This window comes from Corvus kubaryi, unplaced genomic scaffold, assembly GCF_017639235.1.
Source record: "Corvus kubaryi isolate FWS band 111438036 unplaced genomic scaffold, C.kubaryi_AGA036_p1.0 37341, whole genome shotgun sequence".
NCBI classification, from domain to species: Eukaryota; Metazoa; Chordata; class Aves; order Passeriformes; family Corvidae; genus Corvus; species Corvus kubaryi.
This window is the reverse complement of record NW_024581112.1, coordinates 6,038,675-6,090,162: the sequence shown is the minus strand read 5'-3', so window position 1 is coordinate 6,090,162 and position 51,488 is coordinate 6,038,675. Positions and strand designations below refer to the sequence as shown.

The 51,488-nt window shown below is 46.9% G+C and overlaps 1 protein-coding gene across 2 annotated transcripts; it reads left to right on the top strand.

Annotated features, from left to right (window-relative positions):
• The first annotated feature begins 8,228 nt into the window (after positions 1–8,228).
• Positions 8,229–35,267, top strand: ATP1A1 (ATPase Na+/K+ transporting subunit alpha 1). Of its 2 annotated transcripts, none has more exons than XM_042031746.1 (23): positions 8,229–8,472; positions 15,818–15,922; positions 17,141–17,200; positions 18,260–18,463; positions 18,820–18,933; positions 19,459–19,593; positions 19,751–19,868; positions 20,368–20,636; positions 21,669–21,863; positions 23,265–23,378; positions 24,776–24,910; positions 25,452–25,644; positions 26,125–26,300; positions 26,841–26,977; positions 28,245–28,395; positions 28,923–29,091; positions 29,679–29,833; positions 30,186–30,309; positions 31,098–31,243; positions 31,357–31,487; positions 32,061–32,162; positions 33,265–33,356; positions 33,806–35,267. In XM_042031746.1, exons 1-23 carry the CDS (start codon positions 8,461–8,463, stop codon positions 33,832–33,834), a joined length of 3,066 nt encoding a protein of 1,021 aa, XP_041887680.1. In that variant the 5' UTR covers positions 8,229–8,460; the 3' UTR covers positions 33,835–35,267. The 2 variants fall into 2 exon arrangements, with proteins under 2 accessions (XP_041887680.1, XP_041887679.1); XM_042031745.1 differs by having other exon boundaries at positions 21,669–21,867; positions 23,269–23,378.
• The last annotated feature ends 16,221 nt before the right edge of the window (positions 35,268–51,488 follow it).

Below are 51,488 nucleotides of genomic sequence, written 5' to 3'. Positions count from 1 at the left end.
CATCAGGATACATCACTTGGAGTGGCCTTCATCTCAGCACAGGGCTGTAAATCCCCTTGGCCTGCAAAGCCCCCCAAGGTCAGAGAGGGTGGAGGAAGCAATGGAGCAGCATCCTCCTCAGTGCTTGCCCTTGGCAGCTGGCTCTGCCCTGCCAACACGGAGTATGTGAGCTGCACACCCAGAGGAGATAATGCAGGTCCTTCCCTGGTTTTAGCCTGAGCCACTGCTGCTCTGCAGGAACTTTTGGAAAGGCAATGAGCTCCATACTGCTCTGCTCTGCAGTCAGACCATGGCTGGGCTCAGCACAGGGCCACGAAGGGGTGCTGGGCTGGCAGTGTCCAGACGTGCTCCTGGGAGTGTCATACCCCAGTGCCCATGGCCCATTCAAACCCTCTCTTTGCAACACATGCTGAAGCTGATTAACATGTGAGAACCTCTGTGTCCTCTGGTCTTTAAGCAGAGTAAGCAGCAATAGAGACAACCCTTGCTAGGACTTTGCTCCAATTTTTACAGATCTAGTGAACTTCATCCACAGTACAGGTGAAACTGCAGGTTTATGCAGGTTCTTTCTCAATTACCACTAGTTGAGGCTACTTTTTGAGGTCTCTTGTTTGGATTCTGAACATGTAGGCACAACATTTTTAAAATTATGTTTCTGTAAAAGCCAGTGTCAACTATGTCTGTCATCTGAGTTCTCTCACTCAGCAATTCTCTTCTTCTAATTAATTTTCTTACTTTTTTCCATGGGGTAATATTACGTTGTGTTGATAAGCAGCTCTTTTCTTTTGCTCCAGAACAGTGACCAGTGCAAACAGGGAGGTTTTAAAAACCTTGAAGAGAAAGATTTTCTGCAAACAGGACTTGTTGCTGAATTAAAAATCTGTTGCAGATAAGGAAAACTTGAAGCAAAAATCTATAGCTGGTCAGTGCTTTGCTTGCTCATGCCTATTTGAGTTGCTCTGGGCAGTAAGTACTGGGAATATAACACATCCTTGGGCTACAGCCCATCTTCACAGAACATGCTGAATGTGCACTTCTTAATAAGGGTAACTGCTCATCTTGAGACTATAATGATCCCAATGCACTCATGCCATGGACTGCAACCCACTGTTCTGGCAGTTCTCTTGTTTTATTTTCCCACCGCAAGAGCTGGAATGAAATGTGTTTGTTGGTGAAGCTTATTTTTGCTGGCTTTCCATCTCAGGCAGTGGAAGATTTTATGGATTTATCTTGTCCATTTCAAAACCTTTTTTAAATCATCCTTTTCCCCAAGTTACATTGTCCTGAAATAGCCCTGTATATAAACATCAATCATGCATATGTGCTTCGTGTTTCCCAGGGTACAAAACTCCCTCTGCAAACACAGTGTAGGAGAACTACTGTGAGCCTGCACCTTCTAACCACCAACCTGGCTGGCTGTGGCTGGCATAGGTGACATTCTTGCTCTTTCCTAGATTCTTGTGCATCTCAGCTAAGATGACCACCAATTTATCTGCACATAATTCCAGGAGTAAGGAGTACTTCCGAGTGTCAGGGATTAGCACCATACTCAGACTGTCCCAAACTCAGACTGGGGCAAGACTTGTGTGTTTCGTAGCCCCTTCCCCAGCTCTGTCACTTCTGTAGGACCCCAGGGGGATCCTACTTGAGACCCTGCCTCTGTTCCACAGGAAGACAAGGGCATTTCCTTAGTAATTTCGGGTGGGCAGGATGCTTTTCCTAACAGTGAAAGACTTGGCCATTATAAGCTATAGGAACTATACCTGATTACCAGCAAATCTGGGGGCTCCTGTCTCCCCCACTGTGGTGGCAATACCGGTCTGTGGCAATGCTGCCTTGTGCTGGCAGTGCTGTTTGTGTGGATCTGGTGTAAGAGCAGATCTCCAAATAAAAGACTTCATGGAAACAAAATGGGGGATGCTTTCTGCATGTTTGTTTCAAGTGGGACCGGTTCTGCAACCTGTTTCCGTGTTTGTCCATAGCACTTGAGCCCACGTAGCTGCTGGGAGAGATGGGAAGTGCCAAGGCAGCAAAAGGAAAGGCCAGGGGACTGTGGTGGTGAGACAAAGCTTTTGCCCTGTGAATGCTGATGGATGTTTTGGGAACATCCAGGCAGTCTCAGACTCCTGAACGATGAGATTACCCTCCCTCTTTCTTATTGAGACATGTACCTGGGGGATACACCTGTTATCACTTTGATTTCTACTTACCACATGGTGCTTTTTAGACAATTACACTTCAGGCACTGCTGAAGTATCTGCTCTGTAGTATTTGCCTTATCACAATACTTGGCTTTGCAACTTCTGCAAAAATTTTCATGGGGACTGGATTCTTACAAAAGTGAACCTGCATAACAAATGACTCCATTTCAGAGCCCAATGCTATCTATCTTTTCTCTCTTATTCTGAGGCTGTATAGAGGAATTTTCCTGGTTTAGGGAAAGAAAACCTACAACAAATCAGTGTCAAACAACCAATGCCTTCCCAAAGCTCAAGCACTGCCATGACAGTTTGATAACCAGCTGAAAAATGTGTATGGTGGAAGATCCAGAGTGAGAGTCTGGGCCCTAAAAACAGGGTCCTAATCCATCACCAATTACTGTGTGCAACACTTGTCCAGAGAGCCCACACAGTGAGATAAGGTTGCACCATGCTCTCTCTCCTTCCTTGAATAAAAAGTGTCTGCTCTAATGAGAGGCAAGTCCCTGATTCAGCAAAGCACTTAAGTGTTTTGATGAACTGGGGCCAAACTGAACATCTTGTGCAGAACTCAGTTGTCTAGTGAACAATATCAAATATTTTATTCATGGATGCAGACTTAAATGAAAATTAAAGACATGGCTATTTAAGGCCTTAGGTGCCCAAACCAATATTGTTCATTTTTTATTATCTTAAAGTAATCATTTGTACGGGAAAAGAAGCAGCCACCTCCAGAAAATCCATCCCTGTCATGCTGGGAAGAATATTCTCAGTCCTCCCACAGCATCCTGTCAATTTGATGGCTTATGTGTCTTGCTTAGAAACTTGTCACATTCAGGCTATTCCAGATCAACAAGTTCCAGCCAGTATCATCTCTTTTCCTACCAGGAACACCCAGCTTCAGTACCCTATGCAGGTGTGGGGAAGTGAGGCACAGCCTCCTGTAGTCCAGATCAGGTATTAGAAGGGTCTTAATATTGTGCCATCACCCTTACTTGGCCTTCAGTCCCCGTGCAAGGCACTGAGCTCTGTGCTGACCTTGGTCTCTGAGGCTGCAGCCAGCAAGGGTCCCTGTCAGGCTGCTCTCCTCGCTCCAACACCTCCTGCTGTCCTGCCATAAGGGTCTCTCCAACTCAGAGAACATCAGCCTTGGACAATGAAACATTATGGCAGGTGAACACAAACCTCAGTCTAAGAAAGCTTTCGCTGAGCAGTGTTTCACCTGAAATGCTCGATGCAGCAGCATGCTGTGGCTGAAGGCTGCACCACAGGCAGGTGGAGAGAGCAGAGCTTGGACTTCGGCACATCCTGACTTCAGGGTGTTTCTCTTTGGAAACATGATCTTTTTCTAATGAAAATTTTCAGTAGAACATTATCTATGCCTTTTGTATATTTGAAAATATTTCTGTAGATAGTAAACGCCAAAGAGAGCTGTTTCTAGTATCGCAACACATACTTTTATTTTTTTCTCCTTGTCCACCCTAAAGCAACAATCTTCAACTCCCTTTTACTTATCAATACACCCACTTGTCCTCTCAGTTACGCAGAAAACAGTCAAAGTATGAATTAAAAAAAAAAGAAATCTGGCATTTTTCACCAGCCTGTCTATACTTAGATGCAACCACCTCCCTGCCATGGAATATAGGCAGATGCAAATGAAAGGAAAATGGAGGGGAAAAAAAAAAAAAAAAAAAAAAGAAGCACATGGAGACATTTTTGGCTAAACCTTATGCTCTCTTAGATTTATTCCTATACAGCTACTAGTGCTCAAATGATTTCCAGAGCAAGCATACGTTACATGGCACTCGGTTTATCTGCTCTGGAATGGCAAAGTGCACACACAGATATACACTGTGGTTCCAGGGAGTCTAGGGATTTCAAAGGTGCTTTATCTTCCAGATAACTCACTGGCAGAGTGAATTAATAACAGTGTTGGTAACTAAAACTGGAATGATAGGTTATGAGTATGGGCTTTAAAAAAGAAGTGTCACTTAAATGCATGTTACAGATTCGTTTAGAGCAAGATTTTATCCTCTATGCTTTTTGATTTCTGGATTCCTAAGCACTTTTCCCAGAGAAGCACAAATCCTTGAACTGTGTATTTCAATCTACTGGCAGTGGCTTTGCTTTCTGTGCTCCCACAGCATCGCCCTCCTCCAAATAGTCTTTGGGGATCTGTGAACCAGAAGTAAAACCCCATCTCCTAGCAGTCGGACAGGAACCACGCTCCCCTAAATCCCACACATTGATCTGATTTACTGCATGTCTCTTGTAAGCCTCCATCCACCTCCTCTCTGGGAAAACACAAAAGATCCACAGTTTTTAAGTTCTCGGGCTGAGGCACTTTCAGCTCAGTACACAGAAAGGCTGAGTGGCCAGAGTTCCCACTTACGGAAGTGCCAAGTGCACAGGAATTTTGTCCAGGCAAAGAACTGAAGCACTTGAAATGACAGGAATGCTGTGTATTTGTGCCCTTTGCCTCTGCAGCCCATGACACCGTAGCTCTACAGGAAGGTGAATCTATTTATATGCAATGGCAGAGGCTCGAGCCCTCATTTTCACCGGGCCTTTGAGAAGCCTTTGTCATGTTTTTGCAACACCACGTGAATGATTTGGAAGGCTTCAGAAAAATACTAAATACTGTCAAAAATGCAAAATGTTTGTATCTCTCAGCCAGGGGGAGGTAAAAAAGTGCCAGAAGCTTAGCCAAGCTTGACAGGGTATAGTGGATCTTGATCTTTGCTCACCCCATAGTTAGATATTGTTTCCCCCACCCCCCTTTTAATGGAGTCACTGCCTTAGCTCTGAAAGTGATCTCATTAAAGGCAGGGGACAAGACAGCAGAGGGTATGAGGCCTGTAATTACACATGGAAGGTCGACAGAAATACCATTTCATATACCTTGTCTTCTCAGTTTCCCCTCTGAAGGGGGGTGGTCTTCAAAAAAGCATGAACCCCTTTTGACCACTCCTCTGAACCACACTGACAGAGAGTTCATGGTGGACTACATCTCGCTTTACCTGCACTGTTGCTGCTTTTGTTGCCTCCTGTAGTTTGCTGTGGGTAACCCTGTCCTCTGGAGACTCTTGAGATAAGGTAGGAGTGGATGAGAGAAAATAGCTTATTTGGGCTCAACTCTGTTCTGGTTTTTTGGGGGTTTTTGAGTAAGTAGGAACTGCAGGAGCTTTTCTTCTCTGCTGGTAAGGGCACTGTAGTGTCCATAGGCAAACTGCTCCAACACATACAGTGCCAGTCAAGAAGCTGCAGTGGTTTTCAAGGTGAACGTTGAAGAGTGCCTCTTGTTGCAACACATCCAAAAAGCTGGTGAACATGGGAGATGTCACAGAAAGAAAAAACAGATGAGGGATGGCATTCTTCCCTGTTCTGGGGACTATCCACTGCTGGGATCCTAGTTTTCCCAGCAAAGGAGGAAAGCCTTTTCCCTAGGCAGTGGCAGTTGTGAAGGGATAAAGAAGCTTTGCTTCGCTGTGTCAAGCTACATGTAGTCTATTACTGGAAGCAGGAATATGCTTGAGTGGAAGCTGTCATATCTAGCAGCAAGAGCAAAGGGCTTTCAGACCCTTGGACTCTTAACTGGAACCTGCTCAGCTACGGCTCATCCTTCTCCTATCAATGCATCCCATGCTACCTACCCTTGGAATTCGACTGCTGTGCAGCAGCCCACAGCCACACCAACAGCTGCTGTCTGAGGGGAAAAAGGATGTATGGTTGCAGATCTGCAAAGTAGCGATTCAGGATTACTCCTGGGATGACCTGAGAGGGACACACAAGCCAAAGAGCAGGAATTTTCAGGTATTAAAGCCTGATTGGGATTTCACCTGCTGGCAAGATTGAAGTTCCCTGTATCTTATCTTTGCTTCTCTCAGTCACCCTGCCAAGGTCTCAAGGAGTTTGTAATTGCTTGTAGATACTGAAAACAGAGCTCTCCTGATTTTTCCTAAGCTAATCTCACTGATACCGATTACGGAAAGAGAACATGAGCATTTCCAATACAGAACATTACAATCCCTGCCTGGTTTGATGTAATAAAATTTCCTTTGATCTGTATGGAATTTTTCTCCGTTTAAATAACTGACAGCGACACTGAGACACTAATCCAGGTTTACAGTACCACAGCTGCATGCTACAATTTCATGTTATGAAGAAATGACAAGGCATCAACTATTCTAAGGAAAAGACGGGTCAAACTGATAGTCTGACAAATGAACCACACTGGTTAGGTAGCACTTCAAGGGGCAATGTAGTGCAGGAGTGGTCTGGAGGTCTTCTTTTAGCATCCTATTGATGATGCTTCTTCACTGCCACATAGAAAGAAAGTCAAGTTTGGTATGGTGTATTGCTCTTCAGGAGTAAAATGCTGTTAAGGAGTGAAAATGAAACAAATAGGTGATTTCAGGCACTGGAATTTGTACCCAGTTCCTCATGCCTATCCCCTTCTCCCCACCCACTGGCAAGAGCCAAGCCTTTCATGGGAAATCTCAGAGGAAAGTCTCAAGGGTAAGAAATAAAAGCTATGTGAAAGTGTCACCCCGGGATCAGGTGGTGCAGGTTGGTAGGGAGAGAGCTGTCCAGGTATTTTCTAGGTAAACCAAAAGCTTCAGTATTCCAGTCTGTCAGCACAGTGCCAGATCTAATAAAGACCATGAGAGGCTCCAAAATGGAGCTTATGCAGACAACTAAAAAGTGTCTCTGAAATTCTGGCCTGCTGTCTAAAATTGCATCTGATCTCACTGCTGGCTTTTGCTTTCATGTTCAGTATGTTCTGTTGCAGAAGCACCTCAGAAATGAGCAGTCAAGATGTTTCTAAGTCCAGCTGGAGTCACAACAATGGAGCATCCCCCACGTCTGCAAACAGCAGATACATCTGAAGCTCTAAAAGCAGATCTAGGCAGCAGAGACAGGGCCAAGCCCCACCAGTGGTGTGGTGCCTCTACTCGACTGTTTAAATAAACATGATGGTTGCAGTGGCAGATCTTCCCCTAACAGACATGGTTCTGTGGGCAGTTTAATGAGCAAGCTCTTGTGCAGGATGCTTAAGGCTGAGTTCAGTTCTCTTCTCCTGCAGAAGGGTTTCAAGCCATGCTAAGCAGGGAAGTGCTGTAGCTGTGTTCCTCCTTCCCAAGAAAGTTCACAGCTATTTTGAGGACCCTCAGCAGGTGAAGCCTCCTGAAACACTTTCTCCTTTACAAGTTTACACAGGGCTCCAGGGCTTCTACTAAGCTGTTGAGAATACAGAAGAGCATCAGCCCATTTTCTTTGCCAGAGAATCTAGACAGAAGTAAAAGCAAAGTCAACAAACTTCTGCAAAAAAAACCCCAAACACAAACAAAGTGAACTAACACACACTCTTAATTTCTGCATTTGTCTTTCCCAGAATTTGAAGCACAAGGTAACGACGACCATAGCCAAACTTGGTCCCCTAGCCAGGCTCCCCGAGCAGCAGAGGGCACAGAAAGCTGCCCCCTAACTCTTCACCGAGTCCTGAAGCAGCAGAAGTTGTTTCCGGTGAGCACACGCACATCTCCCATGGAACGGGGCGCGCTGAGGCTCCGGCAGGTCGGCAGCACGGCAGGGACCATGCCCAGCAGAAAGCGCTGGGGTGGAAAGGGAGCACCGGGGGTCTTGCGCCGCTGAGCGAGCGGCGACAAAACCCGCGGGGAACCGGCACCTGGGGGCTCCGGGCGGCCACAGCGCCGAGCGGGCAAGGCGCCCGGGGGGCCCCGGCCTGGCGGCGGCGCCGCAGCCAAGGCGGGCGCCGCGGAAGGGGCCGTCGCTCCGGCGAGACGCGGCCGGGGCAGCCGGGGCGAGCCCCAAGGTGAACCCCCCCATCCCAAGATGCACCCGGAACGGCGGAAGGGCCCGCGGGCGCTACTCCCTCCCACAGCCCTGGCCGCTACCCCCTCCCCCAGGACCGCCCCCCGTTCGCGCCGTCGCTGTGCCACGGGGGCGGGGTGGCAGGCGGGCTGGGCGTGGCAGCGGAGCGAGGCTCTTTATGCGGCGGGAACGCGGCGGCTGCCGGAGGTGCGCGCGGTTGCGGCATCGGAGAGGAACGACCCGGGCGGGGGCAGAGGGGGGCGAGGCGAAGGCGAGAAGCCCCGGAGGAGGAGGAGAAAGAAGAGGAAGGCGAGCGCCGGCCGGGGTGCTGCTATTGTTCCGCACCTGCGCCGGCCGGGACACGTGGCGCCGCTGAGCCCCGCTTCTCGCCCCCCGCCACTTGACCCGCACGCAGTCGCCCGGCACCATGGGCAAGGGGGTGAGCGGCGGGGCCGGGACGGGACGGGAAGTGGGAAATTCAAGGAGCCGGACCGTGGCCGGTGCCCCTTTGCCTTGGCCGAGGCTGCGCTTTGTCTGTGCCGGGCTGGGGCGGCCACGTCGGGTCCGGTGCGAGGGCGGCCGCGGCCGTTGTTGAGCGGTGCCGGTGCCGCCGGCCCCAGCAACGTGCGAGGGCGGCCGCTGCCGCCCGCGGGAAGGAAGAGCCGGGCCGAGGGCGTGGCGGAGCCTGGGGCAAGGAGCCGGCGTCCCAAAGCCCCCGGCTCCTCCTTGAGGCCGTGTCCCCCCGGCTGGGGGCCTCCCGCCTGCCTGCAGCCCCCGGGGCTGCTGTTATCTGGTGGCCTTGCGGAGCTGGGGAGGGAGCGCGGCTGCTCCCCGGGCTCCTGAGAGTACTTTAGACTTTCCTTGAGACACGAGGGCCCGGCATGGGGGGGCCGGGAGAAGGGGAGCCGTCAGCGTTATTAGGGCTAATTTGCCTGTGATACGAGATGGTGGCAGGAGGGAGGCGGATGCCCCTGAGGGTTTCCTGTTCATTGGGGGGATAAATTCTCTGTGGCTATGTAGTGGTTTCTGCCCTGTGTCAGCGTTGTTTCTACCTTATAACCCGTTACAGGGCTAGAGGGAGGAGAAGTCCTTAATTCAGATCGTATCTTTTAACTAAAGAAAAGTTTGTGTGAAGGCTGTTGGATGTTGTGCTCGAGCACCCGTGTGTGGAGCAGAAACTACTCTTGGCTTGCTCTGATTTCATTTTATGTCAAAAAACTAGAGACTGGTTTCTGGGTTTTGTTGCTTGGGTGTTTGTTTTTTTCCGTTCGAATACTTCCCTGTGTATCTTGTGTAGTCGGAGGTGTGTAGATTTGTGTTTACTTTTGGGTTAGACACATTCCTTTAAAATTCCCAGATTTCATTGCTTCCTGAGGAGAGGGTGACCGTGCAGGGCCATGAGACTACAGCAGTGGTAGCATGTTTCCTGCCAACAGGTGTTCTGTGCTTCCCAAGCACTGTTCAAACATTGACTTGACTTTGTATTGTCCTCATCAGTTCAGTACAGCAGCAGCAATGTTGACATAACTGCATGAGTAGTAGGAGAGCTGCAAGAACATGGCTGAATGGACAGTTACTTGGAAAAGGGGGTTGAGGAGTGTGTGGGGTGGGCTTTCAGCGTTTTTCTGTGTGGGGGGTTTCTTTCTTTCCCTAATGCAGTTCTTCTGATGCTTGGCAGCCCAGCCTGTTGCATTTAAGTTCAGTAGGCAACAAGCATGTGGACAGTAAAAGCTCATCCAGGAGACAAAACACTGAGGGGATACTTGGCAGGTGTGGGCAGTATTCTGAATCTTGTCGAAGACATCCGAGCAGACTGAGTGGTGTGTGTGTGTAGGACTGCAGTGCAAAACGCTTCGGTGGCTTAGCCTGCCTTGGTGGGACTAATAGGAGGTACAAACTCTTTCTAACGTAGAAGGCTGTCTTGCTCCATTTCAGATTTCGTAGGTTGCATGGATAAGAAAGCAATTAGCCTGAAACTGAAGCGCCGCCACAAGGGATAATTCGGCAGGGATAATACGGCTGCCTCAGGCTTTCTGGTAGCAAGTAACAAGATTTGCTAGTTTAGCAGTGGGAATGCATGCCTATAATTAGGGACCCCCTGAAAAACGGGAATGTGAGGGAGAGAGTCTGGATGCAACTGCATGTGCCTGCCCTGAGTTAGGGTGCCCAAAAAGGAAACTTCTTTCCCATGGGAGCATGGGATGGAAGAGAAAGAAAGAGCCTAAGTGTGAGAGAACAAGTTTCTTCTCTCTGTGGCTGTGAGGAGAAGCTGAGCAGAGTGTCTGTTTTACTTTAAATGGTAACGGCAAAGGGAGGGCCGTCAGCTGCCTGGCTATGCAGCCCAAAAAGCAGATTATCCAAGGGGGGTTGTGTAGTGGAGGAAAGCACTCTGGATTTCATTCCTGTTCAGAGCTGAGTGGAAGCTGTTTGTAGACAGCAAGTTTCACTCCATCTCCCTTGCTCCACAGGCAAAGCACAGAGTCGGTGATGTGTGCTTTGGGTCACATCTGGAGGTCAGCTCCGCCTTAGAGCCCATGAGGAGGAGAAGTCCTTAATTCAGATCCTATCTTCTAACTAAAGGAAAGTGTATATGAAGGCTGTTGGAAACAGTAGTGAAGACTTTTTGAAGCTGGATGCTGTGATCAAGCACCCGTGTGTGGAGCAGAAACACCTCTTGGTTTGCTTGGATTTCCCTGAACCCCAGTTAAGGGTTTTTTTCCCTGTCAGAAATTAGGAAGGTTTACTGCATAATGGAACCAGCTGAGGGGAAATCATGCAAATCAAAGCAATCCTTATCTGGTGCAATTAAAAAATCTTAATATATTACTTTCCCCCTCCCCCATCCTTTTTACTCCTTTATTACTACAACTATTTTATGACATTCACTTTTTTATTACTATGGCTAGGGGATAGTCCTTTAGCCAAAGAAAACCCTGGGCCTAGTCAATGCACATTTCTGCAAAAGCGGGGTAACAGGAACAGGGCTCTCTGGCAAGTGAGGTGGGCTGTACAACCCACACCGATCCTGACCTGCTGAAAACTGCAGCTCATGCTTCAACCAGGCCTTTCCAAGGGGTAGCCCTTCACCAGCTCGTCCAGGGGAGAACTGGGTCCAGTCCACTCATCTTGATGCGTTTGTCAACTACTAGAGATGTCTGGAGTTATGGTGACTCTTGTGGGCAAAGAAGTGAGGAAAGTGACTCTTTGTAGTTGGCACAGCACCAGAAAAACCCAGCATGGGCTGCTCAGCTGTGCAGTGATGACATTTGGAAAGCCCGCTCTGCTCTTGGGTCTTCACACAACTCCACGAGCAGTAGAGATGTTTGTCCTAATACCCAGAGAGGGCTTAAGGTGTGTGGGTGGTCCTGGTTTTATCCTGATGATTAAAAACCTGATTAGGTTTACATCTCTTCGCATGGGAGAAGAGCTTGTCCTTCCATAATTTGGGGAGCAGCAGTCTGTGCACAATTAGCAATTACTAGCTGTTGGGTAAAAACTGCCTTGTACTATCCTAGATGCTGAGAGTCTGATCAGTTGATGCAGCTTAAATTTTTGGTTCAAGATAGGGGATTGAACACAGCTCTTGGGATGGAGTAAGAAGGATCCAAAGAAGCAATTCCACCTTTTGCTAGGATTACATAGGGTCATGGAACAGAGTTTCCAGTCCAATAGGTGGAGTGTAGTTTTATGACTCGTGGTTAATATATTTACTGTCTCATAAGGCAGCAGGACAGTAACTTTTCTGTTTTCTCTGCACAATTGATTGTAATGACATAAGCAGTAAAACAGACCAGGCCTCCAGAGACTGCATAATTTATTTTGGCTCTTACTTGACATTTCTTGTTGGATTAGGTGATCATAGAACAGGGTACTTCTGAGCTTGTCTGCTGATTTGTACCCCTCCTGTTTCCTGGTCAATCATGGCTTGTGTTGAGAACATCAGCCGTGAATGGCTCAATTAGTCCAGAGCGGAAAATCATCAGCTGTATCTGAAAGACAATAGGATTTTCTGGGGGATGTCTAAAACTTCTTACACTCGTGTGTAGAAATGTTGTGCTTAAGTCAGTGGAAAAAAAATAAATCTTGCATGGAAGAAAAAAAAAAGAAGCTGCGTTGGTTTTTTTTGAGGCAGTTTTGATGAGTCAGTTCTTGGGCTAAGTCGAGGAACAGGGGTGACATTTCTGATGAGACAGACCTTCCTTTGTGTTCAGGCCATGTGATTAAATCCTGATAAGATGTGCATCTGGAGTACCATAGGCCTTCTTTGTACAGCAGGAAAAGGAGGGGAGTGCAGGGAAATCCTACAGCGCCGAAGTGGGATGAAAACCTCTTCCCCTGGCAGCCCAGTCAGCATGAGCCTTTGTTGAATAGATTGGGCTCATCTTGCAGGAAGGGAGGCAATGGCCCTGGAGGCACAGAACAGGGGCAGGACTTAGACTCTGATGTGTGTGTCAAGTTCAGATTTGAATGATGGAGCAGGAAGTTCAGACTCTGCGTGAAATGATCCTGTAACAAGAGCTGAAACTGATTCTCCTGACTTACCTTTTCAGTAAGGGTGGGATGTAGTAATAAAGCAACAGAAGGGGAAGTATTGTGCTTTTTTTTTTTTTTTTTTGAGCTGAGGAATTGCTGAGCTCCTCTTTAAGATGGACTCCATTAAGACCCAAATATGTGGATGCTTAAAGAAGCAAGTAACTCTATCAACTCTTTGTTCTGACTGCAGCTGATTGCTGGGTTTTTTGGGTTTTGTTTGCTTTTTTTTTTTAAAGCAAATCATGCTTGAACAAGGGCAGTGAGCCTTTTCATGTTTGCCCACTTGTAAATTGTTTCAACTGCAGCTGTAAAAGCTTAAGCACTCCTATATTGCTGGATTATTCACTACCCCCAATAAGCTGAGTAACTCTACTTCTCACAGGTTTCAAAGATCCAGGAGGTTTTTAAGATCACCTGCAAGAGCTTGCCAAGCTTTTCTTGGGGAGAAGGGGTGCAGCTGAATGAGATGGAGTGCTAGTCAAGCAAGGCACCTTGACCTTCATTGGAAATCATTTTTCATCTCAAGCAGTAATGAAGAAGCATGTGTTTTGTGCAGGGCTGTGTTTGGACTTGTCTGCCATAGCTCTAGCAGAAGTCAAAGTTGTTTTCTTCGGAGACTGAAGGAGAGAGATGCTTCCTGGTGGCTCTTTATGAATTGCCCTGTGGCAGATTCCTGTGATGCTGGAATGCATGGACTGTGCTTGTTTAAGTACTGTGGCTTTCACTTTTTTAAGAAGGGAAATGGGAGTTTAGGTGCAGGGAAGAGAATGTCAGGAATGCTGACAGTCTGTAGTTCTCTAGCCTTTTCCTGGATCAGTGGAGGCAAATAGCTGGGCTCTGCTCCACTTGTTAAAAACTGTTTCCATTGCACAGCTTCGTAGCAGCATGTGAAGCTTGCATTTGCTGAACAGGGCAAGGGGAGACTTCTGTGCATGTGAAGTGTGTGACTATGGCTGCAGAGTGTTGCACACAGCTTTCTCAGAACAGTAAAAACCCTTGTCTAGATGTGACTGACAGGTTGTTTCAGAAAAGTCATGATCTTTCTTCTTTTTCATGCAGTTTCACTTCTGGTTTTGGTTTCTACTTCTCTTGAAATAGATAATAAAAATTTCCTGTGGTAGCTGCTCATCAGGACAGGTCTTGGATCCAAGCAATAGTTGCTGTGTCCAGATCACTCAGGAATCCAGTTCGTGGTTTGAGGTGTTCGTGCAAAGATCAAGCAAGGCAATGCCTTTGAAACCTTTTCTTAATCTTGTTAAAGATTTGACTGGTGCCATGAAGTGCTGTTTTATCTTAAAGTTCTTCTCAGGGATCTTACTAGGTGGAAATCTCAGCACATAAAACTTGGCAGGCTGCAGGGATGTAATAGGCCCTACACAGAAGGGAACAGAAGGTTGTCTTTTAAGTGATGTTCATGTGCACTGTGTCATGATTTGTTTGTCCTTAGATGCTTGTTTGCCCCATTATGACAAGATCTAAGTCTTTGCACGATTTCATGTAGAATTAACCATAATAAAAGTGAATAAAAATCCTACTGAATAAAGAGGCTTTAAGCAAATCATCTGCTCTGTGAAGTGTAAGCAGGACTAAGCACAGATTGAATCTGCAAAAGTGTACTGCTGCTTTGTATACCATTCTTGCTGCTCAAACTGCCATAAATTGAAAGCAGATTTCTGTTGTGTAAACCAGCCAGCTAGTGTGCCAAACTGAGAATGAAAGTGTTGGAACTTAGCCCCCAGAACTGACCAGCCAGAGGTACCACCTCTTATTTATCTTTAGTTGATAGGCTGCTCCTCCTCACCAGAGGATGTGGAAGACTGGGAGGGGGGAGGAGGAGTTAATGCCTTGAAGGGAACATACGTTTGCTCTCAGGAATTGGTTTCTTCTGCTCTTCATCACTTTTTCAGCTTGAGCTGGGGCTCACACGTCAAGACTGCCTGAATAGTGTGTGGCTTGCTTTCCTCCTAGCCAGACTTGCACAATGTCTGGCTCTAATCTGTGTATTGGGGATGATACTGAGCAGACTTCTCCCTTCACTAGCTCATTTTTATTATGTATTGAGGTGGCATAACTTTCATAGAATCATGTAGGTTAGAAAAGACCATTAGAATAATTGAGTCCAACTGTTAACCCAGCACTGCCAAGTCCACCACTAAACCATCTCTCCAAGTGCCACATCTACACATCTTTTAAATATTGCTGGGGATGATGACTCAATCAGTTTCCTGGGCATCCTGTTCCAGGGCTTGGCAGCCCTTTCCATGAAGAAAATTTTCCTAATAGCCAATCTAAACCTCCACTGGCACAAGCGGAGGCAATTTCCTCTTGGCCTGTTGCTTCTTGGGAGAATAAACCAACCTCCACCTGGCTACAGCCTCCTTCCAGGGAGTTGCAGAGAACCAAAAGGTCTCCCCTGAGCATCCTTTTCTCCAGGCTAAACACCCTCAGCTGCCTCAGCACCTCAATGTCCTTTTTGTAGTGAGAGGCCCAGAACTTGTCATGGGACTTGAGATGTGGCCTCACCAGTGCTGAATACAGGGGGACAGTCACTGCTGTGGTCCTGCTGAGCACGTTATTTCTGACACAGGTCAGGTGCCATTGGCCTTCTTGGCCACGTGGATACACTCTGGCTCATGTGCAGCCACTGTTGACCAGCACCCCCAGGTCCTTTTCTGCTGGGCAGCTTTCCAGCCCCTCTGCCCCCTGCCTGGGGTTGTTGTGACCCAAAGGCACGACCCAGCACTTTGCCTTATTGAACCTTGTATTGTTGGTCTCAGCCCATCAATCCAGCCTGTCCAGATCCCTCTGCCAAGCCTTCTTGCCCTCCAGCAGATCAACATTCCTGCCTGCCTTAGTATTATCTGCAAACTGACTGAGGGTGCACTCAATCTTCTTGTCCAGATCATTGATAAAGATATTAAACAGGACTGGCCCCAATACTTAGGCCTAGAGAACCCCACTGGTGGCCAGATGCCAGCTGCATGTAACTATTTACCACCACTTTCTTGGTCCAGCCCTCCAGCTGTGTTTTTTACCCAGCACACAGTGCATCTGTCCAAGCCACAAGCAGCCTGTTTCTCCAAGAGGATGCTGTAGGAAACACTGTTAAAGGCTTTACTAAAGTTTAGGTAGACAACTTTAAAAACTGTAATAATTTTGTCTGCCTGGCAGTCTTGTGTGTATAGTTCATGTCTACTGCTGTGGAATTTGACTGTAAGATTTTTCTAATTCTGCTGTGTCGTCCCTTGCAGGCTGGAAGAGACAAGTATGAGCCCACTGCTACATCAGAGCATGGCGGAAAGAAGAAGGGGAAGAAGGAGAGGGACATGGATGAGCTTAAAAAGGAAGTTACGATGGTAAGAGTGTAGGGCACAGAAAGAGCAGCTTTAAGAATGTTTGCTATGCCCAAGGCCCTGTGCCTAATTTGACTAAAAGAGAAACGAGCTGGTGTGCTGACAGCATGATGTGACCGAAGGCAATGATCTCCCTTCTCCTCCCCTCTGTCCCCAAGCCAGACATGCTGTAAGTGTTTCAGCATTAAGATGAGCATGCAGTGGAGCCTGGCAACATCACTTCTCACAAGGCACTTGACACAGAGCCTAAGTCTGTGCTTGCCTGCATTACCCCTAGCACAGTATAGATGGATTTCCTCAGCCAGGCAAGCACTCTCTGCATAGCAGCATTACAGCCTTTATTGTGCTGCCATGTGAGTGGAACTGCTGTTTTCATTCCAGCTGAGGAGTTGAGGCTGTACAGCTCCATTTACTGCTGGCCTCTGCTCAGACTGACCTCAGTATTATTCCTTCTAATCATGTTTGAGGCTGTGGGGAGTGTCTCCCATCCCCATCTGTGAAAGCTGGATGATGCTATATATCTGTCTGTGAACATCATCTGGCTTAGATCTGCTGTCCTTGAAGGTGATGCAGATTTTGTTTCTGTTCTGTGGGTTTGAGACTGGGCTTTCACGTTTTTGACTCCTCTGTTAGGAAGAGTGGATTCTAAAGATTTCTTAAAGATTAGATTATGCGTTCAGTAGTGATGTGTACTTAAAGCACCTGCTCCTCCAGTACAACCTCTCAAGTGAGGCACTGCTCTGAACCAACTTGAACCAGCTGAAAAATAGCCTGGCTATGAAAAGAAGCCTCTGGGGGAAGAAACACTTCCCCCAAAGTAGTGCTTAATCTAGCAGCACTGCTTTAAAATGTGTGAAATTACAGGTTTAATCTTCTGTACATTCCTACCTTCCTTCCCAATTCCTTTTCTTTCCATCCTCTCTCAACCTCCCAAAAAAAATCACCCATGGTGGTTTCACATAATCTTCTGGGGGTGTAAAGACTGCACTGAGATAAAGTCAGAGTTTTTCAAAAAAGCTGTCATGTACTCAAATAGTCACAAGAATGCAAAAGATGAGACTGCTGAATTCCAGAATGAGTTTGAGACCTCTCCACATAGAGGATGAACTGGAATCCTGCTACCTCACCAACTGTTGCAGATAGGAAACCTGGGGTGGGGAGTGGAATTGCTGAGCTCTTTTCTCAGATTCTTTTATCTTCCAACTATTTCTTGTCTTTCAGGATGACCACAAGCTGAGTCTTGATGAACTTCATCGTAAATATGGAACAGACTTGAGTCGGGTAGGTAGGCATTGTATTCCCTCCCTGCTTGCCCTGATCTGAAAAGAAACAGTCTCTGCTCAGAGCATTTCACAAAGGGAGATCTGGGTGGTCTGGTTTGGGGGTGTTTTGTTTTTTTGGGGTTTTTTTTTGGTTGGGGTTTTTTTATTTTGTTGTTGTTGGTTTTTTCTTTTTGTGTTTTATCTCCCCTCCTCCAGTTAAGTTTCCCAGGCTTTGGGAGAACCACTGAATTCACAAACACTTCTCCTTATCCTCCCACTGTACAACTTGACTGCAATACTTTAGTGACTTTGCTTCTAACAAAGTCACTGTTATCTGCCTCTGAATTGTTCAAGGTTGATTCTTGGTTTTATTTTTTCTCCCGAGGAACACGTAATGAAGACAAATGTTTGTTATGTTGCAAATGTAGTCTAGTGAGCTAGCACATGCCCAGAGACTTAATGATGGCTAGTAGCAGTTACAATTTTGCCTTTCTGCAGTAAGAGGTGTGCCGATGTCCTAGGCTACCTCTGAGTCCAGTGCAGAAGTACTGCAGTGGTTTTACACTTTTGCTTCTGTTTGCTTTGCTTAATGCATTTCTTGCATGATTGCATGTAGAATCAAGTCTGCCCTTTACTCTATAACAGCACAGAGATTTGCCTTTTTGTGTCCCAAGACCTCGGCTTCTGAAAGCTGAACTTCCTGGATGTAAGGTTGTTCCAACATGTCATCACCTTTATGGCCTCCAGCTTTCACTTGTTCCATAATTTGATAAGGGTGGATGGCACTGTGCTGTTCCTCAGAGCTCAAAGTGTGTGGCAGTAGCTGTCTTGTCCTGCCCTTCTTCAGTGTTCATAAGCCCATGGCCTGCAGGCTCCTCAAGTAGCATTCAGCATCCTGTAGCTCCTGTTCTGGCATTCAGCTCTCACATCCTGCACTTGTGTTGTGGAACCTTGGCAGCTGTGGACATCTCCATTACCTGTTGGCAGCTCCTTGTTGCTGTGGTAGAACTTGATCAAATTCAGACCTACCCTGCAGCTGGTCTTGCCTCAATGCCTAAAAAAGGAACCTCTCTTGTAGGGTTTGACTCCTGCACGTGCAGCTGAGATCCTGGCTCGCGATGGCCCAAATGCCCTCACGCCCCCACCCACCACTCCTGAATGGGTAAAGTTCTGTCGGCAGCTCTTTGGAGGATTCTCGCTCCTGCTGTGGATTGGTGCTATTCTGTGTTTTCTGGCTTACGGCATACAGAGTTTGATGGGAGAGGAGCCCAACAATGATAACGTAAGTAAAAATCTGCTTTACCTCAAAGGCAGGCCAAGCAGCCTGTTGGGCTCAAAGCAGATTAACTTCCTTTAAGCATTCAGTCCAGAAGCTTTTCCCATAAGCACGGGAAATTCAGTGTGTGAGCTTAACATGTTTTGGAGTGCTTCCACATAATGAAATGAACAGCCAACTTCCTTAGTGTTGTGTTAACAGCACTAGCTTGTGGACAGCCTTTGTGTACAAAATGTACAGAGACTGCAAGTGCCTTCATGCTTGTAATGGGGCACTTAAATGCCAGGCAATTTTTTGCTAGGCAAAAATTGGAAGCCTTTCAGGCAGATTGTCCTCTGACTCACTTTCTCTGCTCTTTGTAGCTGTACCTGGGTATTGTGTTGGCAGCTGTGGTTATCATTACTGGCTGTTTCTCTTATTACCAAGAAGCAAAAAGCTCCAAGATCATGGAGTCCTTCAAGAACTTGGTGCCTCAGGTATGGAATAAATAACTTCCTTGAGGTCTGGCAAGCCATAGCTTGTTCAAAGGTATTAATGGTTTCAAACATCATCTCCAGTTGCAACGGCCTGGCTGTTAATGTGGGTTACTGGCTCTTAATTTTGAGGGATCTGTGAGACTGCTCCAAGTAACTATGCTAATAGGCCAAGGTAGTTCCTGGAAACCTGTGGGTTCCACCAGCTTATTAACAATCATAGGACACTCTCTCAATAGTCTGGAGAGCTCAGAAACTGGTGTGATAAGCACTAAAGTTTGCATTCCTTCGTGGATGGTCTGGATCATACCTAACTATCATACAGTCACCTTGGGAACAAGGAGCTTTAATGTCAAGAAAACGAAAAATACTTACTTTTCTTATATAACATGTTTATCAGCTATAAACATCTTAGTACAAGTAGAAACCTTGTAGAATCATAGTATAACTATTTTAAGATTCTCAAATCTTTTGAGTCCTTTCTTAAGAGTTGCTTTTGACATAGATTGTTTCTTCACTGTCTTTCAGCAAGCACTTGTAGTCAGAAATGGTGAGAAGATGAGCATAAATGCTGAAGGTGTTGTAGTTGGAGATCTAGTGGAGGTGAAAGGAGGAGACAGAATTCCAGCTGACCTTCGGATCATATCAGCACATGGTTGCAAGGTACAGTAATGACAGGCTGTCTGGAAACTTCATTCTGAAGGAGGATGAATTTGTCTTCTATGCTGTGAATGGGGGCTGGAGTGGAGGAGAAGGGTGGAGGAAGTACCTACTAAGCATCTGTCTGCTCGTGTATGACAAAGTACTCTCTTTCATGTAGGTGGATAACTCCTCACTTACTGGTGAATCAGAGCCTCAGACCAGGTCTCCAGACTTCTCCCACGAGAACCCACTGGAGACCAGGAACATTGCCTTCTTTTCCACCAACTGTGTGGAAGGTGTGTGTGTCTCCTACTTCCTTGCCGTCTGAACAATGATGTTGAGCTGTATGGATAAGCAGTGTGAATACACCATGGCCTACTTCTACCATGCAGGAACAGGGTGGAAGTTCCCATCAAAGTCTTTGCCCATTCCAACAGCAGTACTGTAGAATGGGCAAAGACTCCACAGCACTACTGGGTTTTTTGTTCTTGCTTCTTCTAGAGGAGCAGCTATGTGGTGTGTCTTCTAGCCTGCCTGCTTTGTTACAAGTAAAAAGTGTTAAAGTGCAGATAACATAATGTGAACCATGAAGAAGAGCTGTATGGAATACTACAGCTGCTGCAGAAAGCAGGAACATCAGATATCTCTGGCAGGACTTCTGTTGCAGCTCCGAGTATGGGGATAGACAGCCTTTGTGCTGAAGTCCACCCAGAACATCTCTTCAGGATATTAAGGATATTAACAGGATATTAAGCTGTGGCTCCTTTTGTTTTCTAAAACTCATCTCTCTTCCAGGCACTGCCCGTGGCATTGTAATTAGCACTGGGGATCGCACTGTGATGGGCCGTATTGCCAGCTTGGCTTCTGGACTGGAAGGGGGGAAAACTCCAATTGCCGTGGAGATTGAGCACTTTATCCACCTCATCACTGGAGTGGCTGTGTTCCTGGGTGTTTCCTTCTTCATCCTTTCCCTCATCCTTGAGTACACATGGCTGGAGGCTGTTATCTTCCTCATCGGGATCATTGTTGCCAATGTCCCTGAAGGGCTGCTTGCAACGGTTACGGTGAGCGAAGCTGGAAAAAAGATTGAATTGGCTACATATGTGGTCCTTAAGGAAGTGGAGTGCTTTGTGCTCAGTGTGCATTCACACAGGTGAACACTAAAGTAGTGGAAGATGAGTGTGTAGGGCTGGGCTTTATAAATTCAGTGTATTTTAACTACTTGCCTGAATCAATGTCAATTTCTGCAGCTATTTATCTAATAAAGATGAGTCCCTAAGTTAGACCTGCACAGAGGCTTGGCATCATACAGCTGGAGTGAGCAAGACTAGGAGTTCCAGTCTTGGCTTTTTCTGTGGCAAGAAGAGGCTTTCCTGCTACAACCATCAGGGTTTCTACATCCACATGTGCACCAGCCCTTCCAACCCTTAAGGGCTGGCAGAGCATCCAGCAAGCTTCACTCTAGCCCCAGCTTTTGATCTGGGATCTGTCAGGGGTTTTTATAAGTTTGGTTTCCTGAAGATGTGGTGAGAGTATGTAGGTGTGCTTTAGGTGTATGGAGAGTGGTGGTGGACAGGACAAAATGCTTCCATGTAGCCCCCTTAGGAAGCAGAGTGGCAACCAAGCCAGGGAGTGAACGGTTGGGAACTGGAACCAGATAAGAGCCTCTATCAAGAAAGTGAGCTGGAGCTGCTCACTTTCTACAGCAGCAAGTTGCAAGCCCTATCACCAGAGCTAATTTGGGCCATCTCTTATGTGGCCTGCTTTCACCTATTTTGAGAACTCCTATGATTAGGAGGTGGCAGCTTTGACTGAAATGTTAGTCTGGGGCATGTTATTTACTTCCTAATGCTCTGAGAAGCAGGAGGCTGAAGCCTTGACAGTCCTTTTCTGGAGGTTTTGTAATGAAAATGTCATTTAAACCTAGCACCTGGGCCAAAGTGGTGGTGTTTGTTTTGCACTGGGAGGGTGAGCAAGGAGTTAGGGAGTCACTGCAGGGCATGGAAAGCTGGTTATCATTCCATGTGCATATGGAGTTGGGCAGCAGTGTTATTACTGCACAAGTGCATCTAACCTGTCACCTTTCTTGTCCCCAGGTATGTCTGACACTAACAGCCAAGCGTATGGCTCGTAAGAACTGCTTGGTGAAGAACCTGGAGGCCGTGGAGACCCTGGGTTCCACATCCACCATCTGTTCTGACAAAACAGGCACTCTGACACAGAATCGCATGACAGTGGCCCACATGTGGTTTGACAATCAGATTCACGAGGCCGATACTACAGAGAACCAGAGTGGTAAGATCACTTCTCTGTGCTTGAGGCATTTCATTAAAAAATGGCTTTTTCTGAGGCTTCTTGGACACTGGTACTTCCAAGAATCTGTGTTAGTAGCTCTCCAGTCCAAGTGAAGTTCACAGTGCTGGGACTTCTAACATACAACCTAGAATGAGCACAAAAACCAGAAGTGACACATAGAAAGCTTTGCACTGTACCATGGTTCTGTTTAATCCTTTAACTCTGTATAGCCTGCCTTTTGCACAGAATTACTCCATTGGAATTTGAGCCTCTTGAATGTTCAGCCCTATATGTTTGTCCTGTATATAGAAATATTTGCAAAGTGCCTGATTATCTTTGCTAAAATGTATCTTGATGAAATTGCTTGATCTTAAATCTGTTGAAAGTAGGGACAGCAGAAGTCTTGGCCCTGATAATAATTACTTGAGGCTGGACATAGATGGAAAGTTCCCATGTGGAACTAGATGGTTGACTTTGGACCAGGGGTTTTCCTGGGACATCCAGGTTGTGTTTGCATAGTGCCAGCTATGAATGTAAGACTTTAGCAGGAAGTTTCTCCTAGTTGGTGAGAACCTGAAATCCCAGTGTGCCGTGCAGTTGGGAGAGATTATTATCTCTCCAAAACTGTTCAATACAACCAAACTCAGGGGTTTCCTAGCTGTCATCTACCTCGTGAAATGCTGTGCTTACAACACATTATTAGCATAAACATTTTTACACTGGTGCTGCTGCACCTGAGCCACTCCAAAACATTGTGCTTGTATGCACTGTTTAAAAAAGCCACTTTACTTAACACTAGTGCAAAGTAATGAGCTATAAATAGATTTTTTTTGGAAGCCCTTGGCCTGGCAATGGTTGGCTTGGCTGCAGGGGAAATAAACCTATAAGATTTCACTTCATGGAAAGTATGTTAGGTTATCAGTTAACTCTCTCTTCAATTGATCTCCCTTAAAGCCAACTTAAGAGCCGGCACAAGAGAGTATCTTTATTTAAGCATTGTTTCTTTGGGGGCTGTTTCATCCAGTTCCTGGGTTGATGGATGAAGTGAGACAACCTGGAGGTGGAGCCCAGCATCTCTTACTCAAGCCCTCTGAATGAATGTTATCTGTCCAGAATTCCTTGGTTTTGTCAGTGTGTCCTCTGCTGCTGCTGGATACAGCTGTTACTGGAATCTTGAAAGCAGAGGTGTTCTCTTGCACTGCTTCTGTTCCACCTTCTGGTCTTAAATAATCAGCTGCTCATCGAGTATCTGGGAAGGGAGGAGGGATAAAAGAGGTGTAGTGATGCTCTGAGTGTTTCCTGTTTCTGAGATAAAGGCTTCTTGCTCTTAAGCCTGTGGGATTTTGAGCTTATGTGACTTTCTTGATGGGTGATTTTCTGACATCCTTCCTCTGCTTTCAGGTGCTTCCTTTGACAAGAGCTCAGCCACTTGGACTGCTTTGTCCAGAATTGCAGGTCTCTGTAACCGTGCTGTGTTTCAGGCTGGCCAGGAAAATGTACCAATTCTTAAGGTGAGTTCCCAAAAAATTGTTGGTCTTGTTCCTTACCACCATCCTCCCATAATGGTAGTGAGATTGCATCCTGTGGGTCACAGGAACCTGCAAAGTAGAGTTATCTGCCACTCTTAATCTTTTCTGCAGTCTAGCACTCTTAGAGGAGGTGTGCTGTGGGCAGGGGAGAGGGGGTTGGGAAGATGTTTGTCCCACAGCAGAATCCCTGCCATCCTGGCATCTACACTCAATTTGGGAGGCCAGATAGTTCAGACAGGGCTAGGAAAGACCAGAAAGCTTTCCTAGGCATTTCCCAGTATCTGGCTGTTCCAGGAATTGCTATCTCAGGCATTTGTACACTTCAAAGCTACAAACACCTGGTGCTGGGAGAGGTAGACACCAGAGCTGGGGGGCAGGGGCTGTGGGAGACTGGCTAGAGACAGTCTGCTCTCACTGGTGAGTCTCCTGAAGCTTTCACTGGTTCAGTGCTGGTGCAAATGCTGGCATAGCACCAGTTCACATTCCTGCTTCTGAACTGTGACCCAGCCAGGGCTGAAATTAACTGTACAGTGCTTATAATCTGTCAAGTATTAGTCATGTTGCTTAGTAAACGTATTCCCAAGGGTGTTCTGATGCAGTGGTAGTAGAGATGATAGAACAAACTATTTTTCCCCAGCACTCCTCTGACTGTATCTTAGGTCTACAAAACCTGACCTGAAGTTAAAGAGCTGGAGTTCTTCCTGGTCAAGGAAGACATGGGAGAGGGGAGTTTTGAGAAGTCTTTAGATACCAAAAAATAGAATAGAAATGAAAAAAAAAAAAATTCTCATGGACAAAGAGACCAGAGGGCAGGAAATACTTGGTTTCAATTGCAGCAAAGGAAACTCCACCAGGACATTGAGCACACACAGATTTCCTGGGCTGAGAATCCCCATCTCCCATCTCTACCAGTGCTAACTTTATGGGGAAGGAAGGGCAGATCAAATCTCTCCCAGAGGCTTGATAAACTGATCTTACATTGGAGTGGGAGAGCACATGGAAGTGTTTCTGTGTGCGTGTCATCAGTCTTCGTCTCACATTAGCTGTTCTTCATGGCAAGCAGCTTACAGCAGTTCTTCTCAAAGCTGACCCTCCAGCCTCACTAGGTCTGACTGTACCTGGTTATGTGACTTGCCCTAACCCTTCAAAAGGGCTTCTTGACTTTGTCACGAAAGGACTGCTGCTCTCTCAAGATGGGAGGCCTGTCATTCTGAAATGGAGTATTTGTCAGTACTAGATAATAGAATTATTTATTCTCTGCTTTCATATGAAGTTATGTGGAAGATGGGACTGGGCTGTGATGAATTCACTTCTATAATTTATTTTAAATATCCAGTCTTCTGTGGGTGTATGTTTTGATAGTTGTGTCTTTTCCTCAGCGAGCAGTGGCAGGAGATGCCTCTGAGTCTGCACTTCTGAAATGCATTGAATTGTGCTGTGGTTCTGTCAAGGAGATGAGAGAAAGGTATCCCAAAGTGGTGGAAATACCATTTAACTCCACCAACAAGTACCAGGTAAGCATGTGTCCTCTTGAAGGAGAGCTGCTGTGTGAAGCACTGGTGTAAATTTACACACAGTGTGCCTCAAAGCTTGTTCTGGCACCCAAATCTTGTCTAGCCTTACTTGTTTGAAGACTGCTCTATAAATCTAAGTTAACAGACCATAGTTACACTGTGTAAGAGCCTCTGGAGCTGCACTAACAGCAAGGTGTCAGCTGCTAACAAAGGATCAGACATGCTCTCAAGCTGTGTAGCAGTAGTGCACAGAGCGTGGAGTAACTCAAATCTGGGAATAGGAATGAACTACTGGGAAGTGGCCTTAAGAGGTGGCACTTGGATACAAAAAACGTCATTACAACACCTGCAGTTATATGGTAATGTTAAAGAATGCACAGATTTCTTAGTCTGTAAACCTCTTTAAAGTGTGGGTAAATGAAAACTGGAGCAAAATATCACAAATGGCCCTGAGCTGCCGTAGTTGCAAAACATTGGTGTTGATTATTTGTGTCCTTCACAGTACATGTTCATAGAACAAATTCATTTCTTCCACCCTTAGCTGTCTATCCACAAAAACGCAAATCCATCAGAATCCCGTTACTTGCTGGTGATGAAGGGAGCTCCAGAGAGGATCTTGGATCGCTGCAGCACCATTCTTATTCATGGCAAAGAGCAACCACTGGATGAGGAAATGAAAGATGCTTTTCAGAATGCCTACCTTGAATTGGGAGGCCTCGGGGAGAGAGTGTTAGGTAAGGAAAAACAGCCTTATTACATTGGAAAAGATTTGTCCTTCATGTTCGTGTGCAGTCCTCGCAGATTAAGTGAAGGGTCACTCTGTTCCTGCAGTGTAACCATAGTGTTAAGGTCACTTCAGCAAGTCATGTAGGAACAGTCCTGCCTTTAATCTCAAAGGCAGCCTGCAGGCTCTTGTCTTGCCCAGCAGCAGAGTCACGTGGATTAAAATGCAGCGAGGCATTTGGGACCTTCCATGGGACCACATGGTATTAGGTTTGTCCCACTGCACAAGAACCAGGCTGTGTCTGGGCACCTAGCAACAGCTGGTGGCTATCAGAATAGGAGCGTGATTCCTGTCTCAACAGCCCTGCTTAAGCCTCTGACTAAGCTGCCCTGTTATTCTTGTGTAGCTGTTTGCAGAAGCAATAAGTGTTCACTCTCTCTGCCTCCTGATATGTAGGAAGAGAGTAAATGTGGGTTTGATTGTGTTACAGGATTCTGCCACTTGGCTCTGCCTGATGATCAGTTCCCAGACGGCTTCCAGTTTGATACAGATGACCTGAACTTCCCTGTAGACAAACTCTGCTTTGTAGGACTGATGTCTATGATTGATCCACCTCGTGCTGCTGTGCCAGATGCTGTTGGGAAATGCAGAAGTGCTGGGATCAAGGTAGTTTATTCCTGGGTTGAAAATTGCCTCACTTCATACCTGTGGAAATAAAGGGCTTCCCTGAGTTCCTGTATTGCTGTAATGTGAGTGGCTGAAGTAATTGTTCAAGATTTAACTACTACTGCTTCAGGCTTAATTTCTAAGTTAAATACAAATGGTTGTATGTTAATGAACTGAAAAATGAGTGAAACTCCAAACTGCTAGGGCACTGGCAGGCGTTGAGACCATGGTGTCCCATAGCATGCGATTTGGCTCAGGGCGTGTTCTGCATGTGCCACAGTACTAAGATCAGAGGGAAGCACAGGCTGGAAATGGAACTGGCTCCATTGGCTCAAGATGAACAATTTTTTGTCTTCCATCCACCTCAATCCCTTGCATACTGGTATTGGGTTACTGCCTGTACCTCAGACTTGCTCTGTGCCAGGGCTCACGAGTAGAACAAAAGACACGTGGCCTTCTGAGTGTAAGGGACCCTGCCTTCTGGGCAGTGCTGCTCTGCAGTACAGGCAAGGCTTTCACGGCAGTCTGTTTGCATTTCAGGTTATCATGGTTACTGGAGACCATCCGATCACAGCCAAGGCCATTGCCAAGGGTGTGGGCATCATCTCCGAGGGCAATGAAACAGTAGAAGATATTGCTGCTCGGCTCAACATTCCTGTCAGCCAGGTCAACCCTAGGTAATGACTGCGGGGGAAAGCCGGAGCTGTTCAAAGAATTAAGCATTTGCCTCTCTCCTTGCCTTGGATAATCCCTCAGCATCTCCCCCTGGACATGAAAAGCTTGGCATTTGCTTAGCTCAGTGTATTGTGGCTCTTCAATGTGTATCATGAGTTATGTGAAGAATGCACAAGATTGTCTTAAATGTGCATGTCTCGTGTGTGGGAAGCAGTTAAGGGTAAGATTGTAGGGAGAGCAAAGGGAGCAGGACTTATGCTGGGTAGAGGAGTTGACACACTAGTGCATAGCTACACGCAGGATAAATGTAAAAATGGAGCTCTTCCCTCTTAAGGGTTAATGCTGGCCTTCATAGCCTAGCTGGGACTGAGGCATCCTCAGAAAATGTGCCTTGGCATAAGCAGCCTGTTTGCAGAATGGCTGGGCTGTCTGCATTGCTTAGCTTGACCCAGCCTGTGTTTGGGCTGGAGGACAGCCATGCAGCTTATGAACTGTGAATAGAGACACCCTGTGAAATGGAATTGCTTGGGGGGTTTTTTTGGTTGGGATTTTTTTTTTTTTTTTTAATTTTGATGGTAACTTCAAAACCCAGCAATGCAGGCTGGGGTTGGCTGGCTGTATGACTGAGCAGGTCAGCAGCTGGCTCTAAGGATGGGGAAGGAATTTCTGGGTGATGTCAAGAGCTGCATGGATTGTCTCCTAGACCTATAAGGGATGGTATGCTGGGCTGGAGAGATGGTATTTTGCTGCAGCATGTAGGGTACCAAACCAGTCTAAATATAACACTGCATGCTTTTGTGGCCAAAGGGTGTAAATTAGTTGGAACTGGCATGGTGTGAATACTCTCTGTGAGGAACCATGTGTCATCAGTCTATTGCATAAAGCACTGCCTGCAGAAGACAGCAGCATTTCTTGAAACGCTGGATGTTAACTACCTGAGCATGGGGTTCCTTTTTTGCAGAGAGGCCAAGATTTGTGGAAACAACTAGGCTTTGCCTTGATGCACTTTAGAAAGCTGTGGAAAGAATCAATCTGCTCATGAGGTTTTTTGTCTGTTGCTTGGTTCTGTCTTGTTGTGCTTTTCTTGGTGTTCCCCATCTACGCTTAAATTTTGAGCATGAAGCCTTTCTGCTGAGGCTGCTCGGATTAGTATTTAGTCATAGCAGAAGTTGGTCTTTTCCCAAGAGCACTGAAGAGCCATAGTTTTATGGGGCAAGCACAGCTAATGAAAAACTTCTTGTGAAGTAAAACACTGTCTCTTGTTTGCAGGGATGCCAAAGCTTGTGTGGTTCATGGCTCAGATTTGAAGGACATGACTAGTGAGCAACTGGATGACATCCTGCTTCACCATACAGAAATTGTGTTTGCCAGGACATCTCCTCAGCAGAAGCTTATCATTGTGGAAGGCTGTCAGCGACAGGTAAAGAGAGGGAGAATCAGGATGTCATATTAGAGAAATCTAATATATATATGTAAACTACCAACCAGTTCTGCTGTTGCAGTGGTAGGGCTAAGCCTCCTCAGTGCCCCCCTGTAAAAGGGCCAGATTAAATCTGTCTGTCAGCAGCCTTCAGCTGTCAGGCTGCTCTACAATACATAAATATAAGGGTCTGGCAGGAAAACATCTTCAGTTTGTACAGAGGCTTTCTTCTGATCCTAGAATGTTCATTAGTATACTTAATTCCTAAATGCTCTGGATGTGCCTGGGAGAGGAGGATTCAACATTTTCATGTGTTGTCCAGTGTTTCTTTTGGAGAGAGCAGCATGGTTCTCTTGATGAGCCTCATCAGAACAGGGAAAGGGTGAGAGGAGGGCAAGGAGGAACTGAGTTCTCTTTACAGCAAAGTGAAATAGTTTCTTGTGCTTCATCTGAAAGATAGGAGAAAGCTTTTCTGCCCAAAACATTTTACATGATGATTTCAGTCTTGCTGTTCCTCTTTGTACTAGGGTGCCATTGTAGCAGTCACAGGTGATGGCGTGAATGATTCCCCAGCCCTGAAGAAGGCTGACATTGGTGTTGCTATGGGTATTGCTGGTTCAGATGTCTCCAAGCAGGCAGCTGACATGATTCTGCTGGATGACAACTTTGCCTCCATTGTCACTGGGGTTGAAGAAGGTGAGTTTATGACTTGGGTGCAGTGGTGGTAAAGTAACATGCTTCAGCATCCCCTCTGACAGAGAGGCATCTGAAAGGCTCTTCTTTGAGCTTGCCTCTGAGATGAGAGTTTTCGAGGAGAGCAGCACTTTCCTTCTCTCTTCGGAGTTTTATTCCTTTCCATGGGTTCAGCATGATCCTTTGGGGTGGGTGACAGTAAGAAGCAGCTGAGTAACAAAAGCTACTTTGTGCTTTTGCCTAACACGTGACCTTACAGTCATCTTTGCCAGCTGAGTATGAGACATTTTCCCCCCCGATGGAGAAGTAGCTCTCAAACAGGAGCATGACAGAGGGTCCCTCCAGGGGCTCTTGATGTCCAGAAACCAAGGCTTAGTGTCCTACTGCTGTATGCAGTGAGCCCTGATTGCTGTGACTGAAAGTGTTACTCTCTGTAGGTGTTCCTGTGCATGGAGCACAGTCTCTCTCACCCTTCCTTTTGCTGCACTAGCATTTTGCTGTTTGGTGTTAGCACTGAGGCTGCCTGTGAGCTGCTTGGCTGCCTTCTGCTGCTAAGTGAGAGTTACCCTGTTCTCTCTTCCCTGCCCCAGGGCGTCTGATCTTTGATAACCTGAAGAAGTCTATTGCCTACACCTTGACCAGTAACATTCCTGAAATCACGCCGTTCCTGATCTTCATCATTGCAAACATACCCCTTCCCCTGGGAACAGTCACCATCCTCTGCATTGACCTGGGCACTGACATGGTGAATATGGGGTTTTTTTGTCTAAAGAAAAGATGTGGGTGTTCTTAGGTACCCTAAAGAAAGGACAGATGGATGGAAAATGCTTAAATACAGTTTTCTATAGTTCTGATTTAAAATAAACGATCATCTGATACTCCTTTTATTCACATCCATCTCATGGCTCTTGAGTCTGAGGATTTTTCAGCTCTGTGCAGGGACAAACTGGGGATGGGAAGGGGGTAAGGCCGTTTTGGAATATTACAGCTAGAGCTTTTGGAGAGTGCTGTTTCTTGCACTGAATACATGGGACAGGGAAGGATCTATACAGTGGAGAATTGAAACTGTTCTAACAGCAGTCGTGCCATCCTCAAAGGTCCCTGCTATCTCCCTGGCATATGAGCAAGCAGAGAGTGACATCATGAAGAGGCAGCCCAGAAATCCCAAAACAGACAAGCTGGTGAATGAACGGCTGATCAGCATGGCCTATGGGCAGATTGGTAAGCTGCTCCGTTTTCTCTGGCATCTGTTTGAACTTGGTGGTAGCCAGGGTTGTACACAATCTTGAGTCAGTGGCTGCTCTGCTTATTTTGGTAGGGCTGAGGTTTGGGGTGTATAAACCAGAACCTCAGGCTGTAAAGAACTTGCCTTGATTCTTCCCCCATGGCTTATTGCAGTGGCTTGTGCAGCTTGATCCATTGAATCGCTTTCACAGTAATTTTGTTTAATTGCACAGTGCTGTAAAGGAACTGGCTGACAACCAGCTCTCCTCTGGTTCAGACTTGTTCAGCAAGAACATAGATCCCATTGTTAGTTTAATTAGAAGTAAAGGATTCTCTCCAGCATATCCCTAAACACACAGCATTAGGAGCCTTGATTAAAGGCAGCTACAGAGACGTGCCCAGTTCACAGGATGGAAGCTCATGCTTAATTGCAGCAGACCTTGGGAACCTTCTTGACTGTATTTTGCAAGGGTTGGGGGTGGGCAAGGCTTAATGAGAATGCAAAGGGAGTTTTATCTTGTGTCCTTGAGTGTGGTGCCATCAGAGTACAGGGCAGAACAGAAGTAACTCTGTACAAGGTCAGGGGCAGAAGCTGCTCAGCAAAAGGGTTGCAGCTGAGTTTGATGTCAGTGTGAACTATTTCTACTTGGGTGCTTCTTGGAACACTGAGCCTCACAAGGAGTAATTTTTAAGGTGGTTGGGGTTTCCTGCAAGCTGTTGTTCTCTGTTGTAATTGCTCTGCACAGCATCCTCATCAGTTTTGTCACCCTTTCTTACCTGTTTAGGTATGATCCAGGCCCTTGGAGGCTTCTTCACCTATTTTGTAATCATGGCGGAGAATGGCTTCTGGCCTTCTGGCTTGCTAGGGATCAGAGTTCAGTGGGATGACAGATGGATTAATGATGTGGAAGACAGCTATGGGCAGCAATGGGTAAGCTCAGAGGCTGCCAGCCAAAATATTAACACCTGCTGAACTTGCTGTGAGCACCAGAGAGCAAAGGCAGCATGTCTGAACAAATGCTCTCTGCTTTGTCTGCTTCCTAGACCTACGAACAGAGGAAAATAGTGGAGTTCACTTGCCATACAGCCTTCTTTGTCAGCATCGTGGTCGTGCAGTGGGCAGACTTGATCATTTGTAAGACCCGAAGAAACTCAGTCTTCCAGCAGGGGATGAAGTAAGTCAGGCTGTCCATGGAGGACTTAGAACTGGACTCTGTGTGTTCTCCAGCACACACCATTTTAGTCCTTCATCCCAGCAGTGTCTGGGTGTTTTGGCATAAGTCTTGACTGGACTGCCGTGGTAGTGGATGAAAGAAGACTGGGTGCTCTCTTCCCTGTAGTACTTGCTTGTAGACTTGCAGTTGTCAGGCTGAGACTAAGAAGTGGGGGCTTCTGTTGGCATTGTCTGTGGGAGCTCGCCCACCTCAAAGGACACTTGACAGATAAGATCAAGAGATCAAGGCTGTGTGCTGGACTGTCAGAGATCTCATGGCATGAACCCCAGCCACCTCCTGAATTTGTGATGAAAGCAGTTGCAGGTTGACCTGATCATGTCTCTTTGAAGAGACATAAAAGACCATCATGGCAACTCTGCTGTTGTCTTGGATGGCCTGGTAGTCCCCACCTGATGAACTTCTGGGCTAGACTGGAATGTCTGTTTCCATTCACTCCCATGTGGCACCTAGGTGTTTTTTAGGATGTCATCTCTGAATGTACTTTGTCCCTGATTTCTTTCCTGTCTCTTCTAGGAACAAGATCTTAATATTTGGTCTCTTTGAGGAGACTGCGCTGGCTGCCTTCCTGTCCTACTGCCCTGGGATGGATGTTGCTCTGAGGATGTATCCTCTGAAGTAAGCATGATCATGCTTTTTGTGTAACAGATTGTACCACAGAACGATAGTGCTTGGGTGGGGAGATGGATAAAAGTAGTAGTGATCTAGTGGAGCATCAAACCTAGTCTTAAGAGTTCAGGCTAGAGGGTGTTAGTGATCCTTTGCTGTCCTGTGGCATACCAGGGTTTCCTTCACTGTGTGTGGAATGTTTATGGGATGCCTGCCGTTCAGTGCCTCACTAAAAATCAGTGATACAACTTCAGTACCAGCGTGCTCTAGTGCAGCAGCCTCTTGCACTTATTTGCATGGAGAAGTTTTATAGGTAGGGTACTGCACCTCCAAAGAAAGCCAGTTGTATTGCTCTAAATCGTAGGCTGGATGACTCTTGGGTACGAAAGAGCTGCTGATGACGTCTTGTGCCTTCTTCCTGCATTCCATGGGAACAGAACAACTAGTAAAGGCTTTTAAAAGCTGCTACGTAGATGCAGATGACCAGTTGATGCACAGTAACTTTCCTAAGGGTTGGGAAGGTGCCAACATCTTGTGTTGCTCAATAGCATTGCAACATTTCATGGCAGGGTTTAGCCTTAAGCCAGAGGACTGTTCAAAGTTTGTGTCATGAAATCTTCATGGGAAAGAAATACTCTGGTACATCTTGCATTCCATTCCAAGTGTTGCCTGGAGTTGGGTGCTGCTGAAGTGTGAGCATTTCCTAACAAGGAAGCTGGCCTCTGCCCAGTGCCTGCAGCAGCTGGATGTTAGCACATGTAAATCATGAGGGAAACAATACAGTTCCATTGAGCAGGGCTCTGGGCACAAAGGTTATGTGTACTTAGAGGAAATACTGCTTGATTGGTATGTGGGGAGGTGGTGGTACAGAGATGAGCAAAGGTGCTATGACACACCTTTTGTTGGAATTCCTATCTGAAAGTGGACTAATCTATTGCAGCAGAAAACCTGGTAGTAATTCTTGGCTTGGAGAATTCTTGACTGAACCCCAGCCGCTGGCAAACTGGGTGATGCCAGCCTTCTTGCACTTGAGTGTGCCATCAAGTCAGAGCTGTGCCAGGCAAAGAGCATCTCCACAGCCTGTGTTCTCACTGTCTCTTCTCCCAAACAGGCCGACCTGGTGGTTCTGTGCTTTCCCATATTCCCTCCTGATATTCGTGTATGATGAAGTCAGAAAGCTCATTATCAGACGCAACCCTGGTGGTAAGAATCTGCTGCTCTTCTGTGTGTTTCCTTCCCCACCTCTTCATGCTGCTGGGCTCTCCAGAAGCCCCAGCAAAGCTTGGGGGACCCCCAAGCACTATTCAGGGGTGTATTTTGCTGTGTTTTCCCCTTCCTCAACATTAATTGTGCAGTTAGTTCAAGCTAAGGGTTTCCTGAGTTCCCTGCATTCTTCTATCCCCCCATTATATAAAAGTACCGATGTGCTGAAGTAGATGGAAAAGACTGATTAATGCTTGGATAGTTCTAGAAAGCTGGAAGAGGTCCTAAAGCTGCAGAACATCAATTTGGCAAGATTTTCCCATTGTGACAGGTCACTTATTACCTCAGGTGCTACAGTGCAAGTTTTCAAGAACCTAGAAGGAACTCCCATGACCTCATACTTGGTCTACCTTGAGACTAACTCTGCTTTCTCCCTCTTTTTCGTTTAGGCTGGGTGGAAAGAGAGACCTACTACTAAAAAGTACCTGTAAAACATTCCACGCACAGCCCATGCCACCTCTCCACCATCTCCCCTGTGTGCATACTTTATCTTTGCAAGAGCAGAACTGTGCCTGGGCAGGAGTGAGCTGAAACTAAAGGAAACATGAAGAAAAATGGACTGGAGGAAAAAGCAAGGGGGAGGTTGGGGTGGGGGGAATGTCCGACCATCAGTCCAGGGGGATGAGAGTTTGAGTAGTTTTATGTGCCTTTATGTTTTTGTAAAAGGAAACCGAAGATTTTATATGTGGATTTTTACAAATAAAGATGGATTATAAGAGGATGCCCCCACATGGTCTTAGGTGGATGTTTTTCTCAAGGCAAAAACTGGTTCAGGGCAGCCTCCCCACCCGGCTTAGGGTGTGCTTGGTGAGTGCAAGGGTTAGTCCCTGGCTTCCTGTTTTTGTAACAGGGAGGCAGAGCTGCTTGACCCACAGACAACAGCATGTGTAAAAGCCCCGGGGCACCTTACTGTAGCTGAGTGCTTGCTGTGACAAACTGTTGGCCAGCACTTGCATCTCACAGCCTAAAGCTCAGGAAGCTTCCTGGGCTCTGACTCTGCATCTTGGCTTCTTTGTGCAAATGTAGCATTGAGTGGAGAGAAGATCTGGCCTGCCTTAAGGGGCTGTTTGCTGGGTTCAGAATGAGAACAGGCTTCTGCTGAACAGCACTTGGATCCAAGCAGCCTTGTTCTCAAAATTGACACTGATCTTCCTGCTTGCTTAGCCAAGCAAGGGATAGTGTTTCCTAGTGTCCTCTGTGCATGGCACTTGCCCCATCCTGATACTGGCCCATGCCTCCTGTGGAATGAATGCAGGGGCTGATCGTGGGTGCTGCATCTTCCACTTTTGAGAAGGCATTGCTGTTGTCTGGGGTCCAGGCTGTCTCTGTGAGCTGAAGTGAGTCATGCTGCTTCCCTCTGAGCATCTAACCTTTTTCTGTATGCTTTGATTTACTGTTAATGCCTGTATGGCTCACTTCTGTGAGAACTCTGTGAGAGAGCTGGCCTTTTGCATGTGGGCAGTTACCATGAAGTCGTAACTATTCATTGCTCCTAGTGCTGTTATGCTAAAGCTAGCTGGAGATGCTTCAAGCCCTGTTCCTTAACTACTGCTCTGTGCCCCTCTTAGATATGTGTCTACCTCTGCAAATGGTACAGCACTGAAAGGCCCTGCAATTAAAACTCCATGTTGTCATCCCTCCTTCCTCACAACTTTTTGGTTTTTTAAGGTGGTGTTTTAAAGCTGGGTTGCTTACCTCATGTACTGACTGAACCATATAAACTCAGAGAGCACTAGGGAGGGAACAAATGACAGGTTGAGGGTGGCAACTGTTTCAATTTTTCTTGGACACTCTACTGTGCAACCCCCAGTTGGAGATGATTAAAAATAATAAAGTCTTCCAGTTGTTGGAGTCTGCCCGTGCTAACAGTTGAATTGATGCAACTGGGTGTGAGGTGATCCCAGGGGGCAAGGGGAGATCATGAGTTGCACTAAGGGAGGAAGAAAAAAAGTGGGATGAATGTTACGGGATCTGATGATGAGTGAGAAATGCAGAAATGACACTCAGTCCACCCAGGCATGACACTTCCTTGACTTGAGTGTTACACTTCCTTAAACGTTTTGGTCAGTGCCTGAGACCCACTGCAATGAAGTTGCAAAATCAGTGTTGCTTGTCTGATGCAGGCAAAAAAAAAAAAAAGGTCCTGTTACTCTACCTTCTCTCTGGCATTTCAGCTTTGAACAGCCTTAGCAGTGGGCTTCTCACTAAGACTAAAAGGTGTGGTGAGGAGGGACCCCTGAAGGTTCAGCTGCCTGCTCACAACATCGAGGCCAGAGCTCAACCCCTGCCCTGTGGGCTCGCAGGGCTCCTTGCTGGGCTGTCCTTGTGCTGTACTGTAGCTGAGGCTCCTTTCCAGCCAGATCCAACTGCATCATGCAGGAACGCTTTTTGGCTACAGTTGCTGCTCAGGAGTTAGACCTTACCTGGACATCTCACACCAGTCCAGGAGCATTTCTTGCGCTTCATGCTGTGACTCACCAGTTTAGATACCATCTTCCAAAAGAAAACTACACTGAAGCCAAGTCTGGATAAGCAATGACTAATAGTAAAGGAAAGCTTCACCCCACTGTGACTGTGACATCCTTGCCTGGGTAAGGGACTGAGGGAGCTGTGACTGGGGCAAATGGGGCTCCAGTGCTTGGGGAAGGGAGCAAGTAGCCAGGGCCAGGTTGGGACAGAAGGAAGTGGAGGATGTTCTATATTGTCTCCAGATGCTGGTCAATATTCCCAAGCTAAGTACTAGTGGTAATTAGGGACAGCATTTACAGCAGCTTCCCTTTAGCACAGTGAGTTTTGTCACAGGGCTGAGCTCACCCTGACTTTTTTCCCACCCTCAAAGGGCAGGATGTGCTTATGATGGCAACACCATCTCCTTTAGCCTAAAGTGTCATGGAAGATCTTGCATAAGATACCCATGAGCCAGCAAAGGAACCTGAAATAGCATCAGTGCATGAGTGGATGGACACCAGACATTGTGCCAGACTCCTGCATATCCTTTGCTGGAGGTGGGGGCCTGAGGCAGAAGCATGAGGGCAGGGCATAGGACCAGGATGTGGGAGCCTCAGCAGACCTCTACAGAGCAATTACCTTGCTCAGTGCTAGGCTCTTGCTGAGGTGTTTATTTCCCCAGTAATCCTTCGTTTTCACAAGATCTGCCAATTAGCAAGAAGAAAGGCACTAGTGCCTCCTGGGGACCTGCTCCCCAGCACCATTCCTCAAGGGATAAAGCACTTTTCTGCCAGACTTGACAGCAGGCAGCTCTGAGCCCCCCCACAGTGCTCGCTTGCCCCTGACTCTATGGCCTTGAAAACAGGAGGAGGGCAAAACATCCCCCTCCAACCTATTAGGCATCTGGACCAGCTGATTAGCCAAAGTAGAAAGCAGATTAACCCCAATTAGGTGAAAATGTATAAACAATTATATTCAGTAAAGCTCTGTGGATAGGCTTCCCAGGAGTCTGGCTTTGAACATACATCCCAGGGACCTTCCATAGCTTACACTCACAGCTTCTCACTCCATCAGCTCCTAAATTGTACCAATCCTCGGAGCCCCTTCTGTGCTCTCCCACAGCTCACTGCTGCAGGCTTGCTCAGATCCTGCCTGCACTTGCTTCGGATGTTGCTGTGTTCCTCTATCTCTCCTCCTCCAGCCTCTGCAGCCCTCCTTCTCTTTCCCCATCACTCCATGTGCCATCCCAAGGGCCTCTGGGCTCCTGGGCTTTGCTGATGAAAAGTATGACAGAAGGTCTGTATCTATAGAAAGTTTTACTTCCTATATGGAAGGATAGAAATCCCTCCCAACACACTCATCTTTGCTCCCATGAGATCATCTACCTCCCTGCTTCTTTCATCTGGCTTTCCAAGCACAGTAACCTCTTCACTTGCGTGAACCTTTAAGCCCTCTGACTGTTCAGAAGGCTGGAAAGCTCTCCCCAGCTCTGATAACAGCACAGGATCTTGCATTTATGTGCTTCCTTTCACTTTAGGAGGCCCCACATTTTCCTGTGCAGTACACAAAACTTTCCCTCTGCCTCTGGGAGGCTTCTGCTGCTGTCCGGCAAGCAGCCAGTTCAAACAGCCCAGAGGGGAGATCTGATCAGGAAGGAGATACTGAAAAACTCTCCAGTGAAATGCCACCAGAACTTTGCAACTATCGCTGGAAAACAGCTGTGCTTCCTAAGCATGCCTGGGAAGGTTGGTGTCACCTCCCAGAGGTTTGCCTAGCCAGCACCCCCATGTCCTATGCTTAACATGATGAGCTGGAATAAGCCAGAAGGTCAGGGATGGTTAGAAAACCATCAGCCATGAGGAATGGGAAACTTCTCCACAGGCAGAGCAGCTCAGCTTTTCCCTTTACTGTGGCAGAGGACATTGAACAGCCAACAGAAGAAAGCCCCACAGCCTTTTTTTAAATGTTAGAAGGTAAAGAAAAAGGGATTCTTGACAGCATGTCAGGTTCATGGACTGGAACCCACAGCTGACAGGAATCAGGGCTAAAAATAGGCATCAGTGCTAATGGGCTCAGAGCAGCCTTCAGCAAACGAGTCTCAAGGTGAATTATGAAATCTAACACGCATTCTGTCCCTAAGAAGTGTGGTTTCTATTGCGGCTTATTTACTTTGATCTTCATACCTGCCGGACATAGGATACGAGTGTCGGTTTCACAGTGAAACAGAGCTGGGCCTGATGGGGGGACAGCCAAGAAGTCAACAGGAGCACTGTTGTGGAGGATGCAGCTCCACACAACTCAGCAACAGCACTGGGCAAAGGAGTTCTGATGGTCATCCTTGCCTGGAGATACAACCTTGCTCGGTTGTGATGCCCCTCGGTGACTTGGCTTTCACATAACCTCCTGAAACCCTTCATTCATACAGCACCTGCCAGTCCATCCACATGTATCTTTGGTGATGCTGTTCTGCAGTGACAACCTGATTGTCTTCATTCAACCAATGCCCTCCTGCATTACCCTATATATCTGGTCTGGCTGAGGCATGGTGACAGGGCTCCTTTCTGTTGAATGAGCATTGTGGGGTGCTCTTGACAGCTTTGCCCCATGTGTGGGAGAATGAGCAGCACCTGATCTGGAGAAAAAACAGAGCAGCACAGGAATGAAGCTTGGCTATGCAAGAACTATTGTCTCACAAAGTATTTTGAACCAACAAGTTTATACTTATCTGCCCTGTGTATGGCATGGCTGGGGTGTGTTTGATCTGATGGCAGGAGCCCTGCTGTGAGGTTTACCACATCGTCAAGCTACTACCTGAAATGGCTGAGAATAGTCTTCCCACAGCTCTGTGCTGCCCCAGCAGACAAAGCTGGGCCCATGGGCAGAGGAGAAGGGAAAGGGAGTGCTCAGCAGACAGCTGAGGTTTTGCTTTCCAGTTAGGGTATTTTCTGCTGTTGTTTTCAGATGTGTCTACAGCTAATCATCCAGGGACTTTTTTCCTGTTCCTTTTTAGTATTTTTTTCCTTTTACAAAATACTTTCTAAAAGCAAACCTGTGCAACAGCCAGTCTGAAATGTGGCTGTCCCCAGCCTATCCTCATCACACGTGTTTGCCTGCATGCTCTTACTTCTCTTCTCTTCCAGGGTTTTTTTTAGGAGGCAATTAATCCCCAGGGAGATTAAAATAGAAAGGAAGGGAGTTTTTCCTTGGAGCAAGCATTTCCGAGTGACCTTCTTTCTCCTCCACAGTGAAAATGGACCATCTTGGACGAATCACTCCCAAAGCAACAGATACCACTTGAAGGCTTCCGGCAAAGCCTTCTAATTACCGTGGGCCAGGGGTCAGGAACAGCTCAGCTGCACTGCTGGCAGTCAGCACAAGCTACTGGGAACAGTGTGATCACCTGGAAATAATGAAGGTACGGTAGGAAAGAAAACGTAATACTGGGATGACCACCCTTAGGATCTGCTGGGGAAGGTCTATTTTGGTCACAAACAGAGCAGTCAGGGCGGAGTCCTCACTACCTCCTCTGGAAGTAGTCAGATGGCTATAGTTTGCCCCAGCCTTCCTCTTTTTCATTCTGGATTTCAGTGTGTTTTTGTAATCAGCTGCCTGAGCTCATCCACCTCTTTAAACCACCACGTCATTACTGGAATCAAGGACCTGACACTGGTGTCAGCAGGGTCCCTTTTCAGGCCACGTGTGAAATCCCCGAATTACTACCAAATTTGGAAGAAGCACCCAGAACCTCTTCCTCCTCTCCGTGCCTTATCCTTGAGTTACCCCCACATGAAGCTCTCTACTCAGTGCTTCATGCATGTGGTTGCTGGATTCTCAGCCAACATCCATGAACCCCCTCCCCAGAACACACACATGGGGTATGTAACAACCATGTCAGGACTTTTCTGTTCATATTGTCCTTCAGGATTGTCCTGTCTTCACTCCTGTCAGTGGAATATTAACACCTGAACACTCAGGTAAGATCTAGCTGTTTAAATACATGCCCACAGATGTCTTACAGCTACAGCTGTATAAATACAGCTACATAAATACTCTTTTGCCTGAACACATTTCAGGCTTGAATAGGCTTGTCCTGCTGTCTAGGGAGAGCTCAGCCATGCTATTGGTCCCAGGGTGTCAGTGGGGCTTGAGCTCCAGCAGCTCAGCATCCCAGCTGTGCCCCAAAGGAGATCAGGGAGCTGGCTCTGGATGCCCTCCAGCAGCAGTCTGGGAAGGGTGCAGCAGTCCCCAGCGACAGGGCTTGCATTGTATGTCCAACAACTTAGGGAGAGACATGTATTCTACCCAGGGTTTCACAGAAATTAACTGAATTGCCAGCAGATCTGAGCAGCAGTTTAGGACATGCCTTGTTGGGCCATAAGTATGTGATGGTTCACAAGGGGTGGGGGAAGCAAAACCTCCCAAGCCAGTCTTGAGAAAGAAACCCTGCTACAGTCAAGCTTGAGGGAAGAAGGAGTAAAGAAAATCCTTTTCTTTCACAGCTTCATGCCTATCAAGCCTTGAGCAGGAAAAGGGAGGTCAATCCCTCTTTGAATTTCAGGCTAACATCTGTGATTCCACCCTAACAAGGCTTGTCCCACCTCACTGAGGAACAGAACTGTCTTCAGATGCCATGTGTGTGTTACTGTTAGACAAACAGCTCTCTTCACACATCTCTGGGATGAGCTTCTGCACCCACTGAGTGTGGTTGTGCCACAGCTCTCACGTCCCACAGAGGTGAGGGGTAGGTTTGATGGAAGGGGTTGTGGCATGGGCAGGAGGAGAAAAGCCCTTGAGCTCCTGTATGGTGTGTCCCACCTCAGTCCATTGGTGCCCTTTGAAGTTGTTCCTCTTCCTGGTGCCTGTCCCTGACATCTCCAGCGTACCCTGGACACTCATGGTGTAGGCTGAGCCTGTTCAGCAACCCATAGCTTGTATCCCCTTTATCCCAAAATAAGTGAGGAAGGGGATTTTTGCTTTGCTTCACTGTAAAGCATTTGTGAGCAGATAGATTTTGCCATAAATGGCAATTTTTTTCTGCTCTGTGGGGAAAACTACATCACCCTTGGCACAGGAGTACAGAGCTAGCCAAATTAGAGGTATTCATCTGTACTCACAACATTCCCAGCTCCCCAGACCTCCCATCACCAGCCAAGGCCATGCATCAGGGAACACAGGTCAGGGGTGAGAGGCAGGAGGAGATGGGGTTCTTAGAAGAAGATCAAATCTCAAAACATCATGTTTTCACTCATTACAAGGCAGTAAAGAAGCTAGGCAAGCAGGGCAATTAGAGATAAGGGTGAACAACACACTGTTCCCAGACATGTCCTGCCTGCTGGTAAAAGTGGGGGTGCAGTGCAACGCATTCTTGACATTTTGTTCTCCCAACTGATGCCAGCTCAGTTCTTATCAGATATCTCCACGGCCAGTGATTTTTCACAGTGGGTAACACAACTGAGCTGCATAGGAAATAATCATAAACCTCTGTCCAGGCAGCTGAGCAGAATGTTCCCCTCCTGGCCTTCAAATATTTGTGGCTTTACCTTCTCCACTCTTCCTCACTTAATCTCTTTCCTGCCCTGCACATTCAAGGCTCTGACCCACCCTGAGTTACATGAAGGTGATGAACTTAGACCAGATCTTTCCTCTACTCCTTGGATCCAGTCTGACTTCCTCTTCAGCAAACAACATAGACTTGTCTTTATCTCGAACACACTCTTTGGTGGTTCCCTGCTGGTCAAACAAACCTTAAATTGCAGGGACAATACGGCCAGCACACAAACTCAGAGCTGGGGTAGGAGGGCACAGTCAGAGCAAGGCTGCCATCAGGGACCAGTATGGCAACAGGAGAGGCCATGTTTTGCTCCTGACTCCCCAGCTCTCCACAGCAAGAGAATGCCTCCGTCCACCCTCTCTACTGAGGAAAGCTATCTCCATGCTCAAGGATGCTCCAAGCTCAATAGCTTCCATGAGAAAAAATTGCACAGTCTTGGCAGTGCTGGATGAGGTGGTGGTGCATCAGCTGCCCACCACCATTTCAGGCTGAACGTGGAGATCATTTTGCAGGCAACAGAGCCGCCTCTGACAAGAATCTGACCTTGAGTACACTGGCCTGACCTCTCAGCAGAAGTGGCACCTGAAGTTCCCTCTTGGGCGGATTTTGGCTGAGTCTCAAGGATGCCTTTGCTGCTATTCTTCCTTTATGTTGAACTTCGTGAAACTGGGCTTGGTGTCACCACACTGTGCGAGAGACGCCCTCCTTGTTCTGCTCTGTGTCCAGCTCTCTGCTAAAGCAATATTTGAGGAGCTCAGTTATATGTGCCAAAGCCAGGGGAGCTGAGGATGCAATCCAGTTTACTCCCTTTAGATTCTGCACTCCAGGAGGATAAGGAAGCTTTCCAGTAAGCACTCACACCCTGGTGATAACGGTGACAAAAGCACACCCTTGCCTAGGTTAACACGTGACGTGACAGTACTGTTAACTCAGGCAAGGTACTGCTCTGCCCTCCACACAGTGCATACCACAGCTCCAGACTTTCTCAGAGCTCCATAGGATGAGTCCTTACAGATTAGGCAACAAGGAGCATGTTAATTTTGGCTTCAATTTACCCTGGTCTGCTCTGCCCTTGGCTATGCGCCCCAGGGGCTCCCCTTTTGTAGTGCCCTCACTCCCAGGGCACAGAGCACATCCCTCTGGGGCTGTCAGTGATTCTAGGGCAGTTCAGAGCCTCAGGCTCTTTGCAAGAGATTTCTGTGTGCCATCCATACATATGCAAACATACACATTGATACAGACATGTATGCATGTATCTCTGTGATCTGTGTCTGGATTTACACACATGACATTACACTGTCACATCATAGTTGCTGTGCACCGGAAAGCTTCTTGGCGCTGTGATTGCAGGGTTTCTGGGAGATGAGCTGCATGGCAAATTTCAGAGCCAGTTTAGGCCCTTTTTGGGGTCTTTTTCAGAATAAGCAGGGTAATTTCCCACTTTGTGCATTCCTCCATTTTACTGGCAATGATAGGCATCAGCAGCCATCAGACTGAATCTCTTTGTGCTGTTTGCTCTACTACAGGCCCACTGAACTGGAGCCAGTCTCATGCACTATCATAATATGGCATCAGCTGTATCCAGCCATGTTCGGATTTTCATGGCTTGTGTGGCTTGTGCAGGGCCCACAGGTCTGTGTGCAATCATCCTTTGCCCACACACCCTGCTCTGCAGGTCCTAGCTCCCTTTCCTCCATTGCTGTGGATTCCCAGCTCTGCAAACACTTTCAGGACACTATTCACCCAGCCATAGCCATGTTTTTTGGGGGGATGCACTGTGTTGCTTGGCACAGCCAGGGTTAGTTCTGGCTTTCCAGCAATCCTTGTTTTCAGTTCCAACCATGGGCTGGTCTCCTCTAAGGGAGCTGGCTACGCTCCTCTTTTCCTTTCTCCTCCCCTAAAACTACCAAACCTATCAAGCACATCAGAGCCAGCCAGTGTAAGAAATAGGACTGTTTCTTGAGCTCTTTATATTTGCTCACACTTTGTGCAGGCACTGAGTGAAACAGTTTTTGACCTTCCCTTGCTGCTTTCCATAGTCCCAGATCTCCTGTGGAGCTTTAAGACCTCCAACCTTCTGCTCCAATGTTTTCTTGGTATGTCTGGCACTGTGTGACCATCAGAGATTATTCACTAATTCAGTTCTTAATTTGCAGGACAGAGGCCTGCCTGTGGTCAATAAGGAGGTGCCTTTCTGTTTATTACATGGAAACTCTGCCCCTTCTCTGTCCCAAGAAATCCTTCCCTGCACCTGTAACTGATGGGAACTTTTCCAAACAAAAGCCTGTATGCACAGGAGTGCCAGTTCCCAGCTCCTTGGAATAGCAGGACTGTATCTGCCAGATGAAATCCTGGGCAACCAAATTCCCACGATTTTTCCCTACCTGACCAGAACAAAGATTTTTTCCTGGCTTCAGTCTGGACACTGGTTTACCTTTGAATTCATGAATAAGAGAGATCCTTGAGCAGTTTCCCAGCTCATACTGTCCACATCCCAGCTGGTCTCTCTATCTGTGGTCAATCTCTAGCGTTTCAGAGAGTCAGCCAGACCAGCCCTGATTTTACAGGAATATGCACCAGTGGGAAGCAGTTAAGCAAGTGGTTTGCAGACAGACAAAATCTAGGCAGACAGCACACCTTCCTCCAGACCATGCAGACAGTGAGCACATCCGTGATGGAGAGGAAACTTCAGAGAGTGCTCTTTGCACCTGGATCAGAGCTCAAGAGAAAAGGGGAGCTGTAGCTCAGCACCTGCTTCTGTACACCAAGCGTACACTGCTACAGGTGCCACAAGGACACCGTCAGTCAGATGACCCTGTGACCTGTCCCCTCTCCCTCACTTCAGCAGCTGCCTGAGGCCCCTTGAGTGGGAGCCACAGGGTCAGGACTGCGTTTTTCAGCAGATGGGGGAAGGCACCCTTTTGCCCAGGGTGCATGGGTGACAAGGGCAGGGACAGCTCACCTCAGCTAGCTGCTGCACACGGAGCTCCTGGCTGGCTCTTGTTCCAGGGTTTATCTAATGGCAACACAAGGTCATTAGCCAGCAACCAAGCATCGCTCCACAGTCTTGCTTCCTTGCTTGTGTTCCCTGCCAAGACCAGCCCCCAGCAGGGACTGGCTGTGGCCTCTCTCCCAACCCCAGAGGAAACTTACTGGAAGAGCCTGATCCAGTGTCTGCCCAAGATCCTGGTAAAGGCAGCCTGAAAGAGCAAGGTGTGCTGTCCCACTCATTTGGGTGGACATGACGCCGCTGGAGCACCCCAGTGGTGATTTCAGTGGTTAACATGGTTTGCTTCTCTGAGGGCTGTGTTGGCAAAAACATTTGATCTCCCTAGTGACATAAATACACAGCTGCTTCCTCCAAAATAGGAGGCAAATAGAAAGGAGAGGAGTGAAAGTGTGTGTGCGCGTTTGTGGTGCTTGTGCTACAGAAGAAAAGGGAGAGGAAATGAGGCTTAGTGCAAAATACAGGAAGTGAGAGAGAAACAGCACAAAGCAAACGTTGCATCCATTGAACGGGACTTGAATTGGTATCTTAGCTGCTGTTTGACTAACTTATGGTATCACTAAATCCCATTCTCCTCAGAGGGAAAGAAACCCTGCAACTGTGCATTGTCAGTGTGACGGAAGAAACAGCGGCAGCTGATGCTGGGTGGGTCAGTATTACTGTGGGGCTCACAGACCAGCCTTTGTTCCAGCGCGGTGACAAAGGGCTCCCTTCTTCCCTTCACCTCCTGCAAGTTGTTCACAGGCCTGTTGGACAGTGCATGTTTTAAGACTATGTCAGCTACGGCTGACATGCCTTGGCCAGCGCCCATCAGGACCTTGGCCACTCCTGACCCATGGGAGGTGTCCCTCTCATACACTGGAGCCCTCCATGGCAGGTGCAGGCAAAGGTTGATTTCCTTATCACTTATTGGAGCTGCATGCTCCCAAGAGTCTGTTGGTACTAAACATGACCACAACCCCTGAGCCAGCAGGTCCACAGGATACCAGGAACATGCACAGTGTTCCTACTGCTTTCTTGCTCACCTCTCTGGTTACTCTCAGTGCTCCTAAACTTGTCCCCTGGGCACCCTGCTCCACCATCTTTCTTGGCAGATGAGTGCTGGGGAAAGGGAGCTGCTGTTGGTGAGTCTTAGCTGGCATTCATCAGGGTGACCTCCTTCTCCCTCCACATGGAAGAAGAGACTTTAAAAGGTTTGGCAAGTGCCTGAAAAGGGGCAAGTTCTGGCTGCTGGTGTAATCCCAGCCTGTGGTACATGGTTTTTCTAGAAGAGGTAGCCTCTCAGCCTGTGATTTTTGGCAAGTGTCTGTGCCCAACATCTGGCAGAAGGAGGGATGCAAGGCATTGTGCTGGGTGGCAGAGCTCTCCCAGACAGGGAACTCAGCTGGAAAACACACTCCCCATATTCAGCTACCCTCTGACTGGTAGGATCTCTGCCACCCCACTGCCAGGCTGTGAAGGTGTCCCCACCCAGCATCTGCTTGCTGCAAATGGACACCATGTACAGTCATGCAACATCTGAAGACCTGAGATGTGATCTTGCACTTGCAAGACCATTTGATGTGACCCCAGTACTCCCAGTCTGCACACTCTGCACAGTTCTAGTCTGAGCTATTAGAGTGGCAAGATTACTCCAGTCACATTTCTAGTGCTCTTTAACTTGTCAGCATAAGGATTTCACCCTCTTTACCTTTCTCATGTTCTTGGTACAGAGGGCTGAAGCTGCACAGAGACATACAGAGATACAAAACAGGACCCATGCCCTGCTGCATGCAGGTCCTGACATACAAAAAGACACATTTGGAGGCAGATACACAGACAACCACTTGCAAAGTGATTCTGTGATCTTGCATGGACAAGCAGAACAGTACACAGAGATAATGACACAGGCAGACTTCTTGCAGTGATCAACAAGAAATCCTAAGTGTCATTGTCCCCTAAGGGAACCTGGAAAAAGTAATATAGTAATATAGTACATTAGTTTAGAAGTTGATGTTTCAGTGTCTCCCTTTCAGAAAACAGGGAAATAATTGTCAACCTCTGAGAGCATCAAACATCAGTGTAAGGAGAAGTCAACATAGGAGCCACTGCTTCAGCTGTAGTTTTGGTGCAAGAAACCTCAGCAGGAACACCATGTGCTGGTCAGCATGTCTGCACCCAGGTCACACCACTGGGAGATGCCTGCTGTCAAGTGATCCCAATTCTTTGTTTGGAAGTTGTGTCTCCAGGTCACGTTTGTACAAGCTAGCACAACTACAAGGAGCAACCTTCCTCGAACAAAAGAACATTTCTGAGCGGAAGCTGAACACCTGGAGTTGACCACATCAGTCACAACAAGGAGTTTGTGACCAATGTTCTCCTCTATCCTTATGCTTCCTTGGAGCTCTTTTTTCCCTTTAAGCCTGTGTCTGATGCCAGACAACACCACTCTGTCATGAGGCCTCCACAGGCAGCCCAGAAACACAGCTCAGACTCTCCTCTGGGGTTTAGATCCTGGGGTGTTGTATTTTGATAGTAGGGGTGAGCAAGGTGTCTCCATATATAGGTAGTGTAAGCTCAGGAGAAAAATGAAACGGAAAGATAAAAGATCTTTAGGGGTGCAAGACATCCTGCTTAACCCATATGTGTTGATTTCCCTTACCCCGTGTAATGCTGTCCAGAGCCCTTTGAGGAGCTGTGGTAACATCCCCACCTGTATCAGGGAATGCATAGTGGTGAAAGGTGTGCACATTTCTGGGAAAGTCAGCACAGAAGTTTCTTCTGTATGCTAACAGGAGCCACCTATGCATTCAAATCCTGGGATCAATGAGACGAGGGACTGTACTTCATAGCTCATGTGAAGCTGGGCAAAAAACCATGACCTTGAATCTGGGACGTTTGGAGAGGGGAGGGGAATTGACCTGCAGCAGGAATTACGAGTTGCCTACAGCTCAGTTTAGCTAACATTTCCCACAACAGAGCAGGCAGAAGGGCTTAAGCTTGTTGGAGATTGTTTGAGGGAGAGAGAGAGCTTGTCTCCAGAGCTGTTTTTATGGCGTACATCTGAAAACAGTTTACATGTGGCTAGAAGGAAGCCTCTGTTATTGTGGTTCAAATGACCTCTTAGTATCTAGCCTCTATTTTAAGCAGGTGATGCATACATGTTCTCATGCCAGTACTCTTCAGTCTTTCAGCTGAAATAGCAGTTCCCTTTCATTGGGATTTACCCATCTGATGTATTAATAGGCAGCAATCATATGCCCTCTTAACATTCCTTTTGCTAGGCTAAAAAAAGCGAAGACTGTCTAGACTTCTACCACCACCTCTCTTTTTGTCCAGATCTCTCTAGTGCCATTCTTTCCACTTGTTAGAATTTTCTCTATTCTTTTCCAACTCTTTTGGAAGGTATTTTTCCCTTTCTCCATATCAGCGATGCTTCTTTGTTTTGTCTCTTTATCTAACATTTACATTTTTTCTCCAAGGTCATCAGTGAAGATATGAAATTAGTTGGTGCCAAAACCAGTCCCTAAGGAATTTCATTAGCAATTGCCTACAATTTTATGTTTCAGGACCTGTTCATTAAGCAATTTGTTACTCTCTTTTCAGTTCAAGTGTGAATCCCTGCACTCCCCTGTTTTCACAACTTCCCAAGCACCCTCTGTGAAACCCAGATATCTTTCATATACCATATAACCAGTGTTTTAAAAATTATTTATTCTCCTACCCAAACATAAAAATAATAAAAAAATACTCTGCCTTTCATACAGTCACACTGAATTTTGTCTCATTGTCTGTGCACTTCCATATCTTTAATTATTCCTATTTTGTTCTAGGATAAAAAGAAAAGCTGTTCTAAGGTCTTGTGTCTGTAAGTAACTACCTCCCTTTTTTTGTTCCTTAATTAAGTTTAGGTAAAATTGTTGATTCTAGGTAACTGTCTGGTCCCTATCCAACCTCCATCTCCACAGTTGATTGTATATCAGTGCTACTGGATTTACCACTTGATCTGTCTCCAGGAACCTTCTGATCTGAACAAACCTTGTGAATTTTGTCTTGACCTCTGATGAGATTGTTTGTGTTTCCAGACACTTTTAACAGTCAACTTGTAATCCCCTTCTCCTGCACCATCCTTCCAGCAAATGAGGCAAAACTTCTGGTTTCTGAAGCGTGCCTTGATCTTAGCTGCACTGTGCAGAGGTCTGATGCCTTGCCTGTTCTTTTTACCTTTACAAAGAACTTCATTCAGCAACTCTGCCAGGTATATCTCACCTGGATTTCTGCTGACTGACGTGTCTTTTTCTCTAAACTTTGTGACCTCTGCATTGTAGATTTCTTTGCTGACCACTCCCATTTTTCACTGAGGAATTTTTTTCACCAGTAGGCCACATTTTCTATACAGTCTTCCCCTGCTCTTTGTTTGGGAAAGTAAGGTAGCTATTGCCATAGTGAGCCTGCATGCCTTCCACATACAAATACTTAAGACTTTTAACTCAAATTGCTTCATCACTTCAGTCTTATAATTTCTCTGACCATTAATGTTTGGAGGCTGAAAAATCTTAGCTGTGGCCCCATGATATTTACTCTTCCATTTAATTGAAACAGAATCAGCCTGTGCACAGTCAAGGTTAAAAGTTATCTTCTGCCACATTGTTCTGCAATGTCTCACTGGCTGTCAAGACCAGGTCAAACACAACAGCAGCTGTGGTTAGTTTGCTGCCTCTTTAGTGAAGGAATGTCAGGCAGTGCATCTTAGAAATCCTAGGCCCAGCCTATGTTAGTAGCAATTTATTTTCCATGGAATAACTTAAAACTTGTAGTAATGGCAATCCCTGCATCTGCATATCATTCTAAAAACATAAGAGACCATCATCAATACCCAGACACAACCTTGGATAACAGCAGCAGAACTATAGCTGTCTTTCCTCAAGGTGATTTGAACCCAAACAAGATCTGTTTTATCACCTCTGCTCCTGCTTTTGCCTTCACACTCAACAATATCGTGCACGGACAATACTACCACATGCTCCACTGGTCTTGCTCCTCTGAGCAGCACAGATCTTTCCGTTTTAGAGGTCCAGCCATGCCAGCTGTCCATCCTGCCCCCGAAATTGCTGGCATACGCCGTCTGCATATTGCTCATGAGGACCTTGTCTTAGCATTCAGGCACTTCCATTGTTTTTCCTAGTTCCCCATATGCACTGGCTGTACAATCTTGGATAGAGTATCAGTTTCCTGCTCAAATTTGTATTACACTCCTGCTCTCATATGTTCCTTTAGTCATCATTGTATCTTAATATCAATGCTCTTCTTTCAACTAAACATCATAGAAACTGCACAAGTCCCAACTAAAAAGCCCAGACAAAATCCCAAGCCCTCCTCCTTACGTCTTAGTCTAAAGCCTGTCTCAGGTGTCTCACTCCTGGCAGGCTGTGTTCTTCCACAGGCACACTCAAGCTGCCAAGGAGGGTCCTCTTTCTCTGGATGCCTTCAAAGAGAAAACACTGCTGGCAGGAGTTCCCAAAGAATCTGTAATATCTGGGCCATGGATTTACCCTTCTTCTCTTAGGACATGTTTCACTGAGGTATGTAAAGTGCCTTGAACAGTATTTGCAGTCATCCTTCTTCCATTCCAGGGGCAACCTAGCTACCTCATTTGTCACAACACCAAAAGAATCACTGGATTATTCTCTTTTCCTGAAAACACCTTTTCAATTCCAGATCCCCTTTGTAACAGGATTTGTCTTAAAGTGTTCCCACTCACATGGACCTATTTTTCCTGATGTTCCTGCTGGTCTCTATAGCTTCATTTTGTCTCTTCCCCTTGCCCTTTGCAGTGCTTCCTGCAGCCTCTTCTTCTTTCCAGGTTTATGGACTCATGCTTCCCTGGTGTCTGACCTCAAGCCATCCCTATCTCTTCTTTTCATTTTCTTCTAGGTTCAGTTTTTCTCTCCTTCTTGTTGCTATTCCACAAGTTTCTTCTTAAACTCTAAATGAAGCAGTTGCAAGGAAGAACTTGCATGTGCCAGATAAGCTCTGCTCTGTTTGCTCAGAAGGTACCATAGGAATGACCTGAGTGCACTCCTCTCTGCACTAAAACCTGAAATCCCAAAAAGAGATCTTTCAGCAGCACAGAAACTGAATCTAGATTTACCCAGATCCCAGCTCTGAAGTGGCCTGCTGATTTAAAACAGCAAAGCAGGCTGTAGCAGCACAAGGCCAGAACACACAACAGTCTTTACTTCAAGGCAGCAATTTCAAGTTTGAATTGAGAATCTCATTTCTCCAAGAGGCAGGCAGCTACTATTACTCTCATCGTCCATCATGGTGACAGAGGTTAAATAACCTGCTTGTTGTTATTGGCTGAAGCCAGCTCCAGACACCTCTGCCTGCCCCTTGGCACCAGGTGAGAGCTGCCAGGAAGGTGGGGAACTCAGCCAATGTGCCTCCATTGTAGATGTCTCAACCTGGCTGTGCTGCCTTAGACAACACAGTTGGAGGCAGAAATTATGGACGTATCTTCAGCGCTGTCATCCAAGTGTCGTGCCTCCTGCTCCCCTCTGAACCTCTGAGCCTCCCATCCGAGCCACCGTCCTGCCCACAGCTTGGGTACAGCACTGTTCAGCACAGCACCATTGGGTAGCATTCCTTAGGTGGAAAATGTGTGTTTCCTCCATAAAGTTTCCATCTCAGACAGATGAGGTTGCGTTGTCTAAGGTGAGTGACATGAGTGAGCACAGCAAAGGACATTGTTGTCACGGGACCATCTCCCCTCACTTCCCATTGGCCTTGCTCAAGGTCAGGCTGCATGGCAGCAACAGGAATAGAGCTTGTGAATTCCAGCTCCTTATCCCACTTGACCCAGAGCCAGGCTCAGCTGGGAAAAAGCAATATCCGTCCAAATGCAGCGGCAGTGCCCGGGTGTTGTTGTGCAGCTCGGGAACAGGTTAACAACACTCGTGCTGAAACCCCCGCCGTGCACACAATAGGCAGTGAGAGGTGCCAGCTCTGGAAGCTGCAGACCTGGGGACACGCTGTGCTGGAAGCGCTGGGGCCCCATCCAGCTGCACCAGCACTCCCTCGCCCGTGG

Excerpts from the sequence above, each read along its gene's own strand:
- ATP1A1 (XM_042031746.1), top strand. Across the intron at positions 17,201-18,259 it reads ATGGAACAGACTTGAGTCGG|GGTTTGACTCCTGCACGTGC; the intron begins GTAGGTAGGCAT and ends CCTCTCTTGTAG. Across the intron at positions 24,911-25,451 it reads ACTCCACCAACAAGTACCAG|CTGTCTATCCACAAAAACGC; the intron begins GTAAGCATGTGT and ends TTCCACCCTTAG.